At 34.5% G+C, this 72,089-nt stretch overlaps 4 protein-coding genes across 6 annotated transcripts; 2 read left to right on the top strand and 2 right to left on the bottom strand.

Moving 5' to 3' along the window:
• Nucleotides 1-25,058: 25,058 nt before the first annotated feature.
• Nucleotides 25,059-32,951, top strand: LOC127257636 (uncharacterized). Its single transcript, XM_051284069.1, has 13 exons — nt 25,059-25,232; nt 28,176-28,272; nt 29,771-30,111; nt 30,198-30,435; nt 30,536-30,777; nt 30,888-31,094; nt 31,178-31,267; nt 31,377-31,475; nt 31,573-31,881; nt 31,976-32,038; nt 32,149-32,233; nt 32,704-32,843; nt 32,934-32,951. Exons 1-13 carry the CDS (start codon nt 25,059-25,061, stop codon nt 32,949-32,951), a joined length of 2,103 nt encoding a protein of 700 aa, XP_051140026.1.
• Nucleotides 32,952-51,620: 18,669 nt separating this feature from the next.
• Nucleotides 51,621-52,538, bottom strand: LOC127257635 (uncharacterized). Its single transcript, XM_051284068.1, has 2 exons — nt 52,131-52,538; nt 51,621-51,899 (listed from the first exon to the last, which is right to left on the bottom strand). Exons 1-2 carry the CDS (start codon nt 52,536-52,538, stop codon nt 51,621-51,623), a joined length of 687 nt encoding a protein of 228 aa, XP_051140025.1.
• Nucleotides 52,539-53,520: 982 nt separating this feature from the next.
• On the top strand, nt 53,521-58,995 carry LOC127257604 (probable WRKY transcription factor 2). 3 transcript variants are annotated; one of them, XM_051284045.1, is made up of 5 exons: nt 53,521-53,677; nt 54,648-56,070; nt 56,145-56,295; nt 56,383-56,535; nt 58,496-58,995. In XM_051284045.1, exons 2-5 carry the CDS (start codon nt 54,696-54,698, stop codon nt 58,797-58,799), a joined length of 1,983 nt encoding a protein of 660 aa, XP_051140002.1. In that variant the 5' UTR covers nt 53,521-53,677; nt 54,648-54,695; the 3' UTR covers nt 58,800-58,995. The 3 variants fall into 3 exon arrangements, with proteins under 3 accessions (XP_051140002.1, XP_051140000.1, XP_051140001.1); XM_051284043.1 differs by having other exon boundaries at nt 56,368-56,535; XM_051284044.1 differs by lacking the exon at nt 53,521-53,677 and adding an exon at nt 53,709-53,870 and having other exon boundaries at nt 56,368-56,535.
• A 94-nt stretch (nt 58,996-59,089) lies between these two features.
• LOC127257605 (scarecrow-like protein 21) lies at nt 59,090-62,272 on the bottom strand. Its single transcript, XM_051284046.1, has 2 exons — nt 62,127-62,272; nt 59,090-60,744 (listed from the first exon to the last, which is right to left on the bottom strand). The coding sequence occupies exon 2, from the start codon at nt 60,711-60,713 to the stop codon at nt 59,115-59,117; it is 1,599 nt and encodes a 532-aa protein (XP_051140003.1). The 5' UTR covers nt 60,714-60,744; nt 62,127-62,272; the 3' UTR covers nt 59,090-59,114.
• Nucleotides 62,273-72,089: the final 9,817 nt, after the last annotated feature.

Raw genomic sequence — 72,089 nt, 5'->3', positions numbered from 1 at the left:
TATTTTCTTTGTATGTCCGTAGGTGATACCATTGAATAGTGAATGTTTTTGTCATGGCTGCCACCATTCTGGAGGCCGCGCTCAATTTACAGACGATAGCTAGAGCACAAACACTCGGTGAGGTTGTCCGTGTTGAGCCAATCGACTGGATATTCAAGGATGTTCATAATCATATTTATAAGACTTTCTATTAGATTATAACTTAACCATCTCGCAAGTAAATTCTTATGTAATTTTGCACAATGTTGACAGCTCACTAATCGCCTGTAACTGTCATGTATGTTCACTTTCACGCTACATGGGACGTGGCAGCGTGACACGTGATTCTCTGATGATTAATTTTTGTTTGTGGGTTGATGCCGACTGAGTCCTTTCCGTTGGTTGAACTTGTATTTTCTACTTTATTTTATGTGTTTGTTTTTATGCTTTGTCGTATACGTTAGGCCTAATTGCGAAGTAGTTATGTTCATAGATAGTGCGTATTTGGTGCAACAGATATTTTTTGTAATATCTTTATATTTTATAATGTCATTTCACAGTATTTTCTCAAATCGTACAGGTTTTTCAGTTCCAATAAATAATTTTTCTGTTATCATTGAAAAAATAAGGATATTTTTTTTTGTTACAAAATTATTGCCGTTACAAATACCGGTACAAAAACAATCAATATCGTTGAAAATACTTTTCTGACAACCAGCTATTGTAACAAAATTTATACCGTTACAAGTGCCGTAACAAATGGAACGATTCTTTTATTACGAGAAATTTTAGCTACAAATAAATCAAAAATACAATGACCGCGTTACAAAAATCGTTACAACAAGATTTCTCACGTGCTTTATAAGTGCGTTGACCGTCCACCTTTTGTAATGAAAAAAGTCGGTACAGAGACTTTTTGTAGCTCGAGCATATGCACGGGTCAAAATCCGATACAAAATTGTTACAAATAGCTATTTATAACAAAAAAATGGCCATTTGTAGCGGTTTTATAGCCGCTAAAAATGGCCATTTTTTTGGTAGTGTGAGTCGGATATTGTGTATTTTTATCGGGTTCAGATAAGATCTCGGGTCTGAGGATGGACCCTACCCAGGCCCGAACACAACCCGAACTTGATTAGTGTATTAATAATATATCAATTATACATATAAAAAATCACTTCTAACAATATAAATTATATTTAAAATATTTTTATTTTTATTTATCGGCTAATTGGATTTAACTACATATACCATATTTATCATTTAAGTTCAGTTTCTAAATATATATTGCCTTAGACTACACTCCCCCCTTTATGAAAATAATTGAGATTTGATCCCTACAACTTATCAATTTCCATTTATATCCTTATCCAATCTTGCATCGCTTTATTTTTGTGCAAGAGATAAATGATTTTACAACATTGTATTTCCAAGGAAATAAAACTCGCATTTCCAACAACCCAATTGATGACTCAGCAATTGATTTCGATCAAACTTTTGCAACAACCCAAGGTGATGATGTTGAGCCCGACATCACTCATGAGCATTCGATTATGTGATTGATGGTGAATCTGTGATGAATTCCTATTCAAAACCCAATCTTTATGTTTATTTCATGCATGGGAGAAAAGGATAAGGCAAAGGTTCGATTTCGGATATTCTTTTGGTGTGATAATATTGTTGGTTGATTGTGGTGATTTTGTTAGGACTCACTACTGATCCCACATATGTTTAGTTTATTATCTTCACCGTTATTTGATTAGGGTGGTGTTATTGAGAACTCAGGTATGATTGGTCATTTTCATCATTATTTGATATTATAAGTAATTTTATTCTTAAAAATAATTATTGTGATCGATCAATATTCTTGTTTGGTTCTTGAAGATATTGTATTTTTCAATATAGAAAAAATAGTTGATTGAGAAGTGGAAACATAAATATGACATTTTCAACGCCTATTTATATATTTCGTGCATACTGAATTAAATTTCTTAGAGATTGCATATCCTTATTTTTTCTAGATAGGACACATTTGTTTGAAAATATGTTGGTTTTATTAATATATACTATGACTACTCATCTATAAACCTTGATATTTATGTCATGTACTTGTATATTGAATGATGTTAAAATCTTACTGCTATGTAGCGGTGTCTGCCAAAAATGATGAAAATAGAGAATTATTTTGCTAGAGGTTAGGTATATTCTTTAACGTGATAGTCGATATAATTGGAAAAAATATAGTTTTTCCACATAAACACTCGGGGCTTCTAAAATCCATCTTCGCCGTATTTTCCGGAGCCCACCACGCATATATTTTCGACCTAGTGGACAATTTCGCACTTAGGTATGTGTAATATATATACCATTTATTATGATATGTACAATAAGATTATTACATCTCGTATAGGTAATGCAGAGATATCCAATGCACAACAACAAACAATGGACATCTATCTTCAACAAAATCAATTATGCCCCCCTACGAAAGGATTTTGAGAAGCATATAACATTTGGTGTGTAGGTCATGCCACTTTTCCGATACTTCATTGCACAATCACAGCCCAAGTATTAGGTGAATTTCCTATTTCAAAGGACGCATTTGGGATAATAAATAACAATTAGTTGAGTCGTGGAATAGTTGGATGTGCTCAACATGGTCATTATATTTTGTCGGGATGTTTGATTCCATCTGGAAACAAGTGATGTCTATATTGAACGAGTGTCGTTATGGTCGTCTAGGACACAACCCACAAAGTTTCAATAAGGCTTTATTGTAGATGTTCTTGGTGTGTTTCTCGTGGTTGGAATTTTCTTTTGTTTTTGGAAGATTTTACATTGAAATTAGATCATTGTACGAGACCACTATTAAATAATTTGAAATTTAGATCATATTTCCTATGTATATTATTGGGCGTACATAACAATTATGTTGTGGTACGTATTACTCTAACTTAATTCTTCCAAAGTAGAAAGTAAGAGTATTTGAATTCATAATGAAAGTAACAAGTTATAGTATTTCTATAAATATAACTAAAAGTAATAGTTATTAACAACGAAAATACATTACACATGATATTTGCTTATTAAATTCTACGTAATACTTGAAGTCTTTTACATCTTCTAAGTATCCTTTACGGTATAACATGGCTCATAGTGTACCTCTATCGTTTATCAAAAATTATATTAACATAAATTGCATTTATTCATGTGGGTATTTAATTTTTTTCGATGGATTTGTTACAATGAAAATACGAGTATGTTGTGACATTCAAGAAGTATATTTATTAATAACAAATGTATACATATCTGAGTAAGAAGGTCGTTTTTGTGTATAGAAGTTTCCATATTCGTATACAAGTATAATTATTATAAACATGAGTATCTAATTATTTTTTTCAGAATTTTTTCATTGATTGTTGCTGGATCAAACAACTATAAGTTGATTACATCACACGCATTTTATCCTAAGTTAGCGTGCATCAACGAATACTTCTAAAATGACCTATGAGATCACTTATCTATATATTCAAATGTTGATTAGAATGTCACATAAGGTATATTTGACATAACATATGATATATATATATATTTTTTTAAATTTAAATAGAACTATATAACATATGATGTTGTGGACCATGGTAAGAGACATTTATGAGTTAGTGGATAACCGATGTGATATGTCGCAATCCCTACACTCTTTATTGACTTTGTTGTATCAATATTTTGTAGATAAGAAAAGACATCCACAACAAACAAATGTGTCACAAGGTATAGGGAGTTGTATTACACATGAGACATATTAAGACTAACCACACTATAACCAAGCATTTGTCATTGATGTATACATAGAACGAGTCCATCACTGTTTTCAGAACAATATGGTAAGTATACAACTTTTCACTATATGTTGAATATGAGTATATGACACGACCCCACTTACACTATACTACTAACGCCAATTCACATATAAGTAAACGATAAATATGCTATAATTCCTCATACTTACTTACTTATATAACACCCTGTTAACCTGCTACAATTTTTTTCCTCAGCAAAACATAACATAACTCAACAGTAGCCTGTCACCGTTCACCAAAAGGATCTCAATCCATATAAAAAACTACATAATCGACATACTATTTATAACAACACCATACAACTTCTAAAACAGATGTAATATAGAACAACATAAGCAAAACAAGCCACGGTCCTGCCCGCAGGTCGTCATCTATGTACACGGTAACTCAAAATGCCTGTAAGAGCGCCACGGCTACTCCAGTCTGTCCACCAAGTCATGTATCATCAGGATTACCTACAATGCATAAACTGAGTGAGATTTATAAATCTCCGTAAGTAGAAATTATGCATGATGTGAAGTTCATCTCAAAATTCTCACTATACAGAATGTACTATCGTTTGAAATCACCAATTTATTTATGAAATACTCTCCAAGGCCCCTAGACACACTCCTATACACCGGAAAGAGCTCAATATCCATATATTCAAATCAAACGGTGGCCTACACTAGGTAGCCTACATCAGGTTTCCTCGCAAGGTTTCCTCGGGTCGCTTCTTCCCATGTCGCCTCTTCCGAATGCATTGTTTATGCATTGTATGTAAAGTCACAATAGACGGTGGCCTACACCAGGTTTCCCCAGGTCGTCTCTCCCGCCCTCGGTGTATAATCAGTGGTCTAACATAGTAAAACCATATTATTTCATTTCAATGCATGATATGCATGCTTAATGAAAATGCAATGCAACATATTTCACAATATACAGATATTATTGAACTCACTGGTTCAAACCACATGAATTTTGGAGCTCACAGACTCCTTCAACATCAAATATAGAGTTCACAGGCTCAACCATATCACCTACAGAGCTCACAGGCTGAAACCAATTTATATACGGAGCTCGCAGACTCAAACCATATAATCACATAATATTAATCCCATATTACAGTTTTCTGATATTCACATATTATCAATCAAACATAAATAACTTACAAAATAATATATTTATGCATTGTAGTTGCAAATGAATTTCTACTTACCTGAAATATTCGCCAAAAACGTCAATAACTCTAACTCTTATAGCCCTTTTCACGATTCCAGTATCGTATCTAACAATAATTAATTACAAATATTACCCCAATTTACTAAATAATTATTTCTACTCAAAACTTCCTCTGCTTAGTAAAAATAACAATAATTCGTGAACAGAAAGAAATACCTGAACTAGATTTTTAACGAATTCGGGGTAAAAGTTTTTTTTTTTCTTTTCTTCTTCGCTTTGCCTCTGTCTCTCTCCCTATCTTCTTAATTTGATATGGATGATTGAGGTGGGGGGTGGCAATTAGTACCCCGCCCCACCGCCTTCAATTTTTTTTAATTAATTTATTTTTTATTTATGTTATTATTATATTATTGTTTTTATTTTTATTATTTTATTTATTTAATTATTCTATTTATTTTACTTTTTATTTAATTACTACAATTAATTTTCAAGTTATCTATATTTAACTTACACCACTAATTTCCAAATAATTTACCCAACCTATTTGTATCCTACTAGAATCTCAGATAAATTATGATAATATTTTCTTATTAATAAACAGGTAAAGCACATACCAAATTATAAACAATTTAACATTCAATAGTAAAATAAATAACCTAACATCACCGGTGATATATAAATAATATAAAGTGCACTTAAAGTATGAATTATACTCAACTAATTATAAAATTAACACATAAATAATATAAATAAAATATATAATTAAACAATTAATACTCAAGTAAACTAATGTATGCAACTCATGAAGTATATACCACAAATTAACATAGAAGTAATTTACCAACACCTAAAATATGAAATATATATTGACCAATGGGTAGTGAGAAACTCGGGTATCACATCCTCCCTTCCTTACAAAAATTTCGTCCTCGAAATTTAACTTACCTGAATAGTTTTGGGTACTTAGATCTCATTTCATCCTCTCTTTCCCAAGTAGTTTATTCTATTGACTGATTTCTCCATAGTACTTTAACTAATGAAATCTCTTTATTTCTAAGTTGTTTAACTTCTCTTATGAGAATTTCTACTGGAATTTCTTCATAACTCAGATCTGATTTTAGCTCTGTAGGTTCACTTTTCAAAACATGTGATGGATCTGCCATGTACTTCCTTAATGTTGATACATGAAACACATTGTGTATTTGAGACATGGATGTAGGCAAATCAAGTCTGTAGGCCACTTCACCAATTCTTTCAGTAATGGAGAATGGACCTACGTATCGTGAACTAAGCTTTCCTTTCTTTCCAAACCTCATTACCCATTTAATTGGAGAAACTTTTTGAAATACCTGATCACCCACTTCAAACTCTAACTTTCTTCTTCTTTTATCAGCATAACTCTTTTGTCAGCTTTGAGCAGCTTTCATTCTTTCCCGAATTTGCATTACATTTTCACTCATTTCTAAAATCAAATCTGGACCCAAAAATTTTCGTTCCCCAACTTCATCCCAATGTACTGGAGATCGACACTTTCTACCATACAGTGCTTCATATGGTGCCATTGCTATAGTAGACTGATAACTGTTATTGTAAGAAAACTCAATCAAAGGCAAGAATATGCTCCACTGACCTTGGAAATCTAACACACAAGTTCTGAGCATATCTTCCATAATTTGTATTGTTCTCTCTGACTGTCCATCTGTTTGTGGATGGTACGCAGTGCTGAAAGATAACTGAGTCCCTAATGCTTTATGCAAACTCCTCCAGAAATTAGATAAAAATATGGAGTCTCTGTCTGAAATGATAGTGAGGGGTACACCGTGAAGTCTAACAATTTCTTGTATATATATCTGAGCATAACGGTCCATAGAATATGTAGTGCAGATCGGTAGAAAATGAGTTTATTTAGTCAATCTATCAACAATTATCCAGACTACATCATAACCCTTGACTGTCTTGGGAAACCCTGTAACAGAATCCATGTAATATTCTCCCATTTTCACTCTAGAATAAACAAGGGTTGTAAAGTTCCTACTGGTCTCTGATGTTCTGCTTTGACCTGCTGACAAGTCAAATATTGTTCTACATATCGAGCAATGTCCCTTTTCATACCTGGCCACCAATAATGCCATTTCAAGTCCCTATACATTTTAGTGGCTCCTGGATGTACAGAATAAAGTGTCAAATGTGCTTCAGCCATCACATCTTCACGAATTTTATCAGTTGCTGGGACATATAACCGGTTCCTATATCGGAGTACGTCATTCTCTATCAATTGGAAATCAGAGGGTTCACCTAAAGTGATATCTTTCTTCACCTTAGCAGAATACTCGTCATGTTGTTTTCCTGTGTGAATTCGATCCAGCAATGTCGGTCTGAGTGTTAAAGCTGCAAGTTTTGCTGTTACAAGTCCAGGTTCAATAAGTTCGATGTTCATCCTCTGTAGGTCAAGGAGTTCAGGTTTCTGAATTAAAGTCATAGCTGCCACTCTTTCTACTGATTTTCGACTCAATGCATCTGCCACAACATTAGCTTTACCAGGATGATAGTTGATCAGACAATCATAATCTTTCACAAGTTCTAACCATCTTCGTTGTCTCATATTCAATTCTTTATGAGTGAAGAAATATTTCAGACTCTTGTGATCGGTATAGATCTCGCAACGTTTGTACAAGTATTGTCTCTAGATTTTGAGCGCAAACACCACGGCTGGTAATTTCAGATCATGTGTAGGGTAGTTCTTTTCGTACTCTTTCAACTGTCGAGAGGCATAAGCGATCACTTTATCGTTCTGCATCAATACACACCCGAGACCATTCTTCAAAGCATCACTGTAAATTTTAAAACCTCCAGTCCCGGTTGGGATTGCTAAGATAGGAGCTGATGTCAATCGTCTCTTCAATTCTTGAAAGCTTTGTTCACATGATTCTGTCCACTTATATGTCACATTCCTCCTGGTCAATTGTCTCAAATGAGAAGCAATTTTAGAGAAGCCTTCCACAAATCTAAGGTAATATCCTGCCAGTCCGAGAAAACTACGCACTTCTGATGAATTTGTAGGTTGTGGCCAGTTATAAATGGCTTCAACTTTGCTTGGGTCAACTGAAATTCCTACTCCTAATATAAAATGTCCCAAGAATACAACTCGATCTAGCCAGATTTCACATTTCTTGAACTTTGCATACAGTTTCTCTTTTAGAACTTCTAACACATTCCTCAGATGCATCGCATGCTCTTCTTCAGTCTTGGAATAAATCAAAATATCGTCAATAAATACAATAAAGAACTTGTCTAGAAAGTCTTTGAACACCCGATTCATCAGATCCATGAATGTTGCTGGGGCATTTGTCAGTCCAAATGGCATTACTAGAAATTCATAGTGCCCGTATCTCGTACTGAATGTTGTTTTGGGAATGTCTTCTGCCTTTATCTTCAATTGATGATACCCAGATTGCAAATCAATCTTTGAAAAGATAGTTGCACCTTGTAGCTGATCGAACAAATCATCAATTCGGGGTAAAGGATATTTATTTATGATCGTGATTTTGTTCAATTCTCGGTAATCAATACACATCCTCAACGTGCCATCTTTCTTTCGAACAAACAAGACTGGTGCTCCCCAAGGTGAGAAACTAGGACGATTGAAACCTTTATCTAGTAGTTCTTGCAGTTGTACTTTCAGTTCTTTCAATTCATTTGGCACCATTCGATATGGTGATTTAGAAATAGGTGACACTCCAGGTTGTAGCTCAATCACAAATTCAATTTCGCGATCTGGTGGTAGCCCAGGAAGATCATCTGGAAATACCTCAGGATATTCTCGCACTACTGGCACATCACCAACAGTAGGACACTGTCTCCCCTCGACACCCATCACACTTATCAAATAGCATTCACAACCACTTTCCAATAATCTTTGTGCCTTAACAGCTGATATTATAGGAAATTTGAAACGTTTCTTCATCCCGATAAAAGAAAATGGTTCTTCACCCTCACACTGAAATACAATACTCTTTTTCTGACAGTCAATTGTAGCACCTATTTCGATAACCAATCCATACCCAATATCACATCATAATCATTCATGTCCAGCACGATCAAATCAGCATATAATTCTCTACCTTCTATAGGAATAACACATCCTCGCAGGATCTGATTCGTTTGTTTTGTATCACCGGAAGGAATCATCACATCGAATTTAGCCTCAGTTAAGTTAGGTGTTCTACCCAGTTTTCTCTCATACTCAGTGGATGCAAAAGAATGTGTAGCCCCAGAATCAAATAACACATAAGTCAAAGTACCAAAGATGGAAAGTTTACCGGTGACAACTGGATTTTCTTCTGCATCCTTCTTTGTCATCGTAAAAACTCGCACTGGTACTCTCCCTTGGTCCTTTTGTGCTCTTGGACACATACTAGTCATATGTTTCCTTTGTCCGCAAGAAGAACAAGTTTTTCATTCGTAATGAGAGATCCCAAAATGTGGTTTACCATTATTTCAACACAGAGGTCGAGTGGTGGTGGCGGCGGTAGTGGTACTCCTCTTTGTTCCACCCTGAGACGTTTATCTGGTCCTCCTTGTTCAGGTCTCTGTCCTTGTCCGGGTTTGAATGGTCGTGATGATTGAGGTTGCCATGCCTTTTTTCTATTATTTCCACCCCACTGTGGTGTATACTGGTGCTAAAAATGACGTCTCATCTCTTGTGCATGTTTTATTCGTATCTCAGCTTGTTCAACAGTTTGTGCTCTCTCTGCAACTTGTGCATAAGTCATTCCTTGAATTCCCGCCATTCTCACATCTCTATAAAGCTCAGGCCTCAAGCCTTCAAGGAATCTATCCACTTTTAATGCTTCAGTACTGACCATGTGTTCCGCAAACCTAGATAACTGCTCATTTTTACAGAGGTAGTCTGTAACAGTCATGGTTCCCTATTTGAACTGTATGAACTCATTCATCTTCATGATTCTGACTGGAGCAGTGAAGTATTTATTTCTGAAAATCTCCTTGAACCTCTCCCAGGTCATTACAGCAACATCTTCGATACTTTTGACTTCGTCCCACCAGTGTCCCGCACTACCACGTAACATGAAGGAAACACAAAAAACCTTCTCTGTATCTGAAATTCTGCTATATTGGAACATATTGTTTAAAGTTCTCAACCAATCTTCAGCAGCCAAAGGATCGGTAGCATCTTCAAAGATTGGTGGATTCAGTTTACAGAATCGCTCGCACACCAACTCAACAGGCTCTGTTCACGGTTGTGGTTGATTCACATCAGTACATTGGTTGTTTGCATTTCTTTGTTCAATAAGCTGTTGAATCTGTTACGCCTGGCGTTCAACTAATTTTGTCAGCCGAGCTATAACAACATCCCGATCAACACCAGCAATCGGTGTTGTCTGCTCAGGCGTTCTTTCCATACCACTACTTTCACCCTGTTCTCTCACCATATCTACCACACGTCCTACACCACATGGCCAATATAATTCATATTACATATAATGTAGGAACAAGAAATAACTTGACTCTAGCCTACTAAACATGTACTCGATTCGTTTCACATTCGTATTATTCACAGTATACTATATATAAGATAATTAAAAGTGCTTCTATCCAAACTTTAAACACAGACCTAAACTCACAAGTACCATGACGACCACACATTTACTGTACCTCAATACACATGCACGATCACACATGCTCACAAGCACACACTGCTGCAGTCAGCGGCTCAATAGCGGCGATCAAACAATAGCATTTTAGTAACAGTAGCATTATGTAGAAGTACGGTAGTAGGAATAATTTTACCACATATCATCTTCATTAATTTTAAAACACAAAAGAGCACGTAACATGGAAACCAATCGTCATTCATTAGAAAATCATTTAATACCCAGCAATACATTATCAAGTAAAGTATAAAGTCAATATAATTTATGATACACAAATATAAATAAAATTTAAATAAACACTTACTGGGTGTAGCCGGGTTCTCTCTCAAGTTCTGAGCTCGTGTACATAGACAGTCTACAGGAAGCTAACCGTGCTCTGATACCACTCTGACACGACCCCATTTACTCTATACTACTAACGCCAATTCACATATAAGTAAATGATAAACATGCTATAATCCCTCTTACTTACGTACTTATATAACACCCTGTTAACCTGCTATAATTTTTTTCCTCAGCAAAACATAACATAACTCAACAATAGCCTGTTAACGTTCACCAAACGGATCTCAATCCATATAAAAAACTACATAATCGACATACAATTTATAAAAACACCATAAAATTTCTAAAACAGATGTAATATAGAACAACGGAAGAAAAACAAGCCACGGTCCTGCCCGCAAGTCGTCATCTATGTACACGGTAACTCAAAATGCCTGTAAGAGCGCCACGGCTACTCCAGTCTATCCACCAAGTCAAGTATCATCAAGATTACCTACAATGCATAAACTGAGTGAGATTTATAAATCTCCGTAAGTAGAAATTATGCATGATGTGAAGTTCATCTCAAAATCCTCACTATGCAGAATGTACTCTCGTTTGAAATCACCAATTTATTTATGAAATACTCTCCAGGGACCCTAAACACACTGCTATACACCGGAAAGAGCTCAATATCCATATATTCAAATCAAACGGTGGCCTACACTAGGTAGCCTACACCGGGTTTCCTCGCAAGGTTTCTCCGGGTCGCTTCTTCCCAGGTCGCCTCTTCCGAATGCATTGTTTATGCATTGTATGTAAAGTCACAATAGACGGTGGCCTACACCAAGTAGCCTACACCAGGTTTCCCCAGGTCGCCTTCCCAGGTCGCCTCTCCCGCCCTCGGTGTATAATCAGTGGTCTAACATAGTAAAACCATATTATTTCATTTCAATGCATGATATGCATGCTTAATGAAAATGCAATGCAACATATTTCACAATATACAGATATTATTGAACTCACTGGTTCAAACCACATGAATTTTGGAGCTCACAGACTCCTTCAACATCAAATATAGAGTTCACAGGCTCAACCATATCACCTACAGAGCTCACAGGCTGAAACCAATTTATATACGGAGCTCGCAGACTCAAACCATATAATCACATAATATTAATCCCATATTACAGTTTTCTAATATTCACATATTATCAATCAAACATAAATAACTCACAAAATAATATATTTATGCATTGTAGTTGCAAATGAATTTCTACTTACCTGAAATTCGCCAAAAACGTCAATAACTCTAACTCTTATAGCCCTTTTCACGATTCCAGTATCGTATCTAACAATAATTAATTACAAATATTACCCCAATTTACTAAATAATTATTTCTATTCAAAACTTCCTCTACTTAGTAAAAATAGCAATAATTCATGAACACAAAGAAATACCTGAACTAGGCTTTTAACGAATTTGGGGTAAAAAAATTTTTTTTTTCCTTTTCTTCTTTGCTTTGCCTCTGCCTCTCTCCCTATCTTCTTAATTTGATATGGATAATTGAGGTGGGGGGTGGGGATTAGTACCCCGCCCCACCGCCTTCAATTTCTTTTTTTTTTGTTTAATTAATTAATTTATTTTTATTATTATTTTATATTATTTTATTAATATTATTATTATTTTTTATTTAATTATTCTATTTATTTTATTTTTTATTTAATTACTATAATTAATTTTCAAGTGATCTATATTTAATTTATACCACTAATTTTCAAATAATTTACCTAACCTATTTGTATCCTACTAGAATTTCAGATAAATTATGATAATATTTTTTTTATTAATAAACAGGTAAAGGATATATCAAATTATAAATAATTTAACATTCAATAGTAAAATAAATAACCTAACATCACCGGTGACATATAAATAATATAAAGTACACTCAAAGTATGAATTATACTCAACTAATTATAAATTAACACAAATAATATAAATAAAACATATAATTAAATAATTTATACTCAACTAAACTAATGTATGCAACTCATAAAGTATATTTAAATTACCACAAATTAACATATAAGTAATTTACCAACACCTAAAATATGAAATATATATTGGCCAATGGGTAGTGAGAAACTCGGGTATCACAGTATAGCTACTTATAAAATATTTTTCAATTGAAGTATATGCAGTTGTGTCAAATTATGCAACCTAGTAAAGTGAGGAACATATGTCTTCATTAGGGGTTTATTGTGTGAACTTAGGGGTTCTCGACATCCAACCATAAGATTTTGAAAACTGAATTATATATACTTTTTTATTTTTTATGTACGTACCTCTAATACCAAGATTCATACTTATGGGGAGTATTGCATATGTCATATGTTAAATTAAAAACTACGTTAGATTCTAAAAGTTTTTGGCAAAATATAACAACAATGGCTAACTATCCAAATTTGACAGTCACCTGCTTTAAACTTCAATTGTTCCCAATTCATAAATAAAAATTAACATACAAATCAATAAATAATACTAGTCAGCCCCTTCAAGGTCCTCTGATAAAAGCTTCAAAATAATTTTTGCTCCACATATTTTAACATCGTCAAATTTGATAGCCCATCTTCTGACGGGTAAATGTCTGTATTGCATAAAGCGTAGTTCTCAAAAAACATATATATTAGTGGCCACAATTATAGCTCACACCTTGGACCTGACAAAATTTAAAATTAAAACATAAATGTGCAATAGTATTTACAACATCGATTCTAATTTATGACAGAACTATGCAGGTATGTGATTTTATTGTGGAGGAACATCAATTTAAAACTAAAGCACGCATTATATACCATTTATTGTAACTAAAAGCATTTGGAGGTGTTCGAGTACAATAGTAAAATGAATAATTTTTTTTCTCAGATCGAAAAAATAAATACATCAACAATCTACACTCTAATAGAGATATTGATAAACACCTTCGGTACTTAAAAAAGTCACTCCATATGAGAAATTGGCACCTACTCCACCTACCTCATATCGCGACCATTTTATTAAAAAATTAAACATAAAAAAAAAAGAAAATGAAGATAATTTTATATACAATAAGGTCACTTAAAATTTAAAATATATCAAAATTACCTTTATTTGAAATGATGGTAGGTTACGATGCCGAAGTAAGTTCGTCTGGCACCGAGGCTTGTACAAACAAAACAGAGGCACAAGACAAAAATATCATAGTACACCACAAATTCGAAGCACATAACTAAAATATCAATTTTACCAAATACAAAACTTTAACTTCTTGAAACTCTTTTTTTGGTGAGAGCAGACCTTCTTCTACATTTCAAGCAGACTGGCATCTTTGTTTTGTTCTCTTAATTGGTCTTTGATGCAGAAAACTTTCTATGTAGTGGCAGTGATGATTTCAAGAATGACGGTCGGTAGTGACAGACTGGAAGTTAGATGAGGAGAGTTTCTAAAGAAAAGAAGTTATTAGGATCATGTGTATATTTTAGGTTCTATGTTTGTGTATGTGATATTTCTGTAATTATTTATACTATAAAAATAATAAACCAAGGTACAAAAAGATAATTTTAGAGTACGTAAGTATATAACGTAAGTTTACATAAATTCGGCAAGAGTACATAATATATATGTAACATAAATTTATTATTTTATGGGCAAAATGGGTAGTAGGAGTTATCTGTAAATATTTTGCAAAAGTAGGGATTGCAAAATGATCAAATATCATGTAGGGATTGAACTTAAATGTTATTTAGCTCATGGGGATTTAAATCCAACTCCCCCTTTATTTATTTATTATTTATTATTTTATTATAATATTTTTGAATAAATACATAAATCTTAATATATGTCGGATCTGGATCCAGATTTGGGTCCAATTTTAAGTTAAAATATAAGAATTGTAAAAAAATTGTGGATCAATTGGGTCCATTAGGTCTTGTCGGATATTTTTCGGGTCACAATTGGGTATTTTCAGGTCCAGGTACAGCTGGGCCCAATTTGAATCTAATGTCTAATAATGTGTACCCGGGTTGGGTTTCGGATTTGGCCAGACCCAACTCATTGCCATCCCTACAGGTACCCCGCCCCATCTGAGATTAGATTGGATTGGATGGAGAGTGAAGATCGCCAAGCAAATATAAGTTGACTCTTTTGTTTGTTAGTAAGTTATTTTGTGTGTTATCCTACAAAATTAAAATTAAAATTAGAAAACACAAGGACTAGACAGTACTCGAATTGAGTTCAGATTCGATGAGCTCCTGGGAGCCTTAGTCGTCATTTGCTTGGATTGCATACCCTGTCAGCAATAGAATATTATCTTTCTGTGATCGGAGGTCGACAGGTCGCCCGATCAATTGGCGCCCGAAATAGTAGCAGAAGGCGTACGGACAGCGAGAAAGAGCGCCCAGACAGAGTGCAACGGCATTCAAATGGAGTGTAAGGGCATCCAAACTAAAACAGAGGCGGCCGGACAAATGTAGAAGGCTCCCAGGCAAATGCAGGTGGTGCCTTGATTAATGTAAATTGCGCCCGGACTGATGCAAAAATCACCTAGATAGATTTAGAATTTGCCCAAACTAATGCAGAAGTCGTCGAGCTGATGCATAAGTTGCTCAAAATAATGCAAAAATCCCCCAAACTACCGGCGGGGGCTTCCGGACCAAATGCAATGGCACCCAGACAAGGTGCAGGTATGTCAAACGTGTTTGAGAAAGTCTGGGCATATTTTGAGAAAGATTCTGGTGAACCAGATGTGTTTTAAATATCTTGGGTGTGTTTCAGAAAAGTCTAGCATATCATGTATTTATTAGAAGGTCTGGGTGTATTTTCAGGAATCTGACACTATCAGATATTTATTGAAAGGTCTGGGACTGTTTTCAGAAGTATTAGATGAGTTTTAGAAGGTTTGGACGTATATTTAGAAGGAATCTAAAAGTCCATGCATGTTTTTATCAAAAAGACACCCATATTAAAATTATTATATCTATTATAAAAATTGATCTAATTTAGGAATCAAATGGTTTTCAATGTTAGATATAAAAATTAGAAAATTAACAAGAAATAATTTTGTTATTCATATATTAAAGAGTTGCACTTCTTTGCATTGTTAGTAGAGTAGAGGGTTGCATTGATTCACAAGCATCACTTAAACTCTATAAATAGGCATTGCAATTAGTGTAAAAACTCATATTTCAACATCTCAATACAAATTTATATTTCCTTTTCATTCCTGCAGTTTATTCAATTTTTCTCGAAATTCTCTTATTCATCTAATTTCTTCACTACCAAAAAAATGACTATTCACCGCGGGTTCAGGGTTCGTAACAATAACATCGTAACAAATGGTTGTTTTAGTTACGATATAATACGTAACAAAATCTTTTCACCCCCGGTCAACGTTTCAGATTCACTAATTACGCAATTTTTTCTGTAATAATTTCAAAGATGGTAAACTTTGATAAAAATAACATTAGTTACGATACTTTTCGTAACTACTTCCATTTAATTTTTTTTGAATTTAATTGAATAAGTAAATAATAAATAAAATTTAAAAAAAAATTACAAATTAAAAAAACTAGTAAAAAGAGCTATCACACTTTCACAAAAAAAAAAAAAAAGACTTATATTTTTAATAACAGTTATAAGTTCCAACACTTTCCAACTTAGGGCACATTATTCCCCCCTCTCCCAATCGATCGATGGTGGGATCAAGCATCTACTTTGGCACCGGCGTCCAGGTAAGGATTTTAAGTTTTCCCTAGTAGGATTTGGTGTCGATCCACGGTTTTTCATCTCTTTGTCTGAACGAAGAAATCGATTTGGGCACTATTAGTATTCAACTTCTTCCTCAGGGAGCATCCGCATTGGTGAGTACCTTTGGGTATGGTACGATTGTTTCTTCATTGTTAGGGTTTTTGTGTAAGGCAAGCTATTGAGCTCGATTTCATAATTTCGCTTGGGTAAACATCGTTCCTTCGTGATATCTTGTGAAACTCTCATATTTCAAAACTTCTTAGGGCGATTTGAACAATCTCTAATTACTACGATTTTTCATATCTGAAATCTATATGATGGGCTACCCTTTGATTTGCATTTTTTTTTTTTTTAATTCTAAACTTTAGTTGGGACTATCACTAAAATTATTCTTCCTATCAGTTTCATCAATTTTTCTTATATAAGAATAGTAGACGACACTAGACTATGAGATGAAGAAAATATATGCAATATTTCTCTTTACATAGGTTATTCTATATTTGGGTAAGTATAAGTATGACATATAGTATAAGAATGGTTGACTTATTGGCATTGATTTGAGAGAGCTCAATTGAAAAATAGGTAGCATACTAATTTGATGTGGAGATTCATAACTAAGCCATGCCATTCAAGTTCGTAGAAGCAAAAATCCAATTTCAGATATCCGTGTTTGGCTTTTCTTGGTAGTCGTCGGAGGACGATGTTGGCTTGTTGCTTGTTTGATTAATCAAATTTCAGAAATTTGTGTTTGACTTTTCTTGATAATTTTAGTTTTAATGTTTACAGGATATACAAAAATTTATAATAATAATAATATGCAACAGCAGGTACAAGCATATATTAGAAAAAAAAAAGGTTAAACAATGGAATTCAACAATCGACAAAATCTTCTTTTTGTGAATTAGTTCGTTTGTAGGATTTAGACAAAATCCTACTATTCATCCAAAATTTTCCCCCCAAAAACATCAAATCAAACACCTATTTTTTATTTTTTATATTATATTAAAAATTGATTTTACATTCAAAACATCACATCAACACCTATTTATATCACATCATACAACTATTCAAATTCAAAATTTTTACTATTCAAATCCCAACTCAAAATCCAAACCCCCAAAACAAACACACCCTAAGAGTATGAATGCAACCTGCACCTGGTCTTTACTTGTTTGTATGGAGTAGGGTGTTTTGTGTGTATGTGTGTATTTTCAAGGATTCAAGAAACACAATTCAAATATGTAATTATTTGTGTGTGTTAGTTACATTGTTGTTGTTTCAAATTTTTACTTGTTCTTTTACATTTATTAAAAAAAAAAAAAGGTATATATTAGACATGCCACATTCACACACTTGACATTATTATTCGACTATTGGAATTATGTATTTTGTTATATGTACCAAACTGAATGCAAAACAGACACCTTTGTTGGTAGATTAACTTTTTAAGGAATCTAAAAATTACTGCTTTATTCCAGCCTATGGCTCAAATCTTATCTCAATCCCCCGTTTCTCCTCCATCCCAATACATACATACATATATATATATATATTAATATCATATATTCCCTTCTCAATCTTCCCTCATCAATGTTATTCATAATCTAATCCCTTAATTATTTCATCATCAATGCTTATTGATTCCTTAGACTTATTTAAGCTCTTAAATCTCTCTAAGGTAATAAAGAAAGCAATTAAGGTTTCAGGATTATTCAGCTCCTAAATTAAATTCGTTGGCATCGGCGGTACACCAGCAAACGATGGGGTTCTCCTCCTTGCAGACCCATTTACTTCTTGTTCTCTATCATTTGTTCATATAATATTTTGTCACTATAGTTGCTATAGCAGATTGAGATGGACAAATCTGCAGACATTTTGAAATAAAGTCCCGGTTCGAATTACAATACTCCACGGATAACTCATATCCCTTGTCTATCATTTATTATCTTGGTGTTAATATATTTATATTATTTTAATTAATTATAGCTAACCGAGGAATTTTTAAATGCCTCTAATGCTTATATTAGAAGAAAAAGAAAAGTTAGCAGAAGAAGAAAAGAACAATTATTCATAGTTCACAAATAATTGTTGCAAAATATGATAATTGTTCTTTTCATCAATTAAATGCATTCTGTAGGAAACTTTGACATTGCTAACAATATAAGAAAATGAAGAGAATTGGTTCTTTGTATTCTCCCTAAATGTATAAGTGATGGTCTGTGTATATGGCTAGATTAACTCATACTACTCTTCGTTGTTAATTATACATAATCATCATACTAATTCTGATAGACTTGCATAATATTAGTATATATATATATATATCTAATTCAGGTAGAAGAAACTCACTGTAACTATTTTATGTTTCTGTCCAAGAGGTGAGATCTTCTTTACTTAATCAAACCTAACTTAACTGATCTTCTTTTTTTATTTTTCTACTGAAAAATTCAAGGTTCATTAACAGAGACTCAGGATTCATTAATAATCCCTGGCTGAAGATTAAAAAATATGTATTGACTATATATTTGATTAATTTGCTTCTTAGATAAGAATATTTCTTTGAAGATCTTAATTTTAATTTGGTTTATTGTATTCTTCATAAATGTGTGAGTAAAATTTTGTGTATACTGTGTATTTTAAGGATATACATACATGTGCTACTGTTATTTGTATGTTATTATAAGCTTGAATTGGTGGACAATACCAATAATGTAATTGATGGATAATGCATATTTGTAATCGTATGAATTTATTACTTATTGAAATTATTATTTTAATGTTGTACATGATCTGCTGCTTTGCTTAGGTTTTATTGGTGGATGACTGGTTTATAGTTCGATTTGCAATCACATAGAGAATTAGAATATAGTGTGTTTTGGTGCCTAATTCATGGGTCGAATACCATGTATTGCAGTACATGTCCGAATGTACATACTCGAGGTGTATGAGTTGGGAAGTTTACACTTCAAATGTATTATGGCATTTTATGTATACAGTTTGAATATGTGTTGATATATACGGTGAACTACATTCTCACAAATTGCACTTTTAAATGTTGTAGGTGACACATTTTCCCTTGTCAAGGTCTTCGTGACATTCGCCTCAGTCCCAGACACACCCCTTATTTTTCCGACCATTTCTGGGGCAACTACCATTTGCGATGTTGTCGGTAAAGATCATATTGAATGGAACTACAAGGACGTACGGATCTACTTTCATACCTTTAATGTATTGACTTCCAACTTAATATAAGTTAAACTAAACCTCTTTTTGTTGGCAATTGCAGCTCATACACCACCCCTGAAGCATATCAACCGATTCCTTAATGTTTTGCTCCCATTTGCCTTATGAATTACATGTCGTATATGTGTTTGTATGGTAGGTTGTTATGGCTATGTGAGCTATCTATGTTTTGCTCCCGTTTGCCTTATGGTCCGTATTATTTTTATTAGGTGAGTTATGTCTAAAGTTCTTCCTTGTCTTCAAGCTAGCTATGTGAAACCCTTACGCTGTTTGAGTTTATTGAGTCTGCGCATATTCAGTTTGACATACGTGGTAGTCAGAATATTATGTATACGTAGGCTGTTAATGTAGGGGCAGTGGCTATGTTGGTATTATGCCAATTCTGTGCTGATCTTATATTTTTTATCGTTCACATAACATTGTTTATGGCTATGCTCCTATTACACTATTTAGGTGCACATTGCAGTGCCAAAACTGATAAATGTTGGCCTTATTATTGAGTATCTTGTAGTTCCGAGCTGCCTACAACAACTACTTATGTGATGAGGATCACTAACATATAATTTGATTTATTAGTCGTCAGTACTCTAAACTTGAACTCATCAGCGGGTGTATGCTCATATTTAATGCATAAATGGTAATTAATCTCCATGGGACATGATAATACGACACATACATGGAGTAGTCCTATTTGGGGGTAACCATATGGATTTATTACTTATTGAAATTATAATTTTAATTTTGTACATGATCTGCTGCTTTACTTAGGTTTTATCGGTGGATGAGTCGTTTACAGTTCGAGTTGCAATCACACAGGAAATTAGAAAGTAGTGTTTTTTGGTGCCTAATTCATGGGTCGAATACCATGTATTGTAGTACATGTCTGAATGTACATACTCATGTTGTATGAGTTGGGAAGTTTACACTTCAAATGTGTTATGGCATGTTATATATACAGTTTGATTGTGTATTGATATATACGGTGAACTACATACTCAACAATTGTACTTGTGAATGTTGTAGGTGACACATTTTTCCTTGTCAAGGTCTTCGTTACATTCGCCTCAGTCCCGGACACACCACTTATTTTTCCGACAATTGCTGGGGCGACTACCATTCGCGACGTTGTTGGTGAAAATCCTATTGATTGAAACTACAAGGATGTTCGGATATACTTTCATACCTATCATTTATTGAATTCCAAAACTTAAAAGAAATATTACTTAAACTAAACCTCATTCTTTTGGTAATTGCAGCTCATGCGCCACCCTTGAAGCATATCAACCGATTCATTAATGTTTTGCCCCCGTTTGCCTTATGGATTGGATGCCGTAGATGTGTTTGGATGGTAGGTTGTTACGGCTATGTGAAATACCTCTGGAATAGATGCATAGACATTTGGAGTTATCTTTTGTGTGGTGAGAATTGTGCTATGGATTGATGGATTTCCCCACATTCTTATTACTAGGTTGGATGTTTAAAATGCTTGCATTTTGTGGAACATAATTTCATAGTGGAGATGTTGCTAGGCTTGTTTGATAGGTCACTTTATTTTGTTGTTTGGTGGTGGACATCGACTAGTAAATATTTTTATGTTAATATCCTATGTTGGGATTCCCTTATAGTATTTATTTTTTGCAATTATGACCAATCGTTATATTTATAGCATGGTTGTATACAAAATTTCCTTTGGTGTAAGGAAGATCACAACAGGTTAATTTGTTACGCCCAATTTCAACTGTACCACAACTACTCTTTTTTACGAGATGCTATTTTTTCGTAACATAAGAAAGAAATGACGTAACAAAATGTTGTTTTGGATGTTTGTTGTTACGACCGGTTTTGTGACTATAAGAATGAATAGTTTTGTTAAGGGTTCAATGACATAACAAAAAAGTAAAATGACGTAACAAAAAAATGAAATGACGTAACAAAAAGTGGTTTTTGGACGTAACAAATATGAAGGGATAATTTTGTTACGGCCGGTTTTGTGACCATAAGAAAATATATTGTTTATTACGGCTTAAATGACGTAATAAAAAATCGTAACAAAAAGCGTACTCTGACAAGCGGTCATAGTAAATTTTTTGGTAACATGAAGAACTTTTGTAACAAATATCGTGACTGAAAGTCCTGGCACGCGCGTGGGAAGCTCGACTCTTTATTACGAGAGAATATTCATAACAAATATCGTAACAAAAACCTTGCCATAAGGAACGTTGACCAAGAGTAGTAGTTACGAAAATATGCATGGCAAAAAATATTCGTTACGCGAGCACAGATTACGGATAAAAGTCGTCACTAAGGCGTAGCAAATACGCAAATTACAAAAAAATTGGCTTTTTGTTACGAATTTCCGGCCGTACCAGAAAACTGTTTTTTTGGTAGTGCTTACTAGCAAAGGTCTGGACACTATGTTTGGAAAAATTGATGATTTAATCACTTTAATTCCTCCAAACAAGGAGCCCTTGGTATCATCCGGTTGAAAATTTTCAACCAACGTTAATATTTTAGCACACTTGGTGGGATAATAATTTTCTCTTTACAGAAAATTATTCCAAATTCATCAGATTATGATTAAGAAGACTAGTATGTCGTCTGATGGCTCATTCCGAAATAGTAACATCGGCAGAAGAAACAAACGCCATCCACACGACATCTTGAAGTCTTCTTATGCCATCAATATTTATCCCGGAATGATTCACTCCGATTCGGATGTAGAGACCGGTGCCATATAATGGCCAAGAGGCATCAAACCTGGCCACTCACTGCAGTACGATTGTACTATCCAAATGAATTTGCAACAATTCATTCATAATATTATGGCTACGGCCCTACAAATAGCAAGTGCAAAAACGAATCCAATGGCTTCCCAAGCCAAAGGTAGTGTTGGAACATAACAACTAGGGCCGCTTACTTCGATTGAATTTGGGAATCACGGCCAACAGTGGCCGCATACGTCAGTACCCTTGTTTACATATGTCAACACCACCCAAACATATGGTGTTCCGAATACTACAACATATGCTCTGACACCCATATACAATAGTAAGCCATATTCGTAGCTCGTTTCTCAACAGTATAACACTCTGATATACGACAACATTTCCGGAGCCACTCCCTTTTTCCAACAACCATAGGCACCAATGGACCAAAAACCCAATATCACTCTAAAACCACCACAATGGAATCCATAGCCTGCAGAATAGCCACAAAAATATCCGGACATAGTTCAACTGGTGCAAGACGTTGTACACGAACACCTTGGCGCTCAAGATCAAGGGCCTCATGGACTTGCATACCGGAAGCCTTTTCCGGAATGGGTGGAACTCAATTATCCGATGTCCTGATATGTTAGGATCCATAAGCCTCTCATGTTCTCGAAAGAAGATGGTCAATCAACTGTGAAACATATGGCAAGATTTGGAATCCTAATTGGGGAATTATCTTTTGATGAATTTTAGAAACTACAATTGTTTCTGTTAACTCTTACGAGGATCGCATTTACGTGGTACTCGTCCCTTCGCACTGACTCCATACAAAATCCAACTCAGATGAAGCGAGAATTTCATGACAGATTTTACAATCCCATACCGCAAAAAACACTCACAGATCTTATGAACACAGAACAAGAATTTAGGGAGTCAACCACATATTTTATTGAAAAAATCAGAAAGACTAAAGCTCGATGTCCAGTATTCATTAGCGAATTCAAACTCGCTAATATCACAATTAGGAATATGTTGCCGTATTTACGAGAAAGACTTACGCTCATAAAATGCAAGATTTGGTACAACTGACAACCAAGGCTGCATGTCTAGAACATCTTTTTCACGAGAATGAGACAGAAGTAAATATTCTGGACATCAGGTATAGTGATTGATGTTGAGGATATGGTCGATGAATATGAACTCCCAAACTTTATCAAGGAGGCAGCAACAAAGCTTGTACCTAGAAAACCTACTTGCTCCAATTTTAAGCCCTAAAAGGTAAAGAAATACCCAAATTCCAAAATGAGGACTTTTTTTTGTTTGATGTTAAGCAGGCTGGTACAATTTTCGATGAACTGCTAAAAGGCCGCCAATCCGAATCCCTAAAGGCAGAATTTGAACTTGCATCAAGAAATCAAAAGACGAGTATATTGCAAATGGCACAAAGCGTTGTGTGTTTGTTGACAATATTATGGCCAAATGTATAGCTCGGGTCCGAAAATATTAAAAAATCATTCACCAAGTAAGGGATTGAATCCATTTTGCTAATTACGGTCCATCCAATCTCTATCAATAATTAATATTATAGGACGGAGATAAGGTTAGGGTGGCAGAAATAGATTCGACATCTTTTTAACACAATACCGAACCGTATAAATTAACATTATACTTGAAAAATATAAAATTGATCATGATTCCAGCCTCTATGGAAAGTAAGCTTTGGACTTTGTGTCGGTTTACATACCAAGAATTTTGGATGTTATGCCCGGCTCGAGATGAGGCAAACCCCAATAACTAAAAGTTAACATATCGGTAGCAATCCATAACTTATAGGAATGGATGGATGACACTTTCAAGTCCGTATCCTCAGCCGAGTTTGGGTTGCTATATACCAAACCGGGCCATGATCGGGAAATAGCCCGATGATAATTATTCTTCTATCATGAAACTATACTCCGCGATAAATTATAAAACAAGTCTTTGTGAGTCTGGACTTCCAAGTTTTTGGAATTTTATTGTCACATGGCTTCAACAAGTTCAACCATATGACAAGAGGGGGCCCTATGTTACCCCCCAAAATTAAAATTAAAATTAGTAGACGAAGGACTGGATGATGCTTTAATGGAGTGCAAAATTGATGTGTCCCTAGGAGCTTAAGTTGTCGTTCATCTAGATCGCATATGTTGTCAGCAAAAAAATCTTGATTGTCTATGATTAGGGGTCGACACGTCACCCAGATTAACTAGCACCAGACTGGTAAGAGAAAGCGCTCGGATAATGTGCAGAAGCACCCAAACAGAATGTAGGGCACCCATGTAGGGGCAACTGACAAGGTCCAGGGGCCCCCAGATCGGGTGTAGGAAGGCCCAGATAAATGTAGATGGCACCTGAATTGATGCATATAACGCTTAGACTAATGCAGAAGTCGCCCGGATTAATGCAAGAGGCACCCGGAACTGATGCAGAAGTCGCCCGGACTGATGTTGAAGTCATCGGAACTGATGCAGATATCATCCGAACTGATACAAAAATCTCCCGAACTGATGCAGAAGTCGTTTGCATAAAATGTAGGGCACTCGGATAGGGTGCAAGCATTATCATATCATTTTAGAATGTTGGGACATGTTTTTTTTTAGATTTGTTGAAGATAGTTTGAACTTATTTTTCAGAAGGCACTACCAAAAAAAAGGCCTTTCACCACGGCCCGAGAGTTCGTAACAATAACATCGTAACAAATAGTGGTTTTAGTTACGTGAGTATCCGTGACAAAAAAATTTCCTCTTGGTCAACGTTTCAAGTTTATTAGTTACGCAAAAAAAATGTAACAAATACGGAGATTGTAGACTTTGGTCAAAATAAGATTTGTTATGATAGTTTTTCGTAACAACTGGTTAAATAATATTAATTAAAAAATTTTTTGCAATAAATAAATTAAAAAAACAAAAAGAAGAAGGTAAAAACGCATCTGCGCTTTCACTCAACAGACAAAATAAACACGCTTGTAGAGATCTAGGGCAAAAAGATTTCACTTTCCCATACTTAGAAAAATCAGACAAATTGAGGGCATAGTATTTCGTCCCCTCCAACGATCGACGACTCCCTTCTTTCTTTCGCCGACGCGACGCGCATAGTTGTGGAATTGAATAGGTAGTCCGGCGCTAGCGTCCAAGTAATGTTTTAAAGTTTTCTCCAGTATTATTTGTTGTCGATTCGCAGTTCTTCATCTCTTCCTATAAGGAAAAATCGAATTAGGGAGTATTAATATTCAGCTTCTTCCTCAGGTTGATACGGAGCTCTGCTTTAGGGAGTATCTTTAGGTACCGAAAGATTTCTTCCTCATCGTTACAATTTGTGTGTGAACATAGGTATTGAGCCCAATTTTGATTTTTCTTTCTGGGTATATATTGTTCTTTCATGATATCTTGCGCTAACTCTCACATTTCACAAAGGTGTGGGGGTGGATTTTCAACTATATTTTGTTTTATTTTTCATATTTGAGCTTGCAGTGCCGGGCTGCCCTGCCCCTTGTGCAATTTACTTTTTTTTATTCTAGATTTAAGATAAGACTGTTATCAAAGTGATTCTTAATGTGTGTCTTCATTAATAACTCAGCCTCATAACGAAGATAATTTAATATCTTTTATCACCACATTTTCAAATATGATTTTGAAATAAAATAAATAAATAAATGTATATGTATGAAATCAAAAAAATAAAATATTGACAACTGCACAAAATGAACTTGAAAAGCCACCGGCTTGTGAATTAAGGATTAATAGTGCGAAGACCAGAAATTGTTGAATTGATTAAGCATCATATTCGAAAAGGGTGAAACTGTAAATGGTGCTATTCATACTACCCAAGTTTCTTTAGTAAAATTCTACCATTCAATAAGTGTTTTGGAAACAAAATCATTTTTGAAGCAGTGAATCAGTTGCTGAATAGTATGATAAAGATGATGTATGTGTGGAATGGAGAAGGAAAACAAACAAATGGGTTTCGTAACTAACTCTATCTAATTCATTCCATGAATATATGCATACACATGCACATGACATGCATTATCATCTTCTTCTCATTGTTTGTTTGTCCGTCTTTGAAAAAGCTTTGTATTTATTGTTGTTGCATTCATTAATATTAAGTTGCTTCCAGATATTGCTCATGTTGTGGGCTTAAGTTAAATTAGGCGAGCTGTTCATTGGATAATTTGCTTAACTGCTGTAAACTAATTTAGTTTGATGTGTGCTAGATTAATTTAGTGAGCCAACAGTGTTTGTAATGTGTATATCTTAGTTGTTGCTGCAAATTTAAGTAGTTCTAGCCTATCCTGTTAATCAATCTCGTTGTAATTGTAATAGGCTCAGTCAGTTCAGATTGTTTAGGTTAAATTTAATTTCTTACTATGTCTGTGGTACATTAGATAGTTAATATAATCTACTGTTGTCATTATACTTAGGCTAGTTTAATTATGTTGTTCCTTGCTTGGTTAGTCGTCAATTCGTCAGCTTCATTCCCATCAGAATAATAGCATTTCACACTTGTAATCCTTTCTTTTAGTTTTATGTACTTCAAATGTTAATCCTGCCATCATATAATACTAAAAGTGATATATATATGTACCAACTCAATCCTACAATAAGTAATGGATATTGTAACGTAGTGCATGTTTAACTTTTGTAGTAGTTTGTGCTATTTTTACTGAAAATGAGTGCATATTTAACTTGTATTTTTTTTTTTACAGGATACTAAATTGTGGAGACAAAGGCGTGCAGTGTGAATTCAGGATAAGCATACTTGAGTTTAATGAAAGGTCTGATTTCTTTTTAATGCATTTCCACTGTGCAAAGCTTCTAATTTTTCTATGTTTTCTCGGGTGGTGGTGTAATGGACTTCAATCTGGAGTTGCATAAACAACAGTAGGGTTGTGTCGAAACCTGTAGAATAGTCATAAGTAGGTGCTATTTTCTATCTTTGCTTACTATGTGAACGATTGACTTATAAGAAATTTCGATAGCACCGATTTGATATGTTAAATTGTCATATCTTACATTACTGCTAGTTACTGGTTCCATGAAATCTTCTATGTACCCAATGATCGAATGCTAAACTGTCATCATGTTTGATGCATCCATGATTATGTTACTAGCATTCCACTTATTTTTGCATTTGTTTCTACTATGCAGCGATGACATTAGGGAAAGGCGCAGAACCATGAGCCAGAGCAGAAGCTGAACTTTGAAAATTTATTAGTATTTTCAAATCTATACAAAAGTTCCTTTGGATTATGTGTTTACTGTGCATGGACTTAACTAGCGCTGCTATGTACGCAAGGCCACGCCCTCTGCTTCAACTCGGGATTTTCTTGTCTTTCCTCTACTGAGGTTGTGACACTCTATCCTTACCTTATCTGTCTGTGCTTGTTTTTCTTTTTTTGGTTCATAGAAAAGAGATGCATTGAACTGTACAGTCGTGCTGCATATGATATGGATCTTAATAGATTGCTTCTTGCCTTCTTCATTTTCTTCTCAACCTCACTGATTTCGATTTTCTGTGGAGGTCTCTGCACGGCACTGCTTCATTGGTTTTCTGCATCTGTATGCACTTGTGCGTGGGATCTTCAATTCGGAAGATTGTGGATCTCAGCTGGCTACACTGCTAGATTCCATGTTTGTTGCGTGCTCTGCTCTGCTCTCCTTAAATAGATTTGTTCGATTAGGACTAAAGATGAAAAGATAGATGCTTTGCACACTCCTCGGTGGCATATAATCTCCACCTGTGCTTGCTTGGTTGCAACGATTGATTGATTGATTGATTAACTCACTCTTTTAGGTTGTATAATTGAGTAGAGAATTGAAAGCTCATTTTGAAAATAAAGAAGAAAGCAGGGGAGGGGGTCTGATCTGCTGTAGGTTTTCCTTAGGGTGTTATACAGTTTCAGCCCCTCCATCATCACATAATACTAAAAGTGGTATATATGGTTCTAATTCAATCCTAAAACAGGGAATGCATATTGTGAATTAGTGCATGTTTAATTAATGTAGTACTTTGCGCATTTTTCATTGAAAATTAGTGCATGTTTAACTTATGTTTTTTTATAGGAAGTGAACGTATGTCAACGCAGGCGTGCTGTGCTCATTCAGGATACCTAGCTTTGAGTTTAACAAAAGGTCTGCTTTATTTTTTATGCTATGCCACTGTGTAGCAACTTTTCTGTGATGTATGTTTATTGGGTGGGTGGTGCAATGAAGTGTTAAGTGCATTCCTACGAATCTAAAATATTTTTTTCCCATCAAATTTCAGAATTATTTCATATTTGTTTTAAAGGGTTTCTACTAGAGGTGTAATCAACATATAGAGGACCCAGGTTCCTTGTCGGCATGATTGAAAAACATCATCACTATGAATTCTATCCTACAGCACGGGAAACTCTCTTCATCGATCTGCACCAACTGAATAACATATTCAATTTCATTATTTCAAAACACATTTGTGCATTGACAATTAACTCAAAGTGCATGCTTAATGAATTTCCTTTGTCGGAACCAATACCATTTTTTTTGTAACTTGGTTGTATGCGTCGATTTGTCGGAAGCAACACCATTTGGGCTATTTTAACTGAAAATGAGTGCATATTTAACTTGTGTTTTTTTACAGGATACTAAATTGTGGAGACAAAAGTGTGCAGTGTGAATTCAGGATAAGCAACATTGAGTTTAACGGAAGGTCGGATTTCTTTTTAATGCATTTCCACAGTGCAAAGCTTCTAAGTGTTCTATGTTTTCTCGAGTGGTGGTGTAGTTAAGTGTTATGTGCATTCCCACAAACCTGCTTTACTCTTTAGACATCAGATTTGAGCATTTTTTTCATATTCGTACAAAAGGGCAAGGAAAAATTTAGAATAGTAGGAAATTTTTCTTGACCCAAGTAGGGTATGGATAATTCTTGCTGCTCTAGTATCTAGAGATGACGCTCAGAATTTTTGGCGGAGCGTAGACATCATTTAATTCTCATTAAATGGCATCCATAAAAGGTTCTAAAGTGGAGATAATGGCTGATTTTAAACCATGGGCCTTAATGTTGTGATTTGAAAAGGTTCTAACACTGGTGTCTTGCAGGTTATGGGCAAATCTCAACGTGCTGCCGTTGGAGGGTCACAGGATCCGGCAGTCTCTCCCGCAAGACGTTTTACCCGGGCATCCGCACGTAACAGCCCCCTAGAGGCAACTCATCCCGCAAGCAGGAATCCATCGCCCATCCGCAATCCCACAAAGAAAGTGACAAAACGGAAGGGATCTCGGGTCTCGCCACTGCTCCAGCGACTCCGGTCCATCACATCAGAGTGGGAGAAAGAGCGCGATGCTCGTGGTCAAAGCATGAAGCCAACATCTTCCACTCGAAGGGCAGTGCTTCAGGATTCAGAGGGCCCTTTGGAGGTAATGTGGTTCCTTTGCCGAAAGGATGTCCTTATTTGAACTCTCAGTATAACACTACAATAGGCTGACACTGTTAACCCCAACAGGAACATGATGATAGGGATGTTCCATCACTTTTTGATCCGACGGCACTGACACAGGATGACGATGATACAATCCCCCCCACACAAGCAGATGACGAGACACTTCCGCCGACGCAGGACATGGAGACTGCAGAGAGTGATATGCCACTCTTGGATGAAGGGCCAGGCTCCGACCCCACTCTGATGACAGGAACAGAGGCGGGCAATATGGCACCATTGGACGAGATGACATCGCACGACGGTTTGGAAATTAGCCTTCAAAGATTACCGATTACATTTAGTGACTTCATATTTTGCATGTAATATCCTTATTAGAACATGTAATCTCCTGTTTGTGTCAGCTGGTTCGTCAAAGAAAAAGCAGGGGAGAGGGGCGGCACGAATGCCGCGTGGATGGGGAAAAGATCACAGGATGCTTGTATTCACATCGCCGGATGGTAAAAGCATCGTCGGACCCGACGTAAACGAGTACAAGACAGCCATTGGGGTCATTGCACGCAACGGAGCTCGACTTCCTCTACATTACCCCACGTTCGCTGAGATACCGGAGACGAAGAGACAGGGTGCATGGATGGAGGTTCAGGTGATGCAAACTTCATTAAATTGAAAGTTCTTTTATTTCATATAGATTCTTATATATGGCCCTACCATCTTCTCCGGACCTGGTGGAAACCGTGTGACACGGCATTCCAGAGTAACAGCGGATTACCAGACTCAGCGGAGAAAGTGGTCTTGGCTGACCTAAGGGAAGTTTGGAGGCACTGGAAATACAGCATCAAATCAACTTACTTCAATCCGATCGAGGACGATGAAGAAGCACTGAAGAAGGTTCCCTCAAGCAGGATTGTGCCCGATCAGTGGCCGAAGTTGGTTGAGTATTGGCGCGACGAGAAGGTGAAGGTACGCATAGGGACATGCCAAATTAATATACGTTAAATCTGCACGGGCAAGGACTGAGAACTAAATAACTTTGATTGACGTAGCTTCAATCCAAGAAAAATGCGTCGAACGTAGCGAAAAGAAGCTTTCCACATCGTACTGGGCGGAAGTCATTCACGACTCTGGCAGAGGAGGTACCTTTTATTACAATTAAGTAATTAGTCATGTCATGCTCCATCCCCCTATTTTCCTCTCCTGTATTTCATTATGTTTTCGATGACAGAAGGCCTTGTATTGCTGCAGATCAAGGCAAAGGGGAAGGACCCCGACAATCTGGAGATTTGGATTTCCAGTCGCACACAAGGCAAGGGAAAGGATGACCAAGAAACCGAGGAGATATTGGTAGAATAAATTCGTTCCCAACTTAGTTACAATTCAGTCAGTATTTACATCTCTAACAACAAGAGCAAGTTCGGCCTCACTTAAATCTTTCCTGTAGACTTATTTACAGAATGAGCTAAACAAGGTTCCCCCTGAAGGACGGACTCCCTCTGTTCGGGAGACTCTGTACCGACGGGCCCTTGGGGGAAAGATTAAGAAGCGGTCAAAGGTCGACAGTGCGGCAACTTCAGCTCATCCCCGCAGCGAGTCATCTGGTTTAACAGACAGTGTAGCATTCCAGCATGGGTGGGAACAACTACAGAATGGAATAGAGGAGCTGAAGGCAATGATGGATGAGTTCAAAACCATCAAGGCTGATGTGTATGCATTCATGCACAGAAACTCCGGAGCGGTTACTGGCCAGGCAGTAAGTATTCATAATCCCTGACCTGTTTGGTATGAGTATCCCATGAGATTTGGATGGCGAAGGAATTTACCATCCTCGGCATGTTATATGATAGGGCACATCTCGTATTGATTCAGTCCCTGAGATTCCCAGGCCTGTGTCCGAGCCAAGCATGACGGTATGATTCCGTGACGCCCTGGAGTTTCTTAGAAATCAGTGCAGTGTCTAATTTAGGCTACTCTTGACTGCGTACTACCTTATCCAACTCATATGCCCTGTCTGTTGTAGGTCGGCACACATGTGCTTCTATTATCCCGCACCGGTGAGAAAAAAGTTGTTGCAGAGGGACTTCTGCTCTGCCCCCCTGGGCCAGGTTGGTCCGGTATCTTTGAGGATGTTTAATTAAACTTTTAATATGCCTCAGCGAGATATCGTAGGTTTTCGTGACTGTTCAGGCCTCATATTGCGTATTAGCATGGATTCACTAAGTGTAGAAGTATACAATGATACGATCCGTGGATTTCCAAAGCGATGTAGACTGTTAATGTAGGGGTGGTAAAATAACTGCTTTTAGGCTCCGACCCATGTTTATTGAAGGATGTTTGGTTTAAAGATCAAGCTGCAATTACATAGGAAATTAGGGTATAATGTGCTTCGCTACCTAACTCATGAATGTAATACCATGTACTGTACGACATGTCTGAATGTACGTACTCCTCTTGTTCTAGTTCCAAAGTATTACACTTATAATGTCTGTGTTATGACATGTTATATATACAGTTCGAACGTCTGTTGATATATATGCTTGAATGTAATCAAAAATTGCTCTTGTGAATGCTGTAGGTGACACACTTTCCTTGGTCAAGGTCTTCGTGACATCCGCGTCAGTCCCGGACACACCCCTTATTTTGCCGACCATTTCTGGGGCGACTACCCTTCGCGATGTCGTCGGCGAAGATCCTATTGAGTGGAGCTACAACGACGTAAGGATCTACTTTAATACCTTTCTTGTATTGCCTTCCGAAATTTATAAGAAGTATGACTTAAAGTAATCTCTGTGTTGGCAATTGCAGCTCATGCGCCGGGCTTGAAATGTTGGTACCGATACACCCATGTTAATTGCCCCGTTTGTCATATGGATTGAATGTCGAACCTGTCTTTGGATGGATTGTGTTGAGTTTTTGTTGAACTATGTCTGGAATTGATGCGTAGACCTTTGTGGTTTGAATTCGTTTGGTGAAAAATGTGCCTAATGGGATTGATGGATAACCGTATTTGCTTATTGCGTTGTTTACTTCTGTTTGAACTGTTAAGCACGTTTTGCGGAACAGGTTGTTGATGTGTAGATACTAGTAGGCTTGTTCTATGGGTTGCTTTACTTTGTTGGTAGGTATGGAATTCAGATTTTAATATGAATTAATGTTTGCGCGGGGCGTAATGATGATGATGTTTATAGCAATCTTTGTATTCGTAATTTATTTTCGTATCATACGCATCACAGCAGGTCCATTTGTTACGAACAATTTCAATTGCAGCGTACCCCCTGTTTTTCACAATACGCTATTTTTCCGTAACAAAAGGCCAGAAAATCGTTACAAAAAGTGGTCTTTGGATATTTGTTGTTACAGACGGTTTCGTGACTATAAGTAGGTAATATTTTTTTTACGGGGTTCAATGCCGTTACAAATAGTCGTAACAAAAACCAAGTTCTGACAACCGGTCAATGGAAAACACTTGTAACGCGAGGAACTTCCGTAACAAATACCGTAACTAAAAGTCCTGCCACACGCGCGGAAGGATCTACTTTTCGTTACGAGAGAAAATTCGTAACAAACATCGTAACAAATACCATACTTCAGGGAGCGTTGACCGATCGTAATAGTTACGAAAAGTGGCGTGGCAAAAAACATTCGTTACGCGAGTACACATTACGGAAAAAAGTCGTAACAAAGGCGTAGCAAATACGCAAATTGCACGAAATATGGCTTTTTGTTACGATTTTCCGGCCGTAATAGAAAACAGTTTTTTTGGTAGTGAGGTTGGATGTTGTCAGATATATTGCAGATGGTTTGGACGTATTTTTTAGAAGGTCGGGCGCTATTAGATATATTTTTAAATGTTTATGCGTCTTTTAAAGGGAATGAACGTTCTGGGAGGTCTGAGTTATTTTCATATACATTTTTAAAAGCATCCGGGTGTGTTTTATAGAAAAAGGGCGTCCCTAATCTGATTGAAATATTATATTCAAAATAAAAGTTGATTTAATTTAGAATTTTGACGATTTCCAAATTTACATATAAAAAAATTAAAAAATAATGTGTATTAGATAGTTAATTAGTTTGATTAATTTGTGTAATATTTATAATATAATGTAAATATAGAAAGAAATGGGGCTAAATTTACCGGAATGAGGGAATAATATATCATTTTCTCTTACAAAATAATATAACTAATTTTTAATAATTATTTTTACAGTTTTAAATAACTAACAATAAAATATAAGATATTTTTAAGCACTAAAAGCACTTACTGTGGGATTTTGAAATGGTTTTACCATTTCAATTTTTTTCTCTAAAAAATATGAAATCAAAAAATTATTTTTTATTTATTCTATTATACTAAAATTTAATTTTACATTTAAAATATTATAGCAATACATATTATATCACATCAAAACATCTATTTCAATTTAAAATTTTACTATTCAAAACAAAATTCCAAAACCAAAATCTCACAGGTAAACACACCCGTAACCTTTGTGTTTTCCTTTTTTTTAAAGAATATAAATTTGCATCTCGTTATTTACTGATTCTCCAACCCAAAATATTAAATCAAACACCCTAAGAAATTATTTTTGATACCTATTATTAAGATTATTAAAAATATATATATTATTTACACACCAACACAATATGTATAAATATATACTACCTCTCTCGGGCTAAGGGTCTCATTTACTTTTTGTCTGTTGATATTTGAATATTAATTATTATATCAAAATATAATACAATTAAAGAAATAATTGCAAAAATACTTTCATTAGTGTCTTATAATGACATTTATGCAGAAAATTATACAAATACAAAGATATTTTTAATGTTAAGTACAATGACACAAGAGGTGGACGAAATGAGTGTATATTTTACAAGCTTATAAGAATTTAACAATTTAACGAAAAGAATATTTTTAATATGGTCAATAGGCTTTTTATAGCTAATATAAAAATATTTCAAATTTAAAATACAAACAAATAGTATATTATTATTATTTTATATTATATTAAAAATTAATTTAATATTTAAAAAATACAGTATTATATTAATATTTATTTATATTACATAAAATTTAAACTTTTATTATGATCAGACAAACAAATAACGGGTGTGTTTACTTGTGAAAATTTGATTATGATTTTACTATTTCAATAATTCTTTCCCTCAATTTGGTGTGACATAGAAAGTGGTATTTATTTTTGTATTGAATAATTGCATTTTTTTTTTATGACGTGGAAATCCACAGTCATTACCTGAAAGTGTGCACTAGGTAAACCCCAGCTGAACCTAATACCATACAAACTAGGCCCGACAGATAAGTCACACTAGGCGAACCATATGTGGCAGGTGACTTGAGGCGTCGGAGGTTTGAACCAATGACCTCACCCTCTCTATTCACAAGTATCATTCATTATACAAATAAGCATTGTAATCATTGTAAATATTCAATCTCAATACAAATTTATACCTTTTTATACAATTTATTTAATTTTTCCTATTTTTTTTTTTTTCTAACTTTTTTACTATTAAACATTTGGGCACTTAGTTTACTACAAAGTAAAAGTTAACTACTCTAAATTTGCCAAAAGAAACCCTTGATTAACATTGAAAACTTTCATTTATCGTGACTGGCATAACTCTCTATGAGATCCTTCCCAAGGGGCAATTGAAAATAAAATGTGTGTTTATTCGTTGGTTTAAATTTTTTAGTTTGGATTTTGAATTGTAAAATATTGAATTTGAATAATTATTTGATATAATTATAAATAGATGTTGATGTGATGTTTTGAATATAAAATAAATTTGTAGAATAATATAAAATAATTAATTACTTAATTTGATATTAAAAATAATTAATAATAAAAATATGTGGTAAAATAAAAATAAAAAATAAAAAAAGAACACAGCCCTATTTGTCTAACTGCCTCTTTACACTTCCTATGTCATTTTCTTCAATCGCTTTGTCTCCACATCGAAATGCCTAATTTGGTAGTTAAAGGTCAAAAATAATAATGATCCAAGAAAAGAAAGATCAAGTAAAAAGAAAAAAGAAAACAAAATTGAGACGTTTTTTTTTTAATAGATCAGGTAACTAACTACTTTGATCCTAATTTAATAGGTCCATACCAAATGGATTGTCAGATGATATATTTTAGCGACAATAGTTATATATTTATTTTAAATTATACTATATTACTTATGATTAATTTTTTACCTAAAATTAAATCAAATAAATTTTAAATCTGTTATATAATAATAATATAATATAATATTGGTATATATTTATATATATATATATATGGGATTGCATGCTGAAAATTAAGCATCAGCATTATGCTAATTGTATATTAGCTGTTTGATTAAAAATTTTAATCCAATGGCTAATATTAGATTAAGAGTGTAATTGTCATTTTAATAATCCCAATTTATGTAACTACATCAAACATCACACTCTTTCATTCTTCACTCTCTTTCATTGTTCAATGGCTGATATCGACGAAGGTGAGCAGAATCAATTATTTATTATTCCAACCACATTCAATTGCTCAGCGAGCAATGGAGACATCGAAGAGTTTGCAATTTCGGATGAACCAGCGCCTTCGCCAATGCCAGACGCATTGGAATGGGAAATCGCTCAATCGCGTAAGTTACTCATTGACAATTGACTTGAAATCGTGAACACTGTAACCTTCTGTGATCGATTTCATTGAAATTAAGCGATTCTGTTTAAAGGTTTGGAATTTCGTAAATAATCTTTAGCATTCGCAATTCAATCAGAGCCTTCAAACTACTACTAAAAATAAAATGTAGCATACCGTTCAAGTAACATCAATATTGAAATATGGTGGTCAACATTTTGATTAACAGAATCTAGCATTCCATATGTACAGAGTCCATAGATTGACATGCTATAGAGTTTACAAAACTGGATGATGCATACAATTTCTATTGTGAGTATGCACACAATAGGGGCTTTACAATGAGGATAAAAATGCAGAAAAAGTTCAAAAAAGACCCGCAACATATTCAATACCTGGAGTATTGTTGCAAAAAAGCAGGGTTCAAAAAGGGTAGCAATGTGAAACCAAATCATCCTGAGATTAATCCAAACCAAAGCAACGAGTTAGAAAGGATAAAGATCATGCATCGTAGTCATGAAACGAGAACAGACTGTAATTCAAATATACGGCTTCAGTTTGACAAAGAGAATGCAAATTACAAAGTGACATACTTTGAAGACAACCACAATCATGATCTACATTCTCCAAAACACAAGCACATGCTTGTATCCAATCATAGGATTGATGAATCACATTTAATCATTGCGAATACAAATCAGAAAGTTGGACTACCAATCAGATCATCGTACGATTTAATGAAAATAGCGCTGGAGGAAAGGAAAATGTAGAATTTCTGAAGTTGGACCTGAAGAATCATATGAAGAAAAAAAGGAAAGAAATTTTCAAGGAGGCGAAACAAATGCATTACTACAGTACTTTGGTCAAAGATCAGTGGATAATCCCTTCTTCTTTTATGAAATTGAAGTCGATCATGAAGATAAGATTGCTAATATATTCTGTTCAGATGCAAAAATGAGGGAAGACTACGCATTGTTTGGGGATTCTATTATGTTTGATACCACATACAAAACAAATAAAAACCACAGACCACTAGGTAAACATACCACTTTTCTCTTTTTTTTGTGCGTAGTCAGCGTTTTAACTCAATTAACCAGCATTTCATCTTCAATTAGTCAGCATTGTGAATATTGTCTGTCAGCATCTTTATACATCTTACGCAGCGTCTTACGTATATATTTGATCCTATCAATATTTCACCATCAGGTGTTTTCGTGGGATTTAATAACCACTGTCAAACATTTATATTTGGGGCAGTGTTGTTGTATGAGGAAACACAAGATTCATTCAAGTGGGTTTTCAATACATTCCTAAAGTGCTCTTTGCGCTATAGCTCCAGCACTAAGAGAGACAATGCCAACGACATACCATGCTCTGTGCGCATGGCATATTGTACAAAATGCCAAAAAAAATCTCAGTGCTCTTTACACTACAAGGTATGTTGGAATTATTACAGCTAAATGATGAATTTGAGAATCGAAGACACCAATTAAAACTACTCTACTTGCATTGTACACACAGGTTTGCTGAGATGTTTCAACATATTCTCTACAGGGTACAGGATGAAAACCAATTCAGCCTCAAGCGGGAGTATATATTGCAGGCATGCTTCCACAAAGGGCCACATAAGTGGCTACTGAATATTTATTCATTGAGACAACAATAGTCTTCGGCTTGGACAAGACAACACTTTACTGCAGGAATGAGAACAACACAACTGAGTGAATCACTTAACTTCTCATTGAAAAGGTTCGAAAATGCAACCTACAAGCCCTTATGCTTTAGCAATTGAACATGTTTCTTTACTTGCATCGTCTTCTGAAGTTTTTGGATTAGAATGCTGAGTTTGTTCTTCATATATTCTGTTTATTGAACGTGAGTATGCTGAACAAGTTTTTACAGTCGGACAGTAATATTGTTCAATTTCTTCATCAATTTAAAAGAGTGGTGGAGAATCATAGAAAAAAGAGGAACAAGAGGATTTCTTTGCACAGGACAGACGGTTGGCTACAAGTCACATGTTCAACCCATTGATAAAAATCTGCATCTATGTTCTACACACCGAATGTCTTTTAATGGTTTCGAGAGCAACACCAAAGATCCTTTGAATTCATAACACAATGTTTAGATGAAAATACAACATATCTTGTATATAATATGGAAAAGACAAGTGATCAACATCTTATGCGCGTCAATATTCAAGAGTCTTTATTTAAGTGCACGTGCAATATGTGGAAAAATACTGGAATGTTGTGTTGTCATTCATACGCACGATGGATGTATTAGTAACAACAGGGTGTGCATAGTTCAAAAACATCCCAGACAAATACATATTGAATCGATGGAGAAAAGATGCTAGGATGATGTTATAGCAGCACCACGCAAGCTTAACATCTAGTCGGGAGAAAATGGATTTTTCAAGAAGATACAAATCATTGTGCCACTTGTTCATGAATTCTGCAAAGTTAATAGCATCTGAGCCGAAGAATTACAATTCATTCATACATAAATTCAATGAATTGCTTCGCAACACAGTTGCATGCCCAAATCTGTATGGAGGAATGCCGACGGATGAAAACAACAGTTATGTTTCGTATATATTTTATATTAATTGAAATATATATGATGCTAAACTAATCGATTCTTCATGTTACAGGAGAAGTGCGTAATACAACCACTCAAGGCTATTTATATTGAAGCCAAGAGACAACCCAAAAGGAAGAATTAAAAGAAAGGAGTCAATCAGCAACTATGAGAGACAAAAGAAGCATCGAAGGATGAATAAGAGAGGTAACCACCGGGACAAATGCAAGGAAATTGATTTTTTGCCAGTTCATACATGATTTAGTAACAAAGTATTGGGAATAATTGACGTTAAGTACTTACAGATACAAGACCATGGATTTTGTCGAATAACAATAAGCACCATCCTGAGTACCAATAAGCATTTTCTACAAGTGTGTTTAGGATGTTAATGAACTATAAAATGAAATGAATGTTATTCCAGAAAATAGTGCAAAATTAATTGTCAATATAAAAAATTACTGCTGAAATCATGCAAGACAACATTCATTCTAAATCTGCTAGCATATATATACACTAAGCCAATCATTTTACTATGTACCAGTTAACATCTCCTGATTTAACATCGAGCAGCCTGAGTATTAAGTAGAAATTTATGCAAAAAATACAGTCAACAGATCAATCACCAATTAAACTTCAACCCATCGATGAACACCAACAATCCATTCAAATTAATACAATTCGACCAATACCAACAATCCCTTCAAATTCAATTCATCAATGTTTCATCACACTCAATTTTTTCCTTGCCCACTACCTCGTCCTTGTCCTCGTCCACGCCTTCACCTTTGCCTTTGACCTTGCCCTTGCACACTAACATGTTTTCTTGCAGCCATCTTAATACGACCCTTCAACGGTTGAGCATCAGCTTTTTCATCTTCAGCGCGTGCAATCTTAGCACCAACAGCAAGCAATGACCTCTATTTCACATCCCCAATATTACAATTCTCCTCCTGCAGTAAGATTTGTACAGAATACCTTTTTCGCAACCTATCCAAAAATTCACGCCTAGCAATTTGCTCACAAACCTGCCCAGTCAAGTCAAGGTGTCAGTTTTCCATGTAGAACATAATGAAAATACCACAACTGTGGATATCCGGCTATATAACGTGGGGTGACAACTCAACTGTATAATGGGCATCCCACCGTGGGTCGGGAAATAATATCTTTGCAGCCCGTCGGAAATACCCAAAAAGTCAGTCAAAAACCACTAAGTCCGAATTCCATCCATCAACAGCATTTAAGCTATTGAAATAAAGAAATTCTTACGAAGAATGGACACGGAAAACAACACCCAGTGGTTCAAATAACGGAATGGGAAAAAAAACTGCAATAATATACAAAAAACAAACTTAGCATATCATAAAGCATCATATCATCATCTCAGCTTGTTAAACTCAACATTCCATATATACATATAAAGCACTCACATTTTCAGCCTTTAAGCATTCAATCCGATCATCACCAAGGTATTTCATGTCCAACTCGTTCTCATTCCTTTACTAGTTCTTGGTCAGTTTTCCGGGAAAAATTATTCTCGATCTCAACGCGCACCATATACTACATGCATAGAAAAATAAAGCATCAGTTAAGGTATGCCAAAAGCATCAAATACTCCACGAGTTAGTATTATATATGATCAATAATTATCGTCGATACATATTTTATGCATATGCAAATATATACTCACAGCCACGTTGGATGATACACAAAACTTGGGCATTGGAACACTGTTGTGCTTGCTTTGACTTAAAGATGATCTATTCAAAAAGGTACCAAATGCATCAACCATGTAGCTTGCAATGTTTGAAAATGGACGTAAACTTTGGATATCATGCTTGAATATCACAGAGACTCCATCCAAAAAAATAATATCTCCCAAGTCAGTCGCTAATGCGCGCTGTAAATAAAATGCCCACTTGACAGTCCTCTCTTCCTCCTCACTCAACTTGAACTCATAAATGATACTGGAGGAAGTTTTGTAGGGAGAATAGAAAACTTTCGATGGTAGTCGATCTCGATGAACCTTAATTTCTTTTGTCTGGAGCTGGGGAAGGGAGGACATTGGCGAGTGGATATTTTCTCGTTCAGTTGATTCATATAAAACAATTTCCTGCCACATAAATTCATTAGTCTTAAAAAAGATTTCATATATGCAATTATAAGCAAAGCTAAAATGTAGTATATAATCACTTATACCTTACAAGTACTCAGAGTAATTTTGGTTGCTGAATTTTCCTTCGAAGGTCCAGCAACATTGTCAAAATCTTGTGTTAATCCAAGTGAAAAAAGACTCACTAGGTCAATATCCATTTCTGCATTGACCTTTTGTTTCTTTGTGGGAGGTTCACAATCCGCTCCCTCAGTTTGCACTTCCGCATCATTTTCATTTTGCTACTATAACAATGATCAAGAATATATTATTAATTAATTTAAAATATAGAGGATATCCACTCAGGAGGAAGAACCTGTCCATGAAGGATATTATTTTCTTGTTCAGTCTTTTTTTCTTCATGGACAGGTTCTTCCTCCTGAGGCAAAACGCATGTAACAAATTTCTGTGACAATAATCAGGATTAAGGTTTGTATACATTGCAATTGTACAAGAAAAGAAATTGATATTATATAACATAACAAGATGAAAACTACAAACTCAAACAATTAAAATCATATTCTCTACATTCTGTCCATGAAGACCTTCATCTTCATGGACAGCTTCCTCCGACCGGGGCAAATCACACTAAAAAAATTCCTATACAATATTCAGGATTAAGGCTTATATACACTGCAATTATACAAGAAAAGCAATGGATATACTACAGATCAATTTATAACATTGAAATCACCTTCTCAACATTTTTTTTCAGGAAGATCTTCTTCCTCAACAATTTTGCTGCCATCAGCAGTGTCATCTTCATGGCCCTCAAACTTCTTCTTGTACTCTTTCTTTGAATTGCGGAATCTTTTGGACACCCGCGTAATCTCATTTTTGTACCACTGTATCAAGAAATCAAGACATCACTCCAAAATCACTACTTTAGCGCTTCAACAAGTATTACTTAGCATACATGTATACCATTCTCCTTTATATCAGCTATTACATCAAAATCTAGCATTTCAATATACATTAATCCAGCATAACAACGAGTATTGCTTAACATACCACAGTGGAGCAACCAACATGAAAAAATAAACAATATGTATACCATCCTCCCCTGTACCAGTTAATGCATCAAATCCAGTATTTCAAATATACTAACCCAACATAACAAGTATTGCTTAGCATATCACACTGGAACAATCATGATGAAAAAACAAACAACATGTATACCATCCTCCTCTGTATCAGCTAATACATCAAATCCAGCATTTCAAATATATTAATTCATCATATCAACAAGTATTGCTTTGCATATCACAGTGGAACAATCAGCGGGCCAAATAAACCATGAACTCGGCGTATTCAAAGTACATATTTCAAACTGGATGACAAAATCTAACCTTTGCTGATCGAACTTTTTGAGGGCCGAAGAGCTTGGCAACATCTTCCAATATTACTTTTGGCTTGAGATGACATGAAAAAAAAAAAAAAAAGCGCACACCCCATTTCTTTCTATAGAACTTATCAAAAAACATATTGAAAAAAAAATAGCATATTACACAACGAGAACAATAAAGCAGAAAAGTAAACAAAGTGATCACGATATTTTAATTTACCATTAAGCAATACATGTCCCCGGATGGCCTTCCACTGACCAAATCTTTTTTCTTGACTTTTTTGGACATTGCATCCAGACCCTCCACAATCTTATCCCGGACAAAACCAGCCCAATTAAACAGATTTGCCAACTTCTTGGACTCAAGGAACTGGAATATGCGATGATTAATCTTCGCATTTGATATGGGCGTAAGCAAGACACACATGCAATACATTACATATATTCACCAAAAATTAACATCACTCCTTAATTTGCCACTATCTAGTAACTCCTTTCACGAAGACTCAACTATATATTTTTTATCCGTTCCTATGAGTTTCATATCTAAACCAAATCTATCAGCAAAACTGTAAAAAGAATCAGACTTGTACAGTGAAATAGGTTCTTTATTTTAGCCATATGGCAGCCCATAAACAACACCAATATTCCGATCCATTATATACCACCTATTCCCATTAGATAGATTAAAGCACTCGCTATCAGGGTCCCAATAACTCAATAGTTTCATGATAGGAGCGACGGGAATAGCCATCGGTTTCACATATACCTCCTAATCGACTCCCAAGAAGGTTTCTGTAAAGAGTCGTTGAGGTGAGCGACCTTTCTAGGAATGTAAGGCAGTTGAACGATTGGGTCCTTCGACATTATTGATTGCTTTCAAAGTGTTGCAATTAATCGGACTAGAGCTTCGCGAACTCAAACTAGGGCTTTTCCAAAACTACAATAATAAGAACAACGATTTCACTTGGGTAACATGGAAGGAGATAAACATTTAACGAACGATTAAACATTCAGTACTTACCGAAATTTGGGAGCAACCGGCAATAATGAAATCAACAACCACGAGCACATCTGTGTCGTCGATTAGAAACGAAGAACGGGTTGAAGAAGTTGAAGATGCACAATCGAAGTTGCAAACAGATTGATGACAATCGAGGGTCGAGAGAACGAGTTTGATGAAGAATGCGAATCGAAGAAAAATGTGAGAGAGAGATTGCTTCGAACGATACGAGGGAATGGTATGAATAAAAGAATAAAGCCTAAACCCTTATACCCTTAGTTTGAAATTACCATCTAGCCCTGTTTAATCTCAACCATTCAATTCTAATCTATTATATGATATGTGGCTCCTATTTTATCAGCATGGCACCGGATCCTTACCCTATATATACAATATGGCCGCGGTTACCTTCTGATTAAGGCTAATCGGCATGGTGCTAATCAACATGGTGCTTATTATATTTTAATCTAATGGTTAATATTAAATTGAAAGGTAAGTAAGTAATTTGTTGTTTATCTTCTTCTTTGTATATCTGTGTTTCTATGCTTCTATAGAACGTTCGCTCATCTTTTTTGCAATATTGTTTTTCAAACTTTTTTTATCTAACTAATATAATTGACTTGTTATATGTTTTTATCTTCTTACGTGTCGCAGACAACATAAATAAATAGATAAACATACAACATAAATAAATAAACATAAGAAATCAAACAACTAAGATCAGATAGAGATGGAATATGGATTAAAATTAATTAATTAATTAAATCACTATATATATGTAAAGTAAGAATGAAATAAAGACAATAAAGGTTCCTAATATAGTTAAAACTTAAGTCGTGCTTATTGTTTTATGTTAATAAAAATAGTGTTTTTTGTGAACAGATACGGTGCTCTATGTGAATGAAGGTGGTGCTTTATTGTTGTGTTTTTCTGTAATTAATATTTTTCTTTTATAATATTATTATTGTGTTTTTCTGTAATTAATATTGTACTTTTATGATATTATTATTGTACTTTTGTGATATAATTAGTGTGTTCTTCATATAAATTTTTAAGTTTCTTTGTTTTTTCTTTTCTTTAATAATATATTATATTCTTCTATTTTTATTTTTTTTAAATCCCAGTTGCTTCTTAAATTTCCGTCTCTTTCCTTTTTTGAATTGATCCTCATTTATATGTTTACTGTTATATTTTAAATATTATTGTTGTCCTATTTTAGAATTAATATTGTGCTTTCGCGATATAATCATTGTGCTTTAGTGCTATCATAATTGTGCTCTTGTGATCTAATTATTATGCTATTATGATATAATCATTGTGTTTTTCATATCAGTTTTTGAATTTCTTTTTTTTTTTTTTTTTTTTTTTTGTTCATTCACAAATTAGTATGAATTAGTGTTATATCCAAATCTGTCTATTGTTCTTTTAAAGTACTTTTTGTGTTTTTTAAATATTATTGTTATGCTTTTTCATAGTTAATAATGTGTCTATTGTGATATAACCATTGTGCTTTCATGATATAACCATTGTGCTCTCTTATAATTAATATTGTGCTTTTATAATATTATTATTGTAGAAAGAGAAGAGAACTGTACGAAGTAGAATAATTCATTAATATTATTATGGTGCTTTTCTATAATTAATATTGTATTTTTATAATATTATTGTGTGCTTTTCTGTAATTAATATTGTACTTCTGTAATATTATTATTGTGTGCTTTTCTGTAATTAATATTGTACTTTTGTAATATTATTATTGTGCTTTTGGGATATAATTAGTGTGCTCTTCGTATCATTTTTTAAAATTTTTTTCTTTAATAATATATTATATTCTTCTATTTTTATTTTTTATTTTATTATTTTTTAAATCTTTGTTGCTTTTTAAACTTTTGTATCTTTCTATTTTTGAATTGATCTTCATTTATATGCTTTCTATTATTTTTTTAAATACTATTGTTGTCTTATTTTAGAATTAACATTGTACTTTTGCGATATAATCATTGCGCTTTGATGCTCTAATAATTGTGCTATTGTGATGTAATTATTGTACTATTGTGATATAATCATTGTGTTTTTTTATATCAATTTTTGAATTTCTTTCTTTTTCTTTTTCTGTTTTGTTTTGTTTTATTTTTTATTTTTGTTCATTCACAAATTAGTATGAATTAGTGTTATATCCAAATTTGTCTGTTGTGACTTATATGTTGCACTCTAACTTATTGTTCTTTAAATATTATTGTTTTGCTCTTTCATAGTTAATATTGTGCTCTTGTGATATAATCATTGTGCTTTCATGATATAAACATTGTCTCTTATAACTAATATTGTGCTTTTATAATATTATTATTCTTATAGGAAGATAATTGTACGAAGCACAATAATTCATTGATATTATTGTGGTGCTTTTCTGTAATTAATATTGTGCTTTTATAATATTATTATTGCATTTTTTTGTAATTAATATTGTACTTTTGTAATATTACTATTGTTCTTTTCCTATATAATTAGTGTGCTTATATCAGTTTTTAAATTTTTTTTTTTGCTTTTTTTTAATAATATATTATATTCTTCTACTTTTATTTTTATTTTATTTTTTCTAAATCTCAGATGCTTCTTAAATTCTTGTCTTTTTCTATTTTTTAATTGATTCTCATAGGTATGTTTACTGTTATTTTTTTGAATATTATTGTTGTCCTTTTTAAAATTAATATTGTGTTTTCGTTATTTAATATCGTGCTTTCTCGATTTAATCATTGTGTTTTCGCGCTATAGTTATTGTGTTCTTGTTATGTAATTATTATGTTATTGTGATATAATCATTGTGTTTTTCATATTAGTTTTTGAATTTTTTTTCTGTTCTTTTTTTTTTTTTTGTTGTTCATTCCCAAATTAATATGAATCACTGTTATGTCCAAATCTGTCTGTGGTGACTTATATGCTTAAATATAACTTATTGTGTTCTTTTAAAGTACTCTTTGTGCTTTTTAAATATTATTGTTGTGCTATTTCATAGTTAATATTGTGCTCTTGTCATAAAATCATTGTGCTCCCGTTATATAATTAATATGCTCTTCTATATTTATTTTTATTTTTATTTTTTTGTTTGATGTTTATTGCATTATCAGATATTATGGATTCATATATCACTAAATCACATCAATCAAAATTCCAAAATTTCATTAACATATACACGCACACCAGACTTTTATTGTTTTTAATTAAAATTGACTATATAATATATTAGTTTGGATAGTTAATTATACATTTTGATTTGTCAATAGGATTTTTTATTCGAAAGCAGATGTGTACACTCTCAATTTTTTTTATTTCTATTATTGTGTTGTTTTGTAAACTTTATTTGCTCTTTTCAAGTAATATTTGTACTTTTTTAATATTATTGGTGTGCTTTTTCACGGTTAATATTGTGTTTTCTTGATATTATCATTGTATTTTTCAAAAAAATCAGTAATAATATATATTTTGTGTCACAATTATAATTTAATTCATTGATTATAACTTATTAAGCCTTGAATTAATTCTTTTTGTATTTACAAATGCAGTTATAAACAAATAAATATTTTTGTGGTTTACTGTTATTAAATAACAAGAGCACATAGCACTACTGTGTTGTTTTATGTTTGTGGGATGATATTGTGTTATGCTGTAGCTGCGTCTTTGCTGTTTCACTATCCCAATTATTTTATCTTTCAAGAGTATATAACAAAATTACGAAATTAACCTTATTTAATATTGATCCTTATATGCTAAATTAAATAAATCTAATAGTGCAGATTTAATCAGCACCCTACTGATTCTTTAGGCATCAACACCGTAACTGATCCCATATAATTTACGTATATATGCATGTTGTAAGTGTATATTTATATATGTATCATTATATATAAGAAAATATGTATAGATTAATATAATAATACTTATGCAGAATGTTTAAAGCAAGCAGAAGATCGCAGCAGTATTTATAGACAGGAAAATTTCAATAGGATGGAGATAAAAAACAGACATATCTACTACGTAGTTGCTTCGTGTTACTACATATATATCTCGTAACACTCCCCCTTGGATGATTTTTTTCCTATCTACTAACCGTGGCAAAAAATCATAGTGAATGAAAAAGAGTACATCATTCATGTTTTAATACACTCCTCTTTTTTGGACTTTATTTGATTTCTTTCATCTGACGCATTCCAATTTCTTGTATCAATTTGCTGAGTGTTGCAGTCAGTAGCGCTTTCGTAAATAAATCTGCAAAATTTTTCAGATGATCAAATTTGTTGCACATTAATTTCACCACTCTTTTGAAGATCGTGGGTGAAAAAGAGCTTCGGAGATATATGTTTTGTTCGATCGCCTTTAATATATCCTCTTTTTAATTGAGCCATAGAAGCTGCATTATCTTCAAATAATATTGTGGAAGGTAATATATCATCAGAAATTAAGCCACAATTTTTTTTGAATATAGTGAGTCATAGACCTCAACCAAACGCATTCACGACTGGCTTCGTGAATTGCTAAAACCTCAGTATGTGTTTAAGTCATATATTGTGGCTTAATTTCTGATGATATATTACCTCCACAAGTAAATAAATAGCCAATTTGAGATTTTGCTTTATGTGGATGAGACAGATAACCAGCATCAGCATAACCAATTAATTCATTTCGAGATTCAATCGAATAAAATAGGCCGAGGTCATGAGTCCCCTACAGATAACAAAAAATGTGTTTGATACCATTCCAATAGCGCTTTGTGGGGGAAACGCTAAACTTGGCCAGTAAATTTGCTGAAAATGATATATCTGGCCTGGTACAATTTGCAAGGTACATTAATGTGCCAATAGCGCTGAGATATGATACCTCGGGGCCAAGTATTTCTTCATTTTCTTCTCTTGGCCTAAATGGATCTTTACTGGGATCAAGGGATCTGATCACCATTCATGTACTCAAAGAGTGAGATTTATCCATATAAAATTGTTTTAATACCTTTTGGGTATATGTGGATAGATGAATAAAAATCTCACTATTAACATGATCCACTTGTAATCTCAGACAATTTTTTTTTTTTTTCTAAAATCTTTGATCTCAAATTTTTTCTTTAGATATTCAACTGCAATTTGGATCTCTTGAGGAGTTCCAATTAAATTGAGATCATCAACATATATTGCAATAATGACAAAATTTGATCCATTTTTCTTGATAAAGATGCATGGGCATATTGGATCATTAGTATAACCTTTTTTTCTATTAAACAGTCACTGAGACGGTTATACCACATTCGCCTTGATTGTTTAAGTCCATACAATGACTTTTTCAATTTGATGGAATATGATTTCTTTGGGTTTAATTTGTAGTTTCAGGCATATTGAATCCCTCGTGAACTTTCATATAAATATCAGTATCCAAGGAGCCATAAAGATATGCAGCAACTACGTCTAAAAGACGCATATCTAGCTTTTCTCACACTACTAGGCTCACAAGGTATCTAAATGTTATTCCATCAACAACTGAAGCGTATGTTTCATCAAAATCTACTCCAGGTCTTTGTGAGAATCCCTGAGCTACAAGACCAGCTTTATATCTCACAATTTCATTATGCTCTTTTTTTTCGTACAAACACTCATTTGTATCCAACTGGTTTTATACCATCTGGTGTTTGAACAGTTGGTCCGAAGACATCCCTTTTGTTTAATGAGTCAAACTCTGATTGAATCGCATTTTCCCATTTTAGTCAGTCATTTCTTTGCCGACATTCATGAACTGAATTTGGCTCTGGATCCTCGTTTTCTTCCATTACATCAAGTGCTAAACTGTATACGAAGGCATTATCAATAATTGCCTCTTTACGATTCCAACATTTTCTTGAAGTAACATAGTTAATTGAGTTTTCAATAATCTCATCATGTTCTTCAAGATCATGCTCTTCTGAAGCATTTATTTCAGGGTTTACTTCCTCATTAGATTGAGGTTTATCAATGTCATTCTTGATATTTTTATGATTATCATAATTCATTTCTCTTTTCTTTCGAGGATGTTTGTCTTTGGAACCAAGTGGTCTACCACGCATCAAGCGTGTCACTGATTCATTAGCACTTTCAATTTATCCTTCAGGGACAATTATTTTAGCCGGAGCAGTAGCAGCTTGAATATACGATCGAGTGACTTTACTTGAGTCATTGAATGCATCCGGTAACTTATTTGCAATATTTTGCAAATGTATAATGTGTTGAACTTCTAGTTCACACTACTTTGTACGAGGATCACAAAAATTCGATGGAATTTTCCAATTAATATTCATTTTCGGTTCATTTCTATCTCCCTTTAATGTCGGAAAATATGATTCGTCAAAATGACAATCTGCAAATCTTGCAGTGAATAAATCACCTGTCATAGGTTCAAGATATTTTATAATTGACGACGATTCATATCCGACATAAATACCCAATCTACGTTGATGATCCATTTTTCTACGTTTGGGGCGTGGAATAGGAACATAAACAGCACACCCAAAACTACGTAGATGAGATATATTTGGTTCGTGACCAAATACTTATTGCATAGGGGAATAGCTATGATAGTTTTTCGGCTTCATTCTTATTAGTGTTCCTGCATGTAAGATTGTATGCTCCCAAGCTGAAACGGGCATCATAGACCTCATCAGTAATGGTCTAGAAATCAATTGCAATATTTTAATAAGTGATTCTGCCAGGCCATTTTGTATATAAATATGAGCAACTGGGTGCTCTACATTAATTTCAATCGATATGCAATAATCATCAAATGCATTCGATGTATATTCACCTGCATTAACCAGACGTATAATCTTAATTGGATTATCGGGCAATTGTGCCCGTAATTTAATAATTTGGGCAAATAATCTCGCAAATATCACATTGTGAGTAGATAATAAACAAACATGTGACCATCTCGTAGATACATCAATAAGTACCATAAAATATTTAAATGGCCCACATATATCTCCATGTATTCTTTCCAAAAATATAGGTGATTCAATACCTACTTTAGCTAACGATGGCCTAGTTATCAATTTTCCCTGAATGCAGGCAACACAAGTTAACTCATTTGAGTTTAACACTTTTTTACCTTTTAATGAATGGCCATGCAAATTCTCAATTATTTGCCTCATCATTATACTGTCAGGATATCCAAGGCGATCATGCCATATTTGAAAATCGGTAGTCTTTTGATCTACCGTGAGGTGTGTTTCAACAACACCTAATCTAGCATAATATAAACCAGTAGAGAGTGAGGGTAATCTCTCAATGATGCATTTTTTTTATCAATGGTATTGGTAATCAATAAAAATTCACCATCAGTATCACTCATAATTTCAATGTGATAACCATTTTTCCGAATGTCATGAAAGCTCAGTAAATTTCTTCGAGCTTTAGTGGCCAACAATACATACTGTATCACAATTTTCGTCACCGCAGGGAGAAATATAATGGCTTCTCTAGAGCCTTTAATTAATTCTGCACTGTCATTTATTGTATTGATATTAATCATTTCCCTTTTCAAATGGGATACATATTTTTCGTGTTTTAATATAGTATGTGTCGTTGCACTTTTAATGAAACACATATTTGCATCATTTGATTGGCATCACTTTCAAATATAAATAAATGCAGTATTAATAAAGGTAGGTATAAGTATTACAAAATACATTACAAAAAGGTAATATGCAATAATTTAAATATTATAAAACATAATGTAAAATGACATAATATATCTATCACTGGGGGTTTGCTGGATCTACAACAAAATCAGCTATATCAAGATGCGTTGTGTCGTAATCCAGAAGATCATCATCGGGGTCATCATCATTATCAACATGATTAATCTCGACCTCCTTCCCTTTTTTCTGCAGTGAGGCTTGATAAAGATCGACTAAGTGCTTGGTTATTCTGTAGGTATTGGCCCAATTGCCTTCATTGCCACACCGATTACAAATGTCGATTTGTCTCTTTCCTTGTTTAGCCTTTTCGGCTATATCCCCATATTGGGGTTTACTCTGCTTTATGTTAATGTCAAAACCGCAGTGATTGTAAGGGGTTTATCAACCGCGTTGACTCTCACGGCCGCGACCACGTCCACGGCCTCTACCATGTCCTCGGTCTCGTTCAGAAAATGTCACGTTCGCTTAGGGAATGGACTGGAACCAGCAGGCCGGGACTGATGATTTTTCATCAATAACTCATTATTTTGCTCAACTAATAAAAGACATGCAATGAGCTGTGAGTACTTTGAAAGTTTTCTCACGATACTGTTGTTGCAGTACAACATTAGAAGCATGAAAGGTAGAGAGAGTCTTTTCCAATTTATCATTCTCAGTAACAATTTTGCCGTAGAGGATCAACTGAGATGTAATCTGATGGATAACAGAGTTGTACTCTATAACAGTCTTAAAATCTTGCAACCGCAGGTTAAGCCAATCATGTCGGGCTTTGGGGAGAGTGATATATTTGAAGTGCTCAAATATCTCCCTCAATTCATTCCACAAATCAAGTGGATCTTTCACTGTCAAATATTCGGACGGTAAAGGAATGTCCAGATGGTGACGAATGAAAATAATAGTCTTACCCCGATCTTCACTTGTAGTCGCATTTTCACTGGCAATTGTATGAACAAGGCCCATAGAAACCAGATGCATTTTTACATTCAGGGACCAAATCAAAAAATTATTGCCGATGAGAAACATAGGTTTAAAAGAAAAATTTTCAAGATATTTCACAGTTTATAATGTAGATAATATAAATAGTATAAAAATAAAACTTAGCAAAAATAAAATAGGCAAGAGCTTTCGTGCTGATAACGTGTTATATAATAATTATATAATACTGCCTCCGTCTCATAAGAAGAATACCATGAACTTTTTGCATGTTGATCTTTGAATATTAATTATTATATCAATACGTAGTCCATATCAAAAGAAAATGAAAAAATATCTCTACTAGTCTCTTATAATACAAATATAATGACATTTGTGAAGTAAATTATACAAATATAAGGATATTTTTAACGTTAAATACGATGACACAAAACACAAATATTGTCCTTTTTTACGAGACAAAGGTAGTATAATATTGGTAAGTATATTTATATATATATATATATGGGTGTGTTAATATATAATATATGTATATATATATATATGCTGTGAGTGTATATTAATATATATATATATCAGTATATATAAGACAATATGTATATATAAAAATAATAATACTTACACAGAATGTTTAAAATAAATAGAAGAAAATTGAATGCAGATAGTTGATTGATTCGTGAAATATTTTGCAATAGTATTTATAGACAGAAAAGTTCAATAGAAATTAAAGAAGATGAAAAACAGATATATATGTTGTCTAGTTGATTTATTTATAAAATATTTTACAGCAGTATTTATAGACAGAAAAATTCAATAGAAATTAAAGAAGATAAAAAGAAGACATATTTTGTCTAGTTATTTCATGTTACTACGTATATATCTCCTAACAAAATCGATTTTTTTACCATTTTTAAAACCCTCCAAACAAGCATACGTGAAACGTTAGACATGGGTTATTTAGGAAGTTACCATTTTATCCCCCAAGTTTTGGGTCGAAGTCGTACAAGTTTTCTCCGTTAAATATATTTTATCACTGGGTCTAAGTCAAAGTTCATATCCCCTTTCCTCGCCATCGGATTTCTGACCAAATTATACTCCACCGACGACCGCCGGCAGTCGCCGTCCCTCCGCTCTCTTTGCAAGAGGAAGCTATAATTGGCAGTCATATTCTCAATATTTTGGTAATTTTGTAGAAAGAAATCTCCTTAGTTTTCGTACCTTTTGGGCTTTGGGGTTCTAAATTTTATTTGTGTTTGGGTTTCTCGAGTGTATAATGAAGATAGGAGCTTTGATTTGGCTGTTTATTTCTAAGTTCAGGAGGAGTTTGAGTTAAAACTGGAGTGGAGTAGTGCGGCCGAGGGTACTGAGTTATAGGTAGTTTTAGTTTATGACTTCTGGGTATAATTGTTTGTCTTCGAGTAGAGAGAATTGGAGGTTTACTGTGTTTCTTGTGAGAGAATCTAATTCTATTGCAGTACCAGTCGTTGTGGATGCATACAGTGATTCTTCGGGTGATTAGGGTTTTATTTGCTTTGAAGAAACTCGAAAGTGGAGTTGAAGGGCTTATTTATTTATTTATTTTTTTGCAAGATAATTTTTTCTTTTTAACCCTAAATCAATTGAAGTGGCCTTAGATGAATTTTCAATACTTATGGTGATTCTTAGCTCCAATGGATGAGCACAAAGTATGGTTGTTTTGGCTTCTGATTGTTTATAAATCGACATCCATACAAAATGCTGAACCGTATGCATGGGGTCTTAAGTTATATACTTTACTGATTGATTGATGAATACTAGAATGGAAATGATGCCTGCAATTTTATGTTTCTATGATTTTACTCGATTCTACCTCTTCAGGCATGTCTTTAGAAAAGTAAATGGTTTAACAGTACCTAAACCTGCATATATCAATTCAATATATGGTTGTGATGTGTGTGCTTGGGAATAGCCAATATGAGTTTTTTCTTTGATAATTTCTATTTTATTTCCAAGTTATGATCAGCATATCTCTGTTGTTTTCATCTTTCTCTAGTAAGTTTGGAGCAAATTACATCAGTCTACCAAGCATTTGCTTCTCTTTTTGCTTCCACCTGTACTGAAAGGGATGATGATATTTTATTAAATTTAAATCTTTTGGAAACCATGATGCAGCATAAACCAGTCCAGCGCTAGGAAATCCCATATGTGGTTATTAGCTTAATGGATGGAAATACAAGAGTGGTAACCTGTAATTGCAATGAGCTATTCGAAAATCTAGTGAAAAAGGAGGCTGGATCACCTGTTGTTTGTGAGGAAACTAGTGAAATGCAGACAGTGCATGAGAATGAACCAAGTGAGCTTCAGCAGAGACAGGATAGTGAGAGTGGGAGCCATGCTTCAAAAATTAAGGATATTTTGTCAGAAACCAAACAAAACGCTTACGATTTACAGAAGAGACAAAACTTTGATGCTGAAAGTGATGATTCAGAATCCTGTGAAGAAGTAAGGACTCCAGCCAATGATAAGGATTCAGAATTCTCAATAACATGTCGACAAATAAGGATGCAGAAGCAAATTTCAAAACCTGAGGTTTCTTCAGTAGAATCTAGTCCACAAATAGTCACTCACCTATTAAAAGATGAGAAAGCTTCAGAATCCCATCTGAGGAAGATCTTGGGTTTTGAAGATCATAGCTTGAAGTCTGACGAAGTAGTACCTGAAGATGTAACCAAAATTCAGAGTGGTGCACCTGATAGTTTGAACATGAAAAAGAAGCCTCGTTCAGGGTTACATACTTCAGAAACCAATGATCGTCAAAACACATGTGGAAACAAGAATAGGGTGCCATCCACTTCAAATTCAATACAAGGTTTTGTGGACACATCTAGATCAAAATCTGACATACAGAAGCCGGATTGTTCCACTATGCCTGAAAAGGCTCTGAAAAAGTTGCATCCAAGGCGAAACCCAGATGCTGGAGGCATGAGTTCACTACTTGATCAGGTGGCCATTCCATGGAGTGTACATGAAAAAATGCAAACTGTACCTAAAGAACCTGAACTTGACACTTCACTGGCACAGAGCTCAGATGCAGGAAATAGTGTATTAGATAGCATAGAGGAAAAATGTACTTCAATAGAAAGGGTAGCAGACATGGCACATCCATTACAATTGTCTAGTTTAAAGATGGGTGAACCTGCAGCTCAATCTGATCAAGCAAATTTTACATATGCCAGAAGAAACGAAAAAGTGGAGAAACTACAGCCAAGGCGAAACCCTGACCCGATAGCTCAAGGGACACAATCTGTTGTTGGGACTACATTGCAATCACCAGAGAAGGGATTGGGATTGGATGAGGGCTACAGGTGGAGAAAATATGGACAGAAGGTAGTGAAGACTAACCATTCAATCCGAAGCTATTATAGATGCACTTATCCCAATTGCCAAGCTAAGAAGCAAATCGAAAGACCAGATGGTGGGTGCAAATCTTATGTCCACTACTTTGGCAAGCACCAACATCCAAAACCCGAGCATTGCCTGGCAGCATCTTCTTTTAAACGGATGCCAGATATAACTATCATATCTACATCAAAAAGTAATTATGAAATTAACTTACTGCAGTATTTTGGTCTTCATACTATTATTGACCTTTTCTTATATGATCCTTAGGTGATGATGAACCACTCTTGGGACAAGATGGTACGAATCTCTGGCCAGTGCAAGTGCAAATAGTGGCCTCAAAGCTTGATGATGAAGCAGTAACAGTATCCTGTTCATCAGCTGATAATGGCAAGGATGGCATTCCAGACTCTAAACGACGGTATGCTCGTCTGGAAACCATTAGTCCATTCCTCTTTAATAATTATAGCATGCTAACTATTATATTGACCAGCTATTGCCTATGCAGGAAGACAGAAACAATTTCCTTAGAAGAAGATAAAAAGCCTCGTAGTGATGTACGTCATGTGGTTCAAACTTTGAGCGAGGTTGATATTGTGGAAGATGGTTACCGCTGGCGTAAATATGGGCAGAAATTTATCAAAAACAATCCAAATCCTAGGTAATTAAATTTTTTGTTTAGATATTTAACTTCATTTTCCTCCACGCATGAGTGGCCGTGTGTGCCTGTACACACATACGCACACACACAGATATATATATGTATATTTATATATTTGTGCATGTGGACATGTGTGTGCACATGAATATCAAATCATCTTTCCTTAGGTTTTTAAATGAAAGGGATCAGGCTTCTCTTTCTTGCACATCCTATGGATGTAAACTAGCAAAAGAAAATCAAAATCACATACATACATCCAATTGCAGAGTTTTGTACAAATGAAGTCCTTTTTGGATGATATGATTGCACTTGAAGTATAAATTCTCAATTAATACCAACTTTAGTTGAACAGGCTTGATCTAGACCTCTCTTGAATCAAATAAAGCTTGCATGCCAAAATGGTGTAGTGTTAGACATGCTAGCTTTCACGCCAACTTTGTAAGATATGGGAATAACTACGAGGATTACTTGGTGGCTGGATTACAATCCTTTTGCTCAAATGTGCACTAGAGCTTTTTCATTATATTTATTGATTGTTCATACACTATGTATCCCTTACAGCTACCATACATGGGATAATCCAGAATTGGGATTCTGAGAAAAGATTTCCGAAAATTGTCACAAATCAGGAATAGGTAGTAAAGTTGGAAATTTCACATCACCATAAGTTCAATAGAATAGTGGGCGGAAAATAGAAATTCGGCTCCGAGTATTGCAATAGATTTTGAGCAGTGTTATAAAAGGAGCACATCCTGACACAGTTTTATAGTGAGTCACGGCTGAGGCACCTATCTCCTGGCATAAAGGTGCGGTTTGATTGCTAGTCATTTATTAAGGTTTATCAAAAGGCACGGCCCTGGCACAAGGCACCTAAACTCTAATCAAGGTTAATTAGGGTTTATTAGTATTTGTTAACTAGGAACTTGGGCAATATTATTTTGTTCCCTTGTAGTGTACTTTTTTATGATAAGTGTTTTTTGAAATATGCTGAGTTTGCTTTTGTTTAAGACTATTGCACCTTTTAATTTAACTTTGACATTCAGATGCTTGAATGGTTTTTTATTTTATTTTACTTTTGTGGTCGAAAGTTAAATCGTTATAGCTGAAAAGTATGGGATGTTTCAGGTCCCAGCAACTGAACCATTATCTTTAGAAAATTAGTAGGTTTTTTTTTTTGTCCTATAACATAAAATGAATATCCCTATTTGGAGAAGATAAGAATTCCATAATAGGAAGATTTCTGCTAGGAATTAAAGAACTTTGTATTAAAAACTAAAAGCTAGAAATGTAGGGTGTGTTTACTTGGTATTGTTTTAAGGCTAAAATAGTATTAGATATGATGTTTTGTGAAATGAAATAGTATATTACTAATGACGGTTGCATAGTAAACAAACTTTAAAAGATCTCAATATAAATAGAGCTGAAAAATACAAATAAAAGATATTTGAATTCTTCTATGACTTATTCTAATATTTACAATGAGCCATCCACCCTATTTATGGGACCAAGTATTTCTTCAAAAGAGGTCAGTATAACCTCTGGCAAAAAGGTACTTTGAATTGGCATCTTTTCACTATATGTATAGATATATATATATATATTTAATGGATTTATATGCAAGCGTATTATGTATGTAAAACTTATAGTGTGCCATGCTGGTGCACCATGGCGTTGCAGAGGCCTTGCTTGACGTGCCATTAGCAACTATGGTTTTTGAGTGTATGGTTCCTAATTGAGAATCTTTGTTCAAATTCTGTACTAGGTTGATTCCGTGTTAGACAAATTCTTTATAGTCTTCTGCCATTTTTTTTCTCCGAGTAATGTTTGCATTCATTAGATACGATTGTTAGATACTTAAATTTAGCTCCACTTATAAACCAAATCCTTGTATTAGAAAACACAAAGTCGAAAGAAGTAGGGCATTCCTCTGTGTCTAACTGCATCCCCTTATGGTGTGCAGAAGCTATTATAGGTGCTCAAATGCGGGCTGCATAGTCAAGAAAACTGTGGAGAGAGCTTCTGATGACCCAAAGATAGTTGTAACAACATACGAAGGAGATCACAACCACACCATGCCCATGCCCCTCTCCGCCACAGCAAACCAAAGCATTGCTCCCAGCCGAGGCTATGGTAATGAGAGTGAGCCATCATCCAATCCAATCCACGAGATCCATTCTAAGGACACACATGGCGATCCATCCATTACAAACCCTGATAATTCCACAACTGCTCGGGCATCGTCGTCGTCATCATCCTCAGTTTAGTAGAGTATCTTACCAGACCTTCATCTTCTTTCTTCTTCATGCAGTTGGTTTAACTTGTTAATGGATTCTAGTGATGTGCTGTGCTGCTTTGAAATGTAATATATATTCCATTATGTCAATCAATCTATCCATCTGTATCCTTTGCTGCTACTGATGGATATGATAATGATAGTGATGCAAGAGAATTACATTGCCATTGCCATTGCCAGTGAAGTTTGCTTGCTTGCTACGACCTAAAAGTGGTAAGGTGGGATTGAATGCAGATAGATAGATAGATAGATAGATGGATAGATATTACAATAATGTAGTTAATTATCATTTCCAGGCAGAAGAAGCTACCAAATGTGCATTCAACCATCCAAGATACAAAGCCCCATCCCTCTCCTCAACTCTATACTTGCCACAGTACTTGTCCCTCAACAGGCCCCTGATGGTCCCATTCACCATGGAGCTCATGGGACTCTGCTCGAACCCTGCCATCCGCAGCCTCGACCGCCACTTCCCCAGCGGCTCGTGCCTCTCCACCCTCTCCGCCCCCTCGCACGCTATCACATTCACCACCTCTCTCGCCAGGCAATGCTGCTCCACGTCCATCCGCGCCCGCTCCCCCCTCGGCAGCGCCGCGTCGATCGACTCGAACACCGCCGCATAGTACTCCAGCGCCTCCCGGAACCGCGGGTAGAATGCCGCCGTGTTTGCATTCAGCTCTCGCTCCACCAGCGTCACTACCTTCGGTCTCAGCCCCTTCACTGCCCGCAGCAGATGATCCCGCCGGTTGTCTGTCGTCACACTCTCATCGGGAACGCGGTGCAGTACGAAGGCAAAGTTCACTGCAACCGCCTCACCAGGACGGATCCCGAGCCCAGTCGAATGAAACCTTGTGTTGGAGAAAGTTGCCGCATGAAACTCGAACGGTACTTTGAATGCCTCGGCAATCTTGGAGAGCCTTTTTCCGACAATGCTCAATCCACCACCGCGCTCATATGCTGAGGTGAAGTCATCGAGGCCCGTGATGCGGATTTGAGGCGGCCCGGTTGGCCGAGCAGCGAATGCTTGGATGAGAGGTATCCATTGGCTCCCTTGACCTATTTGGAAATCGATTATATGTACTTCGCTTTCGTCCTTCATCGCTTCTGCTATAGCACCATTAGCAGCCATGTACCCAAACTTGAGATACGGGCATATCTCATAAAGCGTGTGCATATACGATAAAAGCTCGAAGCCTGCAGGCTCACGGAGCTTCAGAGATTTATAGATTGAACTCCCGGAAGCACTAACCCGAGCAACGAGTCCTTCAAGCATGTAAGCTCCCAATCGCTGGATCGGCTCGCCAGAAACTGAGACAACCTGCCGCAGCTCGGACATTAGCCACTGCACACCTAATATATTGTTGTCCGAGACTGCCATTGCACAGGCAACGAGTACTTGCTTCAAGTCGCCTCGTGGGACAGGGATCATCGCCCGTCTCCATGTTTCCGTCTCCACAGCTGCTGAGGGTAAGGAATTTTCACCAGAATCTGGTTCAGGCCCCAACATTGCACTCTCCAGCTCCTTCAACTTATGCTTTAACTCGCATACATCTTCGGCTAAGTCCAGCCCGCTAATTGGAGATCCCTCTGCGACGCCTGACTGAGATTCTTGATGGGACAGTGAGCTTTCATTCGGTGAGAAAGTGACAGTCGAGGGCGAGTTGTATGTGCTCAACAAGGATGACTCGAGTGTGCAATACCGATCTTGATCTTGATCTTGAGAGATATGGATCGGGTATGCATACCCATTGCTACTTTTATTGCAGCTACCAAACGGGTTCAGAGTCTGGCACAGTTGAGGAGAGTAGGCCTCCAACTTCCGGACAGACTGACAAAATCGTTTATTCACCATGCTCGGTCTACTATGATGTCCCGACGTTTGCATCCTTCTCTGCCACTGTATAACCCAAAAGAAGCTGCAATCGAAAGCCAAAAGACCGCAAGGATTATCTATCGATCAAAAACTTCCCAACGAAAAATGAGAAAAAACACATCAGGCCCTCTGCCAATGTATACGAATAAATTCACATTGTTAAATCTAAGTCTGTATTGACTTGACTTGACTATCCCACAGTCACCAATTCCATGGAAATGTCCAAAATCAACAAGTTCAATCACAACTCAGGGAGGGGGGCGGGATTCAACATGACTTTGAACTTTGCTTTCTAACTCAACGGGTTGATTGACTTATGCACAAAAGAATCAACCGGTCTCCCTACCAACAATGGCCAAAAATTTTATTCAACCATCAAATAAGGTAACAAATTAAACCGCTAAAACAGCGAAAGTGATATATGCAAGAAAAAGTATCTTTCCAATTGTGCTGTCGTCATTTCATAGAGTATCACAACCAAAAAGATCATAGATTCATCGAGACCACAGCGCCATGATTGCAAAACAATATCTCATGAGAATGAGCTCAATAAACATCAAAACACTACCCAACTGCATCTACATCGTGTGTGTGCTCAACTTTAGTTGATCCAAAAACTACATAACTTAACCATTTCCAAAATACATCCACACAATTAAAAGGTGAGTATTGTTTGGTTGCCATATGAAACTCAACTCAACACTATTCTCCTAGCATGATTTCCAATAAAAATACACTATCTTCTCTCACAAAACTATGTTGAAATATTATTTTAACAAAAACTAAAATTAACACTCTATTTCAAACTACAACAAAACAAACATCGTGATCAACAAATTCCATCATAAGAACTACACCGACACCTGATAATAAAACACTTCTTGTTTGCTTGTTTGTTTGTTGGTTTTTCTTTCATACACAAAGGATCAAGGCATTGCAATCTCCTAAAAGATCAATAAACCAATCAGAAAAAAGGACCATCCAAACAAATTGGAAGTGGGAGTAGCCAACATAAGCAAAGAACAAAATTCCACCTAAATTCCCAAAAAAACTAACAAATTTTTTTTTATCATTATGACTCATTAATCCCCAAACACCCAAACCCTTGTAAATGAACCCTAATTTTAAACAAATTACAGACAATAAACCAGAAATCTCCAATGCAAAAAATAAAAATAGAAAAAGAAGCAAAAGTGGGAGTGCCATTCAAGCAAAAAAGAATTCATCTTCGAATCTCTCTAAGATCTGTCCCGAAACCAGTTTGATTGAAAACTAAGAAAGAAAGCAATTAAATCAGTTGTTCAAACTTCAAATTCCTCGAAAGAAGCAGTAAATTAGAATGCAACAATGAAATGAATTGTGTAGCAATTGATAAACAAATCATCCCAAATTCATAAGGAAAAAAAAAAAAATCACAGCTCGGACCTTTTGAGTTTGAACAATCCCAAATTTCCACTAGATTCAGTCTCACTATGTTCAGGAGACAGCTTTTAAGAGATAGAGAGCAACATAGCAAAATCCTTCACTGATCTGAACCAAAGGAAAATTCCTCAGATGGATTTTTATTTATTTATTTATTATATCTAATATATAAAGAATTGGTAAAGAGAAAGCCCAGGGGATGAGATCATATTACATCAATACCACTCTTGACAGTATACTTTAGTGTGTGTTTGTCTGGGGATTGGATTGGATTTACACTATTTTATCTCTTTTTTTTTTTTTTTTAATATCAAATCAAACATCTATTTTTTATTTTTTATATTATACTAAAAATTAATTTTACATTCAAAACATCACATCAACACCTATTTATATCACATCATACAACTATTCAAATTCAAAATTTTTACTATTCAAATCCCAACTCAAAATCGAAAACCCCAAACAAACACACCCTGACTATTTTAGGTTGTGTTCTCTTATTATTTTACACAAATATTTACTATTTAATTTTTTTTTTTTCTAGAACTCATATTAAACGATTATTTTTTTTTATACCCCTCTGCCCCCTTTTAAAATGGGCTCTTCGGGGAAGGGGGTGTTTTGTAATAATTAAAAAAATAATAATATTTTACTCTTTTCTTTCGGCTCTAAAATCACATTTATTTTTTGTGTCATTATATTTAACATTACAAATATTTTTATATTTGTATAATTTTTTTATAAATGTTCTTCTATTAGTATTATAAGAAATTAATTAAAGTATTTTTATAATTTTTTCTTAATTTGTCTTATATTTTGATATAATAATTAATATTCAAATATAACACGCAAAAAGTAAATAAGACCTTTAGAACTAGACATAGGTAGTATTAGTTTGTGCAAGTGTGTATGAAGATTTGACAATTTTATTTTTTGACTTTATGTAAAAAGTGAGTGTATGTGCAATAAGGTATTTTAGTATTATTGTATGATTAGTTTTATTTTAAAAAAAAAAAAAAAAAGAAATAGATACTTGAAATGAGAATGACGAAAATGTAAAAAGGGCACTTTAAATGGGATCAATGGAGTATTATACTATAAATCAATTTTATATTCAAAATATCACATTAATACCTATTTATATAATATCAAACAACTATTCAAATTCAATTTTTTATTATTAAAAATCCAAATCAAAATATCCAAACCCACGAACTAGGATATAAGAACCTAAATTGTTGTTCTTTTTTAATGATAAAGTAAGTAAAATTGTATTAATAATATAAAAAATAATATTACATGTTAATTTTTTATTTTTTTGTTAATAGATAAAGTATATATATATTATGGGGAAGGTTACAGAATCAGCACCCATAAAATAAAAAAATAGCACAAATTTTTATTTAAAACAGCACGTGCTGTTTGTAATAATGACACTTGTTGTTTGTTTATAATTACATGTGTGCAGTACAAGTGTATGTCATGTGCTGAAATGAATTGTTGCATGTGTTGTGTGAGACTATATCATATATTGTTAATTCATGTGTTGTGTTTGTGTTATATTAATATAAATGATAGTGTTGTCACTAATATTACCGTGTGTTGTTTGCTAGCTATTTGTGTGTTGTTACTTCATGTGTTATGTTTGTATTATATTAATATAATTAATATGTTGTTACTGGCATTACCGTGCTATTTCCTAGCTATCTATGTTTTGTTAAGTACTGTAACCGCTGTCATATATTATAAATTAAATTAATTTGTGTATATGTTATATTTTTTATATTCTTTTCGTCCTAGTTCAAAGTATATTTTTTTATCATTTTTTATCATCAATTCAAAATTATCCCTTTAAACAGTAAAATAATTAAACACTATACCAAAATACTATAAAGTTAAATGACAAAATGTCAAAACTTCTTAAATATTTCCATTAAATATAATAAAGGTATAATTGGATTTAAATCCTTATTTGTCCAAAAGTATTTAAATTCAGTCCCTATTTGATAAAATTTGGACTGCACTCCCCCTTTTCCATATTGTTTGATTTTTACTCCCTTTTCACTCTTCTTCCTCACCCAACGAAATGAAATCTCTGCAGTTATTTTCCAATCGCGAAATTGGTGAAGAAACACCGACGACTACAAAATCAAATCTACCGTGTGGTCACTCACGCTTTTTCGATCTTCGACACTCATTCATTCCCCGATTTTTTATCTTGAACACCCATCGCTCCGTGCCCAAATCGACGAACCTCATAATTTTTTAAGGTTAGTAACTCTATTTAGAATTAGTAGATTTTCGATTAGAGGTAAAATCAGAGTATTTTGTGGGAAACTATGATGCTTTGCTCGAAGATGTTTACTCACATTTAACAAATTCTCAAAGATATCCATCTAGAAATATATTCAAATCCTATTTGCAAATATTTGGTTTTTCAGGCAAGTGGATATTGAAAATTGTGTGGATAATAACTCATTTTCATAAATTAACTAAGATCATGAGTGTCGTCTTCAAGCAGATGTAGTTCATTTCCTGAGTTGAATATGCCCGCTTGATGGGAGGTTCTCATCAATTTGTTTTTATATTGTTCCAATCAATGTACTAATCCTCATGTTTCGTCTGTGTAACATGGTTGATTAAAGAAACAACGTTATATTTCCAACATATAAAGCAGTCACGAAAATGCTATCATTGTGGTCATCTCAGGCACAACAGAAAAAGCTATAAAGATTGGTTGTCATATTCCTTTCGAAAGTTGTAATTTTTGGTTTTGTCAAGGACGTCTCATTTAGAATGTAATTACTTTTGGTGTGTTTGATACAATGCAATATTTTAGTTAATTATACAACATAAAGACCACATTTGCATAGAATCGCATTTGTAATTTAGATGTATTGTGGTACATGAATACAAACAAAGGGTATTTGCCACTTTCTTTTTGTGTATGATAAATTCAATAACACAAGTATCATGAAACGTAACAGAGGCATACGAGTTATCTTGGGGAGGGGGGTATTTAGTTGCCCTCTCAAAGCACAATGATATTTTTTTGGTATTATTGTCCTATACACAATTGATTGTAATTTGTACGAAGGAATCGGAGCACATTGTATTGCATCCATTAGACCTATACACAATTGATTGTAATTAGTACACTAAAGGGAACGGTAGAATAGATTGACGTACATAGATACAAACAACGTGTTCGAAATAGTGCTCATTTTTCTATGATACTTGAAGCCAACGATTTCTGACAACATATCAGAGCCACACAACTCATTTTTATATTAACATTTTCAGTTGGTGTATCAAAACACGTTGGCATAGTAGCGTAGGTACTAACATATAAACGTCACTTTCGGTCGTATGCTAAATCCTCACAAGTATTAACAAGAGCTATAAAGGTATGAAGTTAGAGAATAATGTCATGAGATTAGATTTTTCAGTTACATGAAACACTGTAGTAGGTGTACACCTAGTAGAATTTCGGATACGAAGCCAGATTAGGGGTATAACACATCCGATTTGGAGTACTCATCTGCGCCATGAGTCAGACCATATGCTTAGATGCCCCTGACCGAAAATTATTGTGTGCGCCATAATATGGGTTAATATGTAATAAGTCTAAAAAATTTCCATTTGTGGCAGCAATCATGTACTTTAACAATCAACATTATTCAACTTAGTCACTTATGACTTGGTTAGACATCTACAAGTGAACATTAAACTATAATAATGCATATATATCATACAATCTAAATAAGTCAAGCATGACTTGTTTAACTATCTATGACAAATACATATTGTTTATTGATTCTGACAATTCAGAGTGTCTCAAGAAGACTATTATGATGAACCCATCTTTGAATACCGTCAGAAAGTAAAAATTTCAAACCACAAACAGCCCTACCCTAATCACGGGTTACCAAAGCATATAAACGCTTTACGGAAGCATATAAGACCATAATTATTAGTCGTAAATATCAACCCTAGGGTATGTGACTATTTTATGCAGGTACGTGAGAATGTAATAGGGGTACAAACACCGACATGCGAGGTATAAATAATGGTTCCTTAGGTATTATCTATGCAGTATCAGGTATCCTCAAGTGTAGGTGATTTCAATCATTGCCACACATAAGGGCCAATTTGCTTACTCGGTGAGAGCACTTCCTCTCTCAGCCTTTGTGGACCGAATGTTGTTGTGTGTTCTACAGTTCAGATTATTACATAATATGTCTGAAAAAAAAAAATCAATCCATGGGATTAATGATGCATGAGTAGCAAACTACATAACTTAACCATGTCATGTATGACTTGTTTAGCCATCCATAGTAAAAATATGTTCTTTTTCTTCACTTACAGTTCGACGTATACGCGGAAACACAATAATGATAAATTTATTCTTGGTTACCAAGAGCAATTAAATATTTTGAATCAAGCATGGTCTATTTCCCAACCACAGATAACCAGGGTATAGATATGCTTCAGCGGAGCATATAACTTCATTTTGCAGGTACATAAAGGCTGCATTGAGGTATGTCCGTTGTGCACGTATGTAACAATATTCTCGTGGTATAAACACCGATATTGTAAGTACGATTGGTGGTTAGTTAACTATTATATGTATAGCTACAAGTATCCTTCAATGTGGTCGATAGCAGTCAATCCTCTGACGATTGAGGCAATTAAGGAACTCCGTAGGAACACTCCCTCTAAAAATAGGGGTATGTGCATGAGTGTTAAGCTGGTATATATGTTGTTACAAAAAGTATTCGTGGGCAATCAATCTAATAAATTAATCATGTCAAAAAAACTTCATGCACAATGAAAATTATGGATAAGATCAATCATAACATGGTCAGATAATCACTGTAAATTACATACAACTGATACATGTAGATCATCAGCATACCCCAGAAGAAAAATAGGGACATGATAGTTTGCCGTTACGAATAAAATATTGCAAAAACCAAACAAAATAAATAAGCGAACAACGTTAGAAACAACTAGAGGCTCCGGCCCCTGTGCTAGAGCCTCTTTCAGCTTCTCTAAAATGTCGGACAGAGGTAGAGAGGGTGGCTTCCCTCCAAAAATACGGACGAAGCTCTTGCTATGAACCATAACATTATCCTTAACATACACTTATTTCAAATGTAGTCCAACCACCACTGAAAACTACACTATAGAAAATAGCAACTCCATGTCCGTGCTAATATTAAAGGCCATGTTGTCCGGCTGATAACTATTGACCAAAGTCAGTAATCGATGCCACAGGAATCTCATTTTCGGACAATCGAGAAAGTATCCGAACGGAGTCCGCGCTTTATTTCCTTAATGTGAGAATCTGACAATTTTTTCTTCAGCTTCTCCACCTCATTTATAAAAGTGAGGAACGGAAAACCGGCTAACTACAAATTTATATTAATTTCATATTATGCGAAAAGATATATATTAGTCAGTAATAGGGGTATCTCGAAATATTTTATAGGTTTACTAAAGTATATTGGGGAACACTTAAAAATAACACACACGTACACATATAACCCCTGTAGGTATATGACAAAGCATGCTAAGTTTAAAAGATGCAATTATGGGTACATAATAATATCATAACTGATTCTCAATCGATTTAACTTATAACACAAATGTCGACCTCTAAACATGATTAATATTCTTTAAAAAACCAACCAATATGTAAAAATTAAACAATTGTAGCCAAATCAAACTCATTGTCCTGTAAAAGCTTTCGGAAATGTAAAACGCTAAACAAACACACAACTATGCCCAAGCACTACTTCCAGAAAATGAGAATTTTTTTAGGACGAACGGAAGCATACCATATTTCACGAGGTTTAAACCGCAATCGAACCTACAATCTAGGGTCAAAAATTGTGAATAAAATAAAAAATTTAGGAATAACGAAAAAAAACTTACTTCTTTGCGCTGTGGCGGGGTAATAGGCTCGCTTCCAGCTTCCTCTTCACCATAATTTTTTCAGTTCGGAAGACGATGAGCGGAAATAAGAACGATCGGTTGCCAGTGAGAATTTTGAAAATTAAGTAGAATTTTGTTTGCAATTGAGAGTTGTGAGTGTTCGGTTTTTCCTCACTCCACTATTAAATCGTGTTTGTAACTGTTCTTTAATTATTATTTTTTTTTTCAAAAAAAAAAGATGCAAAGGAATATAACAATCATACATAAGTATATATTTAGAACATAGTAAATAGAGCGGGAAGAGTTATGGGTATATATAATAATTATGTAGGCACATGTTTATGACATCGGAATATTCTTTACTTTTTAATATTTATAAATTAAAATAATGACTAACATACCAACAGGGAGTTTATTCAAATCAAATCAGACAAGGAAAGAGTGCATGTCAATTTATTATTAAGAGAGACTGAACTTTAATTTATTATGTGTCAGAGGGATTTAAAACTAACTTTCCCAATAATAAAATACTACTACCTCCATCCGGCTCTAAGGGTCCCATTTACTTTTTGTGTGTTGATATTTGACTATTAATTATTATATCAAAACGTAAGACAAATTAAGAGAAAATTGTAAAAATAATTTTTTGTTGAATTATTGACTTTTTGTGAATTGATAAAGTGTATATGTTATATATATATATATTGTATTAATATGTGTATAAAATATATATTTTAAGAATAGTTATGAAAAATTATACCGTTGAAAAATACAAAGTGAACAAATTCAAGAAGTTTTAAATGTAAATAAAAAAAAAATTATTTATTGAGAGATAAAATAAATGAGTTTTGAGTGGATCTTATGTGTAAGATGTTATTAATTTAACTAAATTGAGTTATATTTTTTAAGTATATTTAAGATGAATAAATTTACTAAAAATTGAAACAAATGATATGTTCTAAGACGAACTAAAAAGTAAAACGAATCATATGTTTTGATATAAAGATAGTGTTGATATTTTTAGCCCAACCCAATACCAAACCCAACCTGCAACCCAAAACCCTTTAACCCAACCCGGTTCTAAGGACCCAACCCGCACCTTATAACTCCCCCTTCCCTTCTCATTCGGTAGAGCGAGGATCGCGATTGATTTCTGGTTTTCTCTCTGGTTCATCTTCTTCGCCGTTCTTCTCGATAAGTTTGGGGCTTTCCTTCTTCTCCGAAATTGCAATCGTTTTAGTTCGATTCCTTCGGTAAGTTATTCATTTTGGTGATCTTCGTGAGGTTTTTGGGGAAATCGATCGATTAGAGTTAGGGTTCTAAAATCGAGTCCGTAGGTTCGGGGTTTTGTTTGGAGGCGGTTGGATTAGTCCCTAAGTGTGAGTCATTAGGTTGTAAACTGAGCCTTCAAAATAGTTTCCTCGATCGTCCTTTTTCGAGTTGCTTGGGAATCGCCGGAGAAAGAAAAAAATCGCCGAAGGAAGTTGCCGGAGTTCGCTGGAAGTCTCCGCCGGAGGAGGGAGACGCTGTTTTCCGCTGCCTTGCTACTTCCGAGCCGCCTCCTGGGTGTGCTCGCCGGAAGAAGCACGTAGAACATAGAGTGTTCAATTTAATCATAATCTTGTTTTAGGCTTGATGTTTTTAATTTTTGTTAAGTTTTCTTTGTTTTTTGGGCACTTAGTTGTTTTTGTTGTTTGACATATCAGTGTAAAAACACAATAGTGGTATCAGAGCCAAATCTGTCAAACAATCACGTTCGGGCAGAATTTTCGGGTAAATCGATCATTGGTAATAGATCAATTTTGGTAAAAGGCTAAATCCTTTCTTTTTTAATTCTTGGTGAATCTGCTGATTGCAGAGATTGATAGTGTAATCTTGAAAATCTTGTTTTCTTTGTTGTTCTAGATTGTTGTTGTTGCAAATCTTGTGTTTGACTGGTAATTAATTGCTTGGATTGAGTTTTTGAGTGATTTCATTTGTGGGAAAATTTTTCTTTTAAATGATCCTAGGAGTTCTTTTTTTAATATGCAGCCGTTTGATGAAAAAATAGATTTTACTATTTGAAAACAAAGAATGAAAAGTGTTTTAACTACTCAAAAACTTTCTCGAGTAATATATGGTACATTTGATGATGATACACCTATGAAAAAATGTGTTGAAATGGATTAATGTGCATGTGCGTGTATTGTATTGCATTTAACTGACAATGTGCTTAGGAAAGTAGATAAGTTTTTTAGTACAAAACAATTGTTAGAGAAGTTAGATGCATTGTACACAGAAGTAACCTTGTCAAATAAGTTATTTTTGCTTGAAATTTTTTTTCAATTCAAACCAGACACTAAGAAGAGTGTTGATGAGAATATTGATGTCTTTACTAAACTAATTCAAGATATAAAGTTGAGTGGAGATCAATATATTGATGAATATTCTCCAATTGTGCTTTTGAATGTCATTCCCGATTCCTATAGTGATGTTAAATTCGTAATTAAATATGGTAGAGATAACATTACTTTAGATATAGTAATAAATGGTTTAAAAATTAAGGAATTAGATTTAGTAGTTAATAAATCAATTGGAAACTCAAGTGGCGAAGTTATGCATGTAAAAGGTAGAGCTTTCAATAGAATTAACCAAAACAACAACAATAGAGATAATCAATCATCGAATAACAACAAAAAGAAAAATAAAGAAAAGAATTATAAGTCAATGCCGAGGAAATGTTATGGTTGTGGTGAAGTATGCCATTATATTAAATAGTGTCCTAGGGTTGCTAATAAAGGTCAAGTAAATAAAACAAATCAAATAATTGAATCCAATGATCAATCAAATATGACTTTGTGTAGTCAACCTTTAGGTGATGTATATTGATTGAGTTTTGATTGTTCTTTTCTTGCCTTTAGTATGCGAATATTTGTGAAAGGATAACTCTTTGGAAAATTGGCATTTCGGCTTCTTTTCTTGTGAAAATATATGCTGAATTATTTTTTTTAAAGCCATGATGCTGAAAATTATGTTATGAGTAAAATCCTGTGCAAATTTTTTAAAAAATGGAGTTTTGCATCCATTGTTTTTCTTCTTTGTGTGAAAAGAAATAAAAAAAAAATGGAGTTTTGCACCTTGGTTGTTTGATGTTCCATGTTTGAATGCATGTTGTTTTTTGTTTTCTTGTATATCAATTGTGAATAACATGTATTTTTATCTCTAGGTGGAGTAAATCAATTCTTGTTGTGATTTGATTTTGTTTATTTGTTGTCTTTGTGCTTTTTGTTTGTGTTTTCTAGACTAAGTGAATAATCTAGATTGTTAGTTTCCTGGGAATATCTGAGTGTTTGTCTAACTGCATGTTAGTTTGCTAAGTTTTGTGATAGTGTTTGCTTAGGCTTTGTGATATATTTTGTTTCTCTTTATGATAATGTGTGCAAACCTATATTCTTAGCTACTTTGTGATCGACGTCAAATTTCTTGGTGTAATATATGCTTGTCTTTGTATTTCTATATGTTCAAGCATGTGATAGGATCCTTTAGTATAAGCATTCGCTATGTTTTTCTTAATTTTGTCATGAAATGTATATACTTTGTGATTAGTTCTTAGGTGGAGTTCGTCTGTTGCCTCTTTTTGCGTTATTTTTTAAATGAGCTATTAGTTTCTGCAGGATTAATGTTTGCTTGTAAGTATAGGGTTTACTTAATGTTTGTTGTGAGTGTAGGTTCATTATGTATAGGTGAATCTTCTCGAGCAATTCCCATGCGACTTGATTAGGCGAAAAGGGTCACTAGACTGTGATGCATCCCTATGGGAGCAACCATCGAATGACTTGGCCAAAAAAAGGTGGAGAATGTTGATATTTTTTGCCCAACCCTGATATTTTTTGTCCAACCCAATACCAAGCCCAACCTGCAACCTGCAACCCAAAACCCTTTAACCCGACCCGGTTCTAAGGACCCGACCCGACCCACACCTTATAACTCTCAATTTCCTTCTCATTCGGTTGAGTGAGGATCGCGATTGATTTCTGGTTTTCT

The sequence above is a fragment of the Andrographis paniculata genome, unplaced genomic scaffold (assembly GCF_009805555.1).
Source record: "Andrographis paniculata isolate CXL003 unplaced genomic scaffold, ASM980555v1 Contig58END, whole genome shotgun sequence".
NCBI lineage: Eukaryota > Viridiplantae > Streptophyta > Magnoliopsida > Lamiales > Acanthaceae > Andrographis > Andrographis paniculata.
This window is presented reverse-complemented; position numbering and strand designations above follow the sequence as displayed.

Bases quoted from the DNA above. Each gene is read 5' to 3' on its own strand.
- LOC127257636 (XM_051284069.1), top strand. From the start codon at position 25,059: ATGGCACCTGAATTGATGCATATAACGCTTAGACTAATGCAGAAGTCG. The intron at 30,112-30,197 runs GTAATGTGGTTC...TAACCCCAACAG, and splicing joins ATTCAGAGGGCCCTTTGGAG to GAACATGATGATAGGGATGT. The intron at 31,882-31,975 runs GTAAGTATTCAT...GTTATATGATAG, and splicing joins GAGCGGTTACTGGCCAGGCA to GGCACATCTCGTATTGATTC.
- LOC127257635 (XM_051284068.1), bottom strand. From the start codon at position 52,538: ATGCATCTGGTTTCTATGGGCCTTGTTCATACAATTGCCAGTGAAAAT. The intron at 51,900-52,130 runs GTACTCACAGCT...AACATAAAGCAG, and splicing joins ATCGTGAGAAAACTTTCAAA to AGTAAACCCCAATATGGGGA.
- LOC127257604 (XM_051284043.1), top strand. From the start codon at position 54,696: ATGGATGGAAATACAAGAGTGGTAACCTGTAATTGCAATGAGCTATTC. The intron at 56,071-56,144 runs GTAATTATGAAA...TATGATCCTTAG, and splicing joins TATCATATCTACATCAAAAA to GTGATGATGAACCACTCTTG. The intron at 56,296-56,367 runs GTATGCTCGTCT...TATATTGACCAG, and splicing joins ATTCCAGACTCTAAACGACG to CTATTGCCTATGCAGGAAGA.
- LOC127257605 (XM_051284046.1), bottom strand. From the start codon at position 60,713: ATGCAAACGTCGGGACATCATAGTAGACCGAGCATGGTGAATAAACGA.